Source organism: Ranitomeya variabilis, chromosome 5 (genome assembly GCF_051348905.1).
Source record: "Ranitomeya variabilis isolate aRanVar5 chromosome 5, aRanVar5.hap1, whole genome shotgun sequence".
NCBI lineage: Eukaryota > Metazoa > Chordata > Amphibia > Anura > Dendrobatidae > Ranitomeya > Ranitomeya variabilis.
This window is the reverse complement of record NC_135236.1, coordinates 503264509-503336597: the sequence shown is the minus strand read 5'-3', so window position 1 is coordinate 503336597 and position 72089 is coordinate 503264509.

Genomic DNA, 72089 nt, shown 5'->3' with positions numbered 1-72089 from the left:
TCTCCACGAGGAGACAGGTCACAAGGGAAGTCCCAGAGAGATCTGAACCAGTACTGAATACAACGACAGCAGGCAACAAGTAAAGGTCCAGGTGGAGTTAAATAGGCAGCAAGCCCAGCAGGAAACGAGGCAGCTGGAGTCCAGCTACAGACCAGCCGTAACACTCAAAGGCACCAGAGGGAGCCCATGAACAGAACTCACAAAGTACCACTCATGACCACAGGAGGGAGCCCGAGAACGGAATTCACAACACATCTCCTCCTGTATATAGTATATACCTGTATGACATCTCCTCCTATACATAGCATATACCTGCATGTCATCTCCTCCTGTATATACTATATACCTGTAGGTAATCTGCTCCTGTATATAGTATATACCTGTGTGTCATCTCCTCCTGTATATAGTATATACCTGTATGTCATCTCCTCCTGTATGTAGTATGTACCTGTATGTCATCTCCTCCTCTATATAGTATATACCTGTGTGTCATCTCTCCTGTATATAGTATATATCTGTGTGTCATCTCCTCCTGTATATAGTATATACCTGTGTGTCATCTCCCCTGTAAATAGTATATACCTGTGTGTCATCTCCTCCTGTATATAGTATATATCTGTATGTCATCTCCTCCTGTATTAGACCTCGTTCACACGTTATTTGGTCAGTATTTTTACCTCAGTATTTGTAAGCTAAATTGGCAGCCTGATAAATCCCCAGCCAACAGTAAGCCCACCCCCTGGCAGTATATATTAGCTCACACATACACATAATAGACTGGTCATGTGACTGACAGCTGCCGGATTCCTATATGGTACATTTGTTGCTCTTGTAGTTTGTCTGCTTATTAATCAGATTTTTATTTTTGAAGGATAATACCAGACTTGTGTGTGTTTTAGGGCGAGTTTCGTGTGTCAAGTTGTGTTGTTGAGTTGCGTGTGGCGACATGCATGTAGCAACTTTTGTGAGATGAGTTTTGTGTGGCGACATGTGTGTAGCAACTTTTTGTGTGTCGAGTTGCATGTGACAGGTTAGTGTAGCAAGTTGTGTGCAGCAAGTTTTGCGCATGGCGAGTTTTGCGCGTGGCGAGTTTTATGTGTGGTGCCTTTTGAGTATGTGCAAGTTTTGTGTGAGGCAACTTTTGCATGTGTTGCAACTTTTGTGCATGTGGCAATTTTTCCGCGTGTGCAAGTTTTGCGTGTGGCGAGTTTTCCATGAGGTGAGTTTTGCACGTGTGGCGAGTTTTGCATGTGGAGAGTTTTGCGCGTGGCGAGTTTTGAGCGGCGACTTTTGTGTTTCGACTTTTATGTGGCGAGGTTGGTGTATGTGTGGTGAAATGTGCGCTGAGGGTGGTATATGTGTTCGAGCACGTGGTAGTGTGTGGCGCATTTTGTTTGTGTGTTCATATCCCCATGGTGGTGTGGTGATTATCCCATGTCGGGGCCCCACCTTAGCAACTGTACAGTATATACTCTTTGGCGCCATCGCTCTCATTCTTTAAGTCCCCCTTGTTCACATCTGGCAGCTGTTAATTTGCCTCCAACACTTTTCCTTTCATTTTTTCCCCATTATGTAGATAGGGGCAAAATTGTTTGGTGAATTGGAAAGCGCAGGGTTAAAATTTCACCTCACAACATAGCTTTGACGCTCTCGGGGTCCAGACGTGTGACTGTGCAAAATTTTGTGCCTGTAGTTGCGACGCCTACAACACTTTTCCTTTCACTTTTTCCCCATTATGTAGATAGGGGCAAAATTGTTTGGTGAATTGGAAAGCGCGGGGTTAAAATTTCACCTCACAACATAGCCTATGACGCTCTCGGGGTCCAGACGTGTGACTGTGCAAAATTTTGTGGCTGTAGCTGCGACGGTTCAGATGCCAATCACGGACATACACACATACACACATACACACATTCAGCTTTATATATTAGATATGTGTCCTTACTTATGTGCCATTAGTGTTATACACTCTTTGTCATGGTTTTTAATTTGACAGGACTTTCTTCCACAAACTCCTGATATCACAGGCCAGAAAGGTCACAAGTACCACCCACTGTGGTCTCTGGAGCGAATAGCTCTCTGCTGCCTTCTGTCATCTGGACAATTACACGATTGGTCAACGATCAACGGAGAAGGCCGCAGCCTGTTCGCGCCACATGGCCGGCTATCGGAAAATTAACGATGAGCATACGGCATATACACCTCCGGATTCCAACACATGAATATGTGTATATGCCCCGGTACAGTCACTGTTAACTCTCTGATAACCCCAGACTACTCGCCGCCACCACTAATCTGTCTCAGTCGATTAGACACTGTTTACAGTAGCTTATGCCTTTGAGGAAGGAAAAGAACTATTACATTTTATATTTAATCCAAAGGGAGGCAGTGCTTATGAAAAATACACAAACGATTTTACAAGGGAAACAAAACAATACAGCATAAATGGTTGCATAAAATAAAAGGGATTAACAGGAGACCTTTCTACACTGATCGCAGAGACAATTCAGTTTAGCCAAAGGAGAGCGCTTCGATTTGTCCGTCAATAAACGTGATCCTTGCATGTACGATATGTAGCTCTCTGCATGAACACTGATGATAATTGGGATTGATTGTTTATCAGACCCTGAGTCCCACCCACACATCCCTCTGTGATGACCTCACATGGGCCCACTTGTGGGCTGGTAGAAGACCTTCATGATTTTAGGAAACCCCCACTTATACAATAATTCCTCATAGTGCGATCACAGAAGTTTGAGACTGGTATTATCTTTTGTATCGGGATTTTATCTATGCTTAGAGCCCAAACATGGCTTAGCTGCTGGCAGTTATATGGCCCATATGTATTTGGGGCTTTTTAGTGGGTGTTATAATTATGAGAACATTTGTGTATCTTTGCCTAGTCATCCCAGTGCTGAAAATATATGTCTCATTAATATCGGATGGATAGAAATCCCAATATTCTATATTTTATCCCAGAGATATTACTGTCTGAGCTAATTTATTGTAACTGCTGTGATCATGGCTATTTGTAAAGGGTGTGAGATCTTGTTTGATCCATTCAAAATCTAATACTTCTTTTCCTGTCTCTCTCTCTCTCTGTGGACAATACACATCCTCACTAGTCACCTGGGAATAAAGAGCAATCCTTGCACTTTAATTAAGCTGCTTCATGTCTCTGTACACTGCATTTTACATAAAGGTAGATTTGAGTGCTAGCTGTCTCCTCATGACAAATGGTAGAGAAAAGAAAAAGGGGAGGGAGGATATGAGGGTCCTCAAGAATTTTTAATAGCTTCTATGACACTCCTCATCATTAAAATTGCAATACCAAAATGGGAAAATCATGGAATCGTGGAAATTACAAGGTCGACAAACATGTTAATGATATACAAATAATAAAAAAAAGGAAACAAAATGTTTAAAAATCTCAATATATTTAGTATCAAGTATGAGCCCCATGTGCAGAAGTCACACATTTAGATTCCTTGGTATCCTATCAGTGATGTCATTAACCCCTTTACCCCCAAGGGTTGTTTGCACGTTAATGACTGGGCCAATTTTTACTATTCTGACCACTGTCCCTTTATGAGATTATAACTCTGGAAAGATTCAACGGATCCCGGTAATTCTGACAATGTTTTATCGGGACATATTGTACTTCATTATAGTGGTAACATTTTTTGGATATTACCTGCGTTTATTTGTGAAAAAAATGGAAATTTTGTGAAAATTTTGAAAATTTAGCAATTTTCCAACTTTGAATTTTTATACAATGAAATCACAGAGATACGTCACACAAAATACTTAATAAGTAACATTTCCCACATATCGACTTTACATCAGCACAATTTTGGAACCAAAATTTTTTTTTGTTAGGGAGTTATAAGGGTTAAAAATTGACCAGCAATTTCTCATTTTTGCAACACCATTTTTTTTAGGGACCACATCTCATTTGAAGTCATTTTGAGGGGTCTATATGATGGAAAATACCCAAGTGTGACATCATTCTAAAAACTTCACCCCTCAAGGTGCTCAAAACCACATTCAAGAAGTTTATTAACCTTTCAGGTGTTTCACAGGAATTTTTTGGAATGTTTAAATAAAAATGAACATTTAGCTTTTTTACACAAAAAATTTATTCAGCTCCAATTTGTTCTATTTTACAAAGGGTAACAGGAGAAAATGGACACCATAATTTGTTTTACAATTTGTCCTGAGTACGCCGATACCCCATATGTGGGGGTAAACCACTGTTTGGGCGCATGGCAGAGCTCAGAGGCGAAGGAGTGCCATTTGACTTTTCAATGCAAAATTTACTGAAATTCAGATGGGACGCCATGTTGCGTTGGGAGAGCCCCTGATGTGAATAAACATTGAAATCCCCCACAAGCAACACCATTTTTGAAAGTAGACCTCCTAAGGAACTTATCTAGATGTGTGGTGAGCACTTTGACCCATTAAGTGATTCACAGAAGTTTATAATGCAGAGCCGTAAAAATAAAAAATCATATTTTTTCACAAAAATGATCTTTTCACCCCACTCTTTTATTTTTACAAGGGTAAGAGAAGAAAAGTTGTTGTACAATTTGTCCTGAGTACGCTGATACCCCATATGTGGGGGTAAACCACTGTTTGGGCGCAAGGGAGAGCTCGGAAGGGAAGGAGCGCCGTTTGACTTTTCAATGCAAAATTGACTGGAATTGAGATGGGACGCCATGTTGGGTTTGGATAGCCCCTGATGTGCCTAAACATTGAAACCCCCCCAAGTGACACCATTTTGGAAAGTAGACCCCCTAAGGAACTTATCTAGATGTGTGCTGAGCACTTTGACCCACCAAGTGCTTCACAGAAGTTTATAATGCAGAGCCGTAAAAATAAAAAATCACATTTTTTCACAAAAATGTTTTTTTTCGCCCCCAATTTTTTATTTTTCCAAAGGTAAGAGAAGAAATTTGACCCCAAAAGTAGTTGTCCAATTTGTCCTGAGTGCACTGATACCTCATATGTGGGGGTAAACCACTGTTTGGGCGCATGGCAGAGCCCGGAAGGGAAGGAGCGCCATTTGACTTTTCAATGCAAAATTGACTGGAATTGAGATGGGACGCCATGTTGCGTTTGGAGAGCCACTGATGTGCCTAAACATTGAAACCCCCCACAATTGACACCATTTTGGAAAGTAGACCCCCTAAGGAACTCATCTAGATGTGTTGTGAGAGCTTTGAACCCCCAAGTGTTTCACTACAGTTTATAACGCAGAGCCGTGAAAATAAAAATTCTTTTTTTCCCCACAAAAATTATATTTAGCTCCCAGTTTTGTATTTTCCCAAGGGTAACAGGAGAAATTGGACCCCAAAAGTTGTTGTCCAATTTGTCCTGAGTACGCTGATACCCCATATGTAGGGGGAACCACCGTTTGGGAGCATGGGAGAGTTCGGAAGGGAAGGAGCGCCATTTGGAATGCAGACTTAGATGGAATGGTCTGCAGGCGTCACGTTGCATTTGCAGAGCCCCTAATGTACCTAAACCATAGAAACCCCCCACAAGTGACCCCATATTGGAAACTAGACCCCCAAGGAACTTATCTAGACGTGTTGTGAGAACTTTGAACCCCCAAGTGTTTCACTACAGTTTATAACGCAGAGTCATGAAAATAAAAAATATTTTTCTTTACACAAAAAATATTTTTTAGCCCCCAGTTTTGTATTTTCCCAAGAGTAAGAGGAGAAATTGGACCCCAAAAGTTGCTGTCCAATGTGTCCTGAGTACGCTGATACCCCATATGTTGGGGTAAACCCCTGTTTGTGCACACGGGAGAGCTCGGATGGGAAGGAGCACTGTTTTACTTTTTCAACGCAGAATTGGCTGAAATTGAGATCAGACGCAATGTCGCATTTGGAGAGCCCCTGATGTGCCTAAACAGTGGAAACCCCCCAATTATAACTGAAACCCTAATCCAAACACACCCCTAACCCTAATCTCTACTGTAACCCTAACCACACCCCTAACCCTGACACACCCCTAACCCTAATCCCAACCCTATTCCCAACTGTAAATGTAATCCAAACCCTAAACCTAACTTTAGCCCCAACCCTAACTTTAGCCCCAACCCTAACTTAAGCCCCAACCCTAACTGTAGCCCTAACCCTAGCCCCAACCCTAACCCTAGCCCTAACCCTAGCTCTAACCCTAACCCTAGCCCTAATCCTAACCCTAGCCCTAGCCCTAACCCTAGCCCTAGTATAAACCAATGAGAAAAAGAACACCAAAAGAACCAAAAGTAAAACATAAGAACAGCTTTATTGAATACAAGATAATACACAGAAAAAACACAGGACAGATGACAGGGAACACACCATGAAGGTGGCACCACAAGAACCAGCAGGCAAAACTGATTACAGAAGCATCACACTAAGCCTAAATAGTGTACACCCCAAATGTAGTAAACATACATGTATAATAATGTATTTGGATAAATCCCAGTGATAAGGGGGTACACCAATAAAGGATGGCTGTAAACAAAGTAGAAGTAAAAAGATTATTACCTGCAGGACCGTGATGCCACCCACCCCAACGCCGCGTTTCGGCCTCGTGCCTTCTTCTTCTAACCCTAGCCCTAGCTCTAACCCTAATGGGAAAATGAAAATAAATAAATTTTTTTAATTTTTTAATTTTTCGTAACTAAGGGGGAGATGAAGGGGGGGTTTGATTTACTATTTATAGTGGGTTTTCTAGCGGATTTGTATGATTGGCAGCCGTCACACACTAAAAGACGCTTTTTATTGCAAAAAATGTTTTTGGCATTACCACATTTTGAGTGCTATAATTTTTCCATATTTTGGTCCACAGAGTCATGTGAGGTCTTGTTTTTTGCAGGACGAGTTGACGTTTTTATTGGTAACATTTAGGGGCACGTGACATTTTTTGATCGCTTTTTATTCCGATTTTTGTGAGGCAGAATGACCAAAAACCAGCTATTCATGAATTTATTTTTGGGGGGGCGCTTATACCGTTCCGCGTTTGGTAAAATGGATAAAGCAGTTTTATTCTTCGGGTCAGTACAATTACAGCAATACCTCATTTATTTATTTTTTATGTTTTGGCGCTTTTATACGATTAAAACTATTTTATAGAAAAAATAATTATTTTTGCATCGCTTTATTCTGAGGACTATAACTTTTTTATTTTTTTTATTTTTTCGCTGATAATGCTGTATGGTGGCTCGTTTTTTGCGGGACAAGATGACATTTTCAGCGGTACCATGGTTATTTATTTCCATCTTTTTGATCGCATGTTATTCCACTTTTTGTTCGGCGGTATGATAATAAAGCGTTGTTTTTTGCCGCGTTGTTTTTTTTTTTTTTACGGTGTTCACTGAAGGGTTTTTTTTTTATTTATTTTTTTACACATGTAATTTTTTTTTTTTACATTTTCACTTTGCCCAAGGGGGGACATCACAGTAAAGTGACAGATCGCCGATCTGACACTTTGCTGTGCACTGTGTCAGATCGGCGATCACACAGCACAGCAGGGAGGCTTCCTGGCCCCTGCTCTGAGCAGGCACTGTGAAGCCACCTCCCTGCAGGACCCGGATGCAGCCCCGTGGCCATTTTGGATCCGGGGACTGCAGGGAGGAGACGCTCGGTACAAGGTGAGCACATCGCCTTATACCGATCGTCTCAGGGAAGCCCGCAGGGAGCCCCCTCCCTGCGCGATGCTTGCCTGTACCGCCGGAACACTGCGATCATGTTTGATTGCAGTGTGCCGGGGGTTAATGTGCCAGGGGCGGTCTGTGACCACTCCTGGCACATAGTGCCAGATGTCAGCTGCGATAGTCAGCTGACACCCGGCTGCGATTGGCCGCGCTCCTTCCGTGAGCGCAGCCAATTGCTCTGGACGTACTATTCCATCCTTGGGAAGTAGGGCCCACCCCACATGGACGGAATAGTATGTCTGATGACAGATAGGGGTTAATGAGTGTCTGAGAATTTTTTTGCCACATTGGGGTGGACATACCATTTGTGCAACCTGTAGATAAATGAATGGGTTAATGTTGATATAAACTGTACAAAAATGAAGAAAACGGCTGCACTCACCAACCTTCTTTTGCAGGTCACTTTATTCAGTCCATTATAACACGGCACGGGGGTGTGTACAAGGGTAATGCGGCGGCTGAACGACGGCCGTTTCGCACCTGTCCGAATGCAGACTAGCATTTTGTGGTTGAGGAATGGCTAATGGGACACGTTGGAGAAATAGCTGTACCCCTGGTTCCACCGCTAATCAATGTAACACTGAGATGTTTTGAAAATGTATTTTCTATTTTTTCAGCATTTCCATATCAATAACATGTCCATCGATCCTATGATTTCCATTGGTCCATGATTTTTTTCTTTTGCATTTTAATTCAATGTTGAAGATTGTAGTTAGGAAATTGTTGAGGAACAATCTTTATTGCTTTACTTAAGGGCATATTTCAAATACACTTATTTTTAAATTACAGGTCCAATATATTTTAGGACAATGTGTTTTATGTGCTGTTAGAGAGTCTACAAGGGAAACTCCATTCTATGGTCCTATCTCTGCAAGAATAATGAAAGTGGATACTGATAAATGGGTAGGCAGACGTGCTCATTACCTCTGCACTGGACAACCACAGCAACGTTCTGTAAGTCTGGCTTGTAATGGCTTTGATTGATGTCCTATGTCTTGCTGGGGATGAATGTTTGCTAATTATGTGAAGAGGGTGACACCTGTGCCCTCTGTGAGCAAAGCTTCCACCTGCCTTAACTCCTACTTAATATTAGACTTACTGCCAGAGGGCTCTTTATTATCGAAAGCGGAGGAGAGGTTAAAGGTTCATTCCCACATCAAAAAACACATTGAATTTGCAACCGAGTGAATGAGATCACCCATGCAGTACCGTCTCTACTGCTTTTAAAATGATTTTGGACTGCCGGCTGCTCTTAATTAATATGTATTGTAGCACACAGAATGGAAATAAACAGGCCAGATCATTCATACCTTGCTTACAAGAGCTACGAGTGATAAGAACACTTTCAATATCAAACCAAGTGTATTCAAAAGGCAATTAACATTGATAAGTATTTAATAGGTTTGGGAATTATCTGCAGATTGAAGATTGAGAATGGAAACTTTCCGACTATTTATAGGTAAAGTTTATTTCCAATTTCCAGTAAGACATATGGGAAAATGATGTGTGCAGGATATTTTAGTCAATTAGAACTGTCTGTTTCTAAATAGTTCTGGCTTTTAGTAGACAAATGTAAGATGACCTTACCTCTGTAAATGTTACAGTAAAAAGAAATCAAACTGAAGAGCCACCATTATGCTCAAATAATTATATGGTACATATATAACAGTTGTACATAAAATGAACTTGAGTCCTTTAATGCATACAGTCAAAGTCAATAAATGTTTTGTTCTAGTGCTGCTTTTCTAGCCCTAGTAATCCAGAGTAGACCAGATGCCACCACACTTTGTCACTTCTAATCACATACTTGTAGCATGCATCTCTGTCAATGTCATAAGCAGAGATTTGTTGACCTTCCTTTCTTGGAAGGGATTCCTAACATATTCCATTTTCATTTAGACACATGAGATTTAGGGTAAAGTCTAGGATCCAGCTTTGACTTTAAATCTAGGACATTAGATCAGCACAGTTTTTATAGCATAGTAGATTGACAGCATCATGGGGCAATTTAAAGCGAATCTATCAAGCAGAATTTCACACCATAAACTATTTACATGTGTGTTCATGTAGCTCTTTCATCTTTTAAATAATGGCTTTTTTGCCAGAAGTCACACAATTTTTTCTATCAAGAATTAGAAAGCAATCTTGCCACTTAGTGAAAAATAATATCAGCTGGGTCAAGTGATAGCCTGCAAGAGTGTCTCATTACACCATGGTGCCATCCAAGAAACATCCTATGAGGGGAAAAATCAGCTGTCTCAAGACCTTTGCAACCTTATAGTTTTGTTGCAAAACATACTGATGGCATTGGTCGTAGAAGAATTTTTAAACTACTCAAGGTTCCAGTGAGCACTGTTGGGGCCATAATCCGGAAGTGGAAAGAAAATAATTTCACCATAAACTGGCCACAACCAGGTGTTCCCTGCAAGAATTCAGACAGAGGAGTGAAAATAATTATCAGTATAGTTGTCCAATAGCCAACGACCACCTGTGGAGAGCTACATAAAGACCTAGAATAAGCGGGAACAATTGTTTAGAATAAATAAGTAATGCGCTCAACCTCCATGGCTTGTATTCACGCTCACCATGCAACACTACATTGCTGAACAAAAAGCATGATCAAGCACGGTTAAACAACATTCAGACAAGCCTGTGAAATATTGGGAGAATAAACAGTAGTATGTCAAAATAGAGTCATCCCGGGTAGAGATGAGCAAATATTTCAATGTTGAGTTCAGATGACGTTCGCAGAATTTGCAATATTTGCCGATTAATTAGTAGAATATTCTCCGAACATTGCCAAATACCATTCAAGTCAATGGGAGGCAAAAACAAACTCATGCACAACATCTTATAACGGCCCCAAATGCTGCCAAAACACATGAAATGAGGGACAGACACCAGAAAAGTGACCTCAATTTACCCACAGTACAGATTTTAGCATGGCACTGCAGCAATAAGCCAGGTATGAGATATCGGGGTCTGGGACAGCATTTACAGCTTTCAATTGAACATCACAGTGAGACGAGGTGGGTGAGGGATCGGTGTAGGGCCCCTTTGCTGGGAGCCCTGATACCACATGCAACACTTCTACCTTCTTTAATGCTGAGCCACACTCAGGTGGCACAAATATCAGTTTTCTAGACTATCATTTTCAGAAAAATTTAAGGATAGTAATACATGTAGTTGAGTCCAAGGAAGTGGAGGCCTGACAATTGGAGGCCTACTTCTACAGGCAACACATATGAAGGAGATCCAACGAGGAGTGTTCACATTTCCAAAAATTATTGGCAGACATCAACAAAGTGGCATCAATTTCACCACAGTAGAAATAGTATAATTGGGACCGACAGGTCTTCCACTGCACCAAATACAGCAGATGGACACCCAACTAGGAGTGTTCACATTTCCAAAAATTACTGGCAGACACCACAAAAGTGGCATCAATTTCACCACAGTAGAAATAGTATAATAGGGACTGATCGTTCTTCTACTACACCCAATACAGCAGATAGACACCCAACCAGGAGTGTTCACATGTGAAGAAATGAGGGCCTTACCTCACCAAAGTGACTTCAATCTCACCACAGTAAAAAATAGTATAATAGTGACCAACAGTTATTCCACTACACCAAATACAGCAGATGGACACCCAACAAGGAGTATTCACATTTCCAAAAATTATTGGCAGACACCACCAAAGTGGCATCAATTTCACCACAGTAGAAATAGTATAATAGGGGCCGACAGGTTTTTCACTACACCCAATCCAGTGGATGGATACTCAACCAGGAGTATTCACTTTCCAAAAATTATTGGCAGACACCACCAAAGTGGCATCAATTTCACCACAGTAGAAATAGTATAATAGGGACTGATCGTTCTTCTACTATACCCAATACAGCAGATAGACACCCAACCAGGAGTGTTCACATGTGAAGAAATGAGGGCCTTACATCACCAAAAGTGACTTCAATCTCACCACAGTAGAAATAGTATAATAGTGACCAACAGTTATTCCACTACACCAAATACAGCAGATGGACACCCAACCAGGAGTGTTCACATTTCCAAAAATTATTGACAGACACCACAGAAGTGGCATCAATTTCACCACAGTAGAAATAGTATAATAGGGACTGACAGGTTTTCCACTACACCCAATCCAGTGGATGGATACTCAACCAGGAGTATTCACGTTTCCAAAAATTATTGGCAGACACCACCAAAGTGGCATCAATTTCACCACAGTAGAAATAGCGTAATAGGGACCAACAGGTCTTCCACTACGCCCAATACAGCAGATGGACACCCAACAAGGAGTGTTCACATTTCCAAAAAATATTGGCAGACACCACCAAAGTGACATCAATTTCACCACAGTAGAAATAATATAATAGGGACCGATAGTTCTTTCACTACACCCAGTCCAGCAGATGGACACCCAAGCAGGAGTGTTCACATTTCCAAAAATTATTGGCAGGCACCACCAAAGTGGCATCATGGTCACCACAGTAGAAATAGTATAATAGGGACCGACAGGTCTTTCACTACACCCAATACAGTAGATGGACACCCAACAAGGAATGCTCACATTTAAAGAAATAAGGGTCTTACACCACCGAAGTGGCATCAATTTCACCACAGTAGAAATAGTATAACAGAGACGACAAGTCTTTCACTACATCCAATACAGCAGATGGATACCCAACCGGGAGTGATCACGTTTCAAAAAAATATTGGATGACACCATAGAAGTGGCATCAGTTATACCACTGTAGAAATAGTATAAATGGGACCGACAGGTCTTTCACTACACCCGATACCGCAGATGGACTCCCAACAAGGAGTGTTAACATTTAAAGAAATGAGGGTCTTTCACCACCAAATTGGCATCAATTTCACCACAGTAGAAGTAGTACAATATGTACCGACAGGTCTTCAACTACACCCAATTGAGCAGATGGACACCCAACAAGGAGTGTTCACGTTTCCAAAAATTACTGGCAGACACCACAAAAGTTTCATCAATTTCACCACAGTAGAAATAGTATAATAGAGACTGACAGGTCTTCCACTACACCCAATCCAGCAGATGGACACCTAGCCAGGAGTTTTCACATTTTAAAAACTGAGTGCCTGACATTGCCAAAGTGGAATAGGTGTCACGGGAGTAGAAATAGTATAATTTTGACCGAGACATCTACCACTACAGCTATCCCAGCAGATGTAGATCAACCATGACTGTTCAAATTTCCACAAATTTGTGTTACATTAGCAGCAGCCACAGCAGGCACAGAAGCTGTCAGAAGATATCACAGAGTGCAGTTACGTGACAATAATGCACCACACTAAAAATTGCAATATCACCTATTCTGTACAGTCTGAGATTGGGGACCAAAAGTCCTTGGAAATCCATGACTTGTTAATATTAATCAAGTCCTTGGAAATCCGTGACTTGCTAATGGAGCGCCCCCACCGCCGCAGGGCCGAGGGGTACCCGGTACTGGGCCTCTCTGTCTCAGTTCTGGGGTTGTCACGGTGGCTAGACCCGGCCCGTGACCCTGCTGAGGAGCGTGCAATGAAGGTGGAGAATGATGCTGTTGTGGTGTGGTGCCGGTCGCAGTAAATAACGAGGACACCAGGTTGCAGTCTCTTTACCTCTTTACTGAATGCTTCAGGATCCTCAGTCCGGAATACAGTTAACCGGGCTGCGTGAGTCCAGCCGGTCCGATGGCACCTCCAGAGTTCCCTTTGCAGGTGTAAATCTGTGCCTACCTTCTAGCGCTTGTGTGTTGTAGTCCTTCCCTGTTGTGCTTACGGGATAGTCCTCACAACTGTTGTGTCTGTTTCTGAAGTTCCCTCACAACTCGATTATGATGTTCTGTTTCGTCCCCTAGATGATATGGCTAGGACGCACCCATATGACGGGTAGGCTCGGAGGTCTTCCGGGACCCTAGAGTCGCCCCTCTCCAGATGTTGCCCCCTGTGTCTGCTTAGGTGATTTTGGGTGAGACAGCCCGCCTATAACTGACTGTCCTGCCATAGTTTTGAAGTAAGGCCTGGAGCTCAATACTTCCTCGGCGTTCTGGCCACCGGCTATGCGCCTCAGTAGGATGTTGCCTCGTCTTACAGCACGACTCCTACTGGTGTTTCTCCTTGTTGCGTTGATCTCGTTTCTCACTCAGCACAATAAACCTCGCTTCTTGTCCTTTCTTGGGGTACCGCCGCGATGAAGTGCAGGCGCGGTCCCGTAACATTCTTTCTGTTCGCTAGGCCTCTGTCAGGATCCCACCCCTGACAGGGACCCCCCTGAATCTTCCCCTGCAACACCCTCTGCCACAGGATGTTGCCTGGTTCCAACCCAGTCAGCTTCTCTCTAACTTCCTATCTAACCCCCAGTTTTACCAGATTGTGAGGAGTGGACTAATACATAGCACCCTTAGCTCCCCCTGGAGGCCAGACTGTGAAGTGTATTGGTGTCTGTGATACCTGGTCAGGTGAACTCCTTCAGTGCCATCAGACGTACCATAGCCCCCCTTAGCGGCGGAGCATCAGTACTGCAACGACCAGGACTCTGGGGCGCTGCACTAATCTTAATCAAAGTTAGGCGGTCAGTACTTTCAGGGGACAGTCAGCTGGCTTATCCATCAGGACACCACCAGCAGCACTGAAGACACGTTCTGAGAGAACGCTGGCTGTCAGGCATGATACAAGCTCCAAAGCATGTGAGGCGAACTCAGGCCACTCATCAATTTCTGAAGACCAAAATGTGAATGCCTCCAAACCTTCCCTGATGGTATTGATATTTAGTTCTAGATACTCCTGCACCATCTTCTCCATTCGTTCACCACGTGTAAGACTTGGACTCTGTTGTGCTGGTGCACGAGTTGGTCAGAAAAAAGTGTCAAAGAACTCACAGAAATTGCTTCTTCCACTTCCACCACTGCTGCTGCTAATGTTTTGGCATTGATAAATTGACGTGCCGGAGGTTGGAAGTCTACAGCTGTGATGCGAACTGTGTGCTTCACTGCTGTCTTGGGGAAAAGCTCTCTTAAGGTTGCGTAAAAGCGTATTTCGATACTCCAGCATTCCCTGGTCCCTTTTTAGGGAGGGAAACATCTGGCAAAATTTGGTTTTATAACATGGATCAAATAAAGTGGCAACCCAGTAGGCAGCATTATTCCTAATCATAAATATATGGGGATCATGTTGCAGATACTGCAGCAAGAAGGCACTCATATGTTAGGCTCTACCATGAGGTCCAAGCCCATGCTGTATTGGTGGCTTGGTAACAATGAGGCTTATTTCCTCCGTCCCCTCCTGAAAACCAAAAACAACAGAGAGGGGAGGATTATCCTCTTCATCTGACAGTTGCTCACCCAACACCTCTTCCTACTTCATTTCTTCCTTGGATCTTGCACCTTCGATAACAGTTTGTCTGTTATCACCAGTCACACTCGATCGCAGTAATCCACCTTTCCTTTGCACTCGCATGTGTGACGACAGTCTTGAACTTAGAAACAATGTTATCTCTTCCGCATCCTCCTCTGCTTCCTCCTCTTCTTCTGGGACCACCACCTCCTCCCGCAGGCTGTTCAAAGTCTGCTGGACCATATAGATGACTGGATTAGTGATGCTGATGATGGCGTCATCAGCGCAAACCATCATAGGAGCCTTTTTGAAACTGTGCAGAAGGGTGCAGAGGTCCTTAATCTGTGCCCACTCTGTAAACATGATATGCACCCTGTCTGCACTGCATTGGCTCAGGTTATATGACATGACATACTGCATCAGGGCTTGTTGCTGCTGCCATAGTCACTGCAACATGTGCAGAGTGGAATTTCACCGTGTCGGCACGTCGCATATGAACCTGTTAACTCACATGGACAAAGACCTCTGTATCGATGCAAGTCGATGAGCAGAGGGGTGCTAAAGGCGGAAATGAGCACACAGCTTTCGTGCTTTCTGGAGCAGCTCACCCAGGTCAGGATAGTGGGGCCGTAGGACTGCCACCAGGTTTGCACAATTATCGGACACGGCTTTCCCTGGATGCAGGTTCAGCTGAGAAGCTATTGGTCAAACTCTGCCTGGATAGCTGTTCACAACTCTTCAGCTGTATGACTGTGATCTCCAAGACTTATCAATTTTAAGACTGCCTGATTGCGGTGAGCCCTGGCTGTGCAGTACAAAGGTGGTGGGCGTTCTCTCTGCACTGTTGGAATTTGTGTCTTGTTAAGGCAGATGTTGAGGGCGCAGGTGGAGGCCCTAGAGGAGAAAGAGGAGGCAGAAGCAATGGAGGAAGTGTTAAATGTAGAGGTTTGTCCTGCAAACCTTAGGGATCCCCTGACTTGTGGAACAGTGGCTGTCCCCACAGCCACCAGAGTCACCCAGTGCCCAGTCAGCGAGATGTAACACCCTTGGCCATGCTTACTTGTCCAAGTGTCTGTGGTGAAAAGCACTCTGGCAAACAAAGATTTTGTCAAGGAATGGGTGATGTTGTCTGTGACATGCTGGCGTAGCGCAGGCACAGCTTTCTTACAGAAGTAATGGCAACTGGGTAATTGGTTCTTACATAGTTACATAGTTATTAAGGTTGAAGGAAGACTGTAAGTCCATCTAGTTCAACCCATAGCCTAACCTAACATGCCCTAACATGTTGATCCAGGGGAAGGCAAAAAAAACCCATGTGGCAAAGAGTAATTCCACCATGGGGAAAAAAATTCCTTCCCGACTCCACATACGGCAATCAGACTAGTTCCCTGGATCAACGCCTTATCAAGGAATCTAGTGTATATACCCTGTAACATTATACTTTTCCAGAAAGGTTCTGGGGGACTGCAATGGCCATCAGCTTTCGGAAACCATCTGTATCTATCAGGTGAAAAGGCAGCATTTCCATGGCCAACAGATTGGAGATGGTGGGATTCAACCTCTAATCTTTGTCATGCGTAGGAGGAAACAATCCTTTACATGACCACAACAGTGGAACCATGGGCTGGCTGCAATGCTGTGAGAGGGTGGAGTATGGTGAACCAGGCAAACCGTTGGACCGTGAGAGAGGTGCAGGCGTAGATGTTGGATTGAGAAACTTGTGATGTGATCGTTCTCTGAGATTGGTCAAAAATAGCAGGCATGTCTGCTTCCGTTACAGCTGTCAGAGTCAGTCAGAGTGACTGAAGCGGGTAAAGAACCCTAGGTTCTGAGGTTAAAGACCTGTGTCTCAATAGTTGGCAAAGTAACAGAGGAGGAGGAAGAAGCAGCAGATGCGATTGATGGGGCGGCTGATGGTTGTTGAGGTCCACTGGTCTGCATTTTTGCACAGTGGGATTCCCACAGTAAAGCATGTTGATTGTGCATTTGAAGGTTCATACATGTAGTAGTCAAATTATTGCACTTTTTTACCTCAACTTAGTTTTTTTTGCAAACTTGGCAGATTACGTGAGTTGCAGTGTCAAAAAAGGCACAGGCTAGGCAACTCTTGCCACCCCTGCGAGCTAGAGACCCGTGGATGCTGCTGGTCAGAGGCACAGTTGTGGCTGAGGATGCATTACTCGTCGGGCTGCCTCAATACAGGTTTGCGACGTATGGTGCAACGTAAACTCCTCATCTTCCTCCTCAGATGATCTACTCAGATGTGTGCCTCTATGTTCACACCAACTGGTATCAAACACCTCATCATCATCATCCTCTGTGTTATCACATTCCTCACCATTGTAGTCACCCTCCTCCTCTTATTTCCCTGACAGCACAGTACAGTCAGTGTGAGCCTCAGATATCTGAGTCTCATCAGGATTACCTCCCTTCCAGGGTTAACGTCTGATGACGAGGGTCAGTATGCTGTTCAAACCATACTTCATTTTGCCCCGGATCCAAGCTAAAAATATTTTGAGCATCAGTGCAGATTTCTCCTCCTGACTCTGCGAAGCTTTTGAGTTCACTTCTGATGAACATGGCATAGAATGTGTGAACTGCTCTTCAGACTCACCCATCTGTTGTTCCATACAGTCAGTTGAGTGGTTGGATAGTTGGGAAGCGGGGGGGAAGCAAGGGGAGTTTTGTTGCCACATCTGTGGGCTGTACTGGGTGTGATGTTGAGGTGGAGGAAGAAGAGGAGGAGAGGCCACTTGAAGCTACACTTGCAATCCACTCGAGTACATGCTCATTCTGGGCATCATCGATAAGGCATACTGCTGTGCATCTGCCAAAGAAAGGCAGTGGTGTAGCCTGTCCAGTAACATAAGTTGTCAGTTGTCTTTGCATAGGACGTAACGTTGCTTCACTAGTGCTTTCACAAACATTACCACCAACCCCACGTACACCATGAACACCAAGCCTAATTCCCCTTCCACCAAGGCCTCGCTTTTTCCCAGTCATGTTGCTCAGATCAGGCCTCTGCAACACATTAGATGCTACAAACTATTTTAAAATCAGGTCCCTTACTGTATGATGTTAACAACAGAAGAATGTTTTGTGGCCTATGGATCAGGCCTCTTTAACATACTTGATGCTATAAACTATTTTAAATTCAGGTCCCTTACTGTATGACGTTAATAACAAAATAATTTTTTAGTGGCCTCTGGATCAGACCTGAATTTCAGAAACAGTAAATTTAAAATTGAAATATGAAATGCTGTATCGTGTTAGTCACAGAAAAAAGAATTGTTTCAGTGTGGATGAGGCCTGTATGACAAAGAAGTTATGCTACAAACTATTTTAAATTCAGGTCCCTTACTGCATGATGTTAATAAGAGAATAATTTTTTGTGACCTTTATAACACACTAGATGCTACAAACTGTTTTAAAGTCAGGTCCCCTACTGTATGACACTAGGAACAGAAAAACTTTTGTGGTCCAAAAAAAAAAAATTCCAGAAGATAAATGTTACAGCCACACTGGACACTATATAGCTACACTATTTGACTGATATACAACCACCTAACTAGCTAGCTAAAATCTTGCTGTTAATGGTGGCAGTGTCAGGAGCAGCCTCTCTGTGCTGTTCCGGTGTCAAAATGGTGCTAAAACAAGATGTCCGCTATTTTTATGATGAGGGACATGTGATTTCAGCAGCCAATGACACAAGCCGTAGTGTCAGGACAATGTGGGTGTTTCCTGCACCCTGATTGGCTAGCCACAATGTGCACACATAAAGTTAGGAAAAAAAATATCAGCTGTGCTGTGCTTACAAAAATGTCGCATCTCAGCTCTGAAAACCCCCTCCTCTCATCAAACATGTGTCATACGCTCATGATACACCACCATTATCATTGATAAAGTGCTGAAAATATTTTTGCGGCAATGCAAATATTTTCCCGCACTTTTATTAAATGTTACAGATTTTTACAGATTTTATAAAATTTTGCTCGGGCTTCCGATCAAGAATCCGAATGTGTCATATTCGTGCCGAATTTATGTTTGGTGATCGTTTTCCGAACAAATTCTCTCATCACTAATCCCTGGTCAAAAAGACTGTTATTGTGAAAAGTTAAGTAAGTTGAAGATGAAATTATCTCTAAAGGGGCTAAAGTTAAAAATGACACAATTTCTTAGAACTTTTGGAAAATACATATATGTATACAGTATATATACACAGTATATATATATATATATATATATATATATATATATTCATTCATCTTTAACATTTAAATTACAATGAGGAAAATGGGCAAATGCTAAGGTTTAAGCACCCTTGGAAATTTGTGCTTAGATGACCTTGACCAAGATTTCAGACTTTATTTAGCCTGTAAGGGTATGTTTCCACAGGGCGTAATCCTTCAGTTTTGCTGCGGATTGGACTCTGCGTACAGCCGCAGCATCCAATCTGCAGAGGCCAGATGTTAAAGCATAGTGGAGGGGAATTTATGAAATCCCATATTCACTATGCGTACAAAGACCCAGGTGGCAGACGCACAAGTGACATATCTTTATAGACCACAGCATGTCTACTTATCTTGCAGAGACACTCAGTCTCTGCAAGATAAATAGCACAGTTCAATGAACACATGCGGACTCACAGGGCATACAAAAGCCGGCAGTGCTTTGAATGGAGCAGGGATCCGCTGCGTTCAAAGCACTGCTAGTACACTATGTGCAGTGGCGTAGGAAGGGGCGGGCCGCTCCGGGCGGCACAATGCGGGGGGCGGGTCGCCGGCGGCGCAGAATTTACCTGTTCGCATCTCGGCTTCAGAAAAATGGCCGCCGCGATCTCCATCTGTGCATGCGCGGCATCCCGCGGCCATTTTCCTGAAGCCCCGGGCAGCAGAGCACTCCACCTGCGCACGCGCAGCCTCAGGAAGATGGCCGCCCCCACCGATAACCAGAGAGAGCAGGATCGCGGTCAGGTAAGCAGAACTTCTTTTTTTTTTTTTATTGAGAGCGGCGATCGGGGGGGCCCAGGGCAGAAAGCTGGACACAGGGGGTCAGAAAGCTGGACACAGGGGGTCAGAAAGCTGGACACAGGGGGTCAGAAAGCTGGACACAGGGGCAGAACGCTGGACGCTGGGGCAGAACGCTGGACGCTGGGGCAGAACGCTGGACACTGGGGCAGAAAGCTAGACACTGCGGCAGAAAGCTGGACACAGGGGGGCAAAAAGCTGGACACTGGGGCAGAAAGCTGGACACGGGGGCAGAACGCTGGACGCTGGGGCAGAAAGCTGGACACTGGGGCAGAAAGCTGTACACAGGGGGGCAGAAAGCTGGATGCTGGGGCAGAACGCTGGACGCTGGGGCAGAACGCTGGATGCTGGGACAGAACGATGGACACTGGGGCAGAAAGCTGGACACTGGGGCAGAAAGCTGGACACTGGAGCAGAAAGCTGGACACGGGGCAGAAAGCTGGACACGGGGGCAGAAAGCTGGACACGGGGGCAGAACGCTGGACGCTGGGGCAGAACGCTGGATGCTGGGGCAGAAAGCTGGACACTGGGGCAGAAAGCTGGACACAGGGGGCAGAAAGCTGGACACTGGGGCAGAAAGCTGGACACAGGGGGGCAGAAAGCTGGACACAGGGGGGCAGAAAGCTGGACACAGGGGGGAAGAAAGCTGGACACGGGGGCAGAAAGCTGGACACAGGGGGGCAGAAATCTGGACACAGGGGGGCAGAAAGCCGGACACAGGGGGGCAGAAAGCTGGACACAGGGGGGCAGAAAGCTGGACACTGGGGCAGAAAGCTGGACACAGGGGGGCAGAAAGCTGGACACAGGGGGGCAGAAAGCTGGACACTGGGGCAGAAAGCTGGACACTGGGGCAGAAAGCTGGACACAGGGGGGCAGAAAGCTGGACACTGGGGCAGAATGCTGGACACTGGGGCAGAAAGCTGGACACAGGGGGGCAGAAAGCTGGACACTGGGGCAGAAAGCTGGACACAGGGGGGCAGAAAGCTGGACACAGGGGGGCAGAAAGCTGGACACGGGGGCAGAAAGCTGGACACAGGGGGGCAGAAAGCTGGACACAGGGGGGCAGAAAGCTGGACACGGGGGCAGAAAGCTGGACACAGGGGGGCAGAAAGCTGGACACAGGGGGGCAGAAAGCTGGACACAGGGGGGCAGAAAGCTGGACACAGGGGGGCAGAAAGCTGGACACTGGGGCAGAAAGCTGTACACAGGGGGGCAGAAAGCTGTACACAGGGGGGCAGAAAGCTGGACACTGGGGCAGAAAGCTGGACACAGGGGCAGAAAGCTGGACACAGGGGGCAGAAAGCTGGACACTGGGGCAGAAAGCTGGACACAGGGGGGCAGAAAGATGGACACAGGGGGGCAGAAAGCTGGACACAGGGGGGCAGAAAGCTGGGATCCGCTGCGTTCAAAGCACTGCTAGTACACTATGTGCAGTGGCGTAGGAAGGGGCGGGCCGCCCCGGGCGGCACAATGCGGGGGGCAGCACAATACGGGGGGCGGGTCGCCGGAGGCGCAGAGTTTACCTGTTCGCATCTCGGCTTCAGAAAAATGGCCGCCGCGATCTCCATCTGCGCATGCGCGGCATCCCGCGGCCATTTTCCTGAAGCCCCGGGCAGCAGAGCACTCCACCTGCGCACGCGCGGCCTCAGGAAGATGGCCGCCCCCACCGATAACCAGAGAGAGCAGGATCGCGGTCAGGTAAGCAGTACTTTTTTTTTTTTTTTTTTATTGAGAGCGGCGATCGGGGGGGCCCAGGGCAGGAAGCTGGACACAGGGGGTCAGAAAGCTGGACACAGGGGGTCAGAAAGCTGGACACAGGGGCAGAATGCTGGACGCTGGGGCAGAACGCTGGACGCTGGGGCAGAACGCTGGACACTGGGGCAGAAAGCTGGACACTGCGGCAGAAAGCTGGACACAGGGGGGCAAAAAGCTGGACACTGGGGCAGAAAGCTGGACACAGGGGCAGAACGCTGGACGCTGGGGCAGAAAGCTGGACACTGGGGCAGAAAGCTGGACACAGGGGGGCAGAAAGCTGGACGCTGGGGCAGAACGCTGGACGCTGGGGCAGAACGCTGGACGCTGGGACAGAACGATGGACAGTGGGGCAGAAAGCTGGACACTGGGGCAGAAAGCTGGACACTGGAGCAGAAAGCTGGACACAGGGGGCAGAAAGCTGGACACTGGGGCAGAAAGCTGTACACAGGGGGGCAGAAAGCTGGACACAGGGGGGCAGAAAGCTGGACACTGGGGCAGAAAGCTGGACACTGGGGCAGAAAGCTGGACACAGGGGGCAGAAAGCTGGACACTGGGGCAGAAAGCTGGACACAGGGGGGCAGAAAGCTGGACACAGGGGGGCAGAAAGCTGGACACAGGGGGGCAGAAAGCTGGGATCCGCTGCATTCAAAGCACTGCTAGTACACTATGTGCAGTGGCGTAGGAAGGGGCGGGCCGCCCCGGGCGGCACAATGCGGGGGGCGGCACAATACGGGGGGCGGGTCGCCGGCGGCGCAGAGTTTACCTGTTCGCATCTCGGCTTCAGAAAAATGGCCGCCGGGATCTCCATCTGCGCATGTGCGGCATCCCGCGGCCATTTTCCTGAAGCCCCGGGCAGCAGAGCACTCCACCTGCGCACGCGCGGCCTCAGGAAGATGGCCGCCCCCACCGATAACCAGAGAGAGCAGGATCGCGGTCAGGTAAGCAGAACTTTTTTTTTTTTTTTTTATTGAGAGCGGCGATCGGGGGGGCCCAGGGCAGAAAGCTGGACACAGGGGGTCAGAAAGCTGGACACAGGGGGTCAGAAAGCTGTACACAGGGGCAGAACGCTGGACGCTGGGGCAGAACGCTGGACGCTGGGGCAGAACGCTGGACACTGGAGCAGAAAGCTGGACACTGCGGCAGAAAGCTGGACACAGGGGGGCAGAAAGCTGGACACTGGGGCAGAAAGCTGGACACGGGGGCAGAACGCTGGATGCTGGGGCAGAAAGCTGGATACTGGGGCAGAAAGCTGGACACAGGGGGGCAGAAAGCTGGACGCTGGGGCAGAACGCTGGACGCTGGGGCAGAACGCTGGACGCTGGGACAGAACGATGGACACTGGGGCAGAAAGCTGGACACTGGGGCAGAAAGCTGGACACTGGAGCAGAAAGCTGGACACAGGGGGCAGAAAGCTGGACACGGGGGCAGAAAGCTGGACACGGGGGCAGAACGCTGGGGCAGAACGCTGGACGCTGGGGCAGAAAGCTGGACACTGGGGCAGAAAGCTGGACACAGAGGGGCAGAAAGCTGGACACTGGGGCAGAAAGCTGGACACTGGGGCAGAAAGCTGGACACAGGGGGGCAGAAAGCTGGACACTGGGACAGAAAGCTGGACACAGGGGGGCAGAAAGCTGGACACAGGGGGGCAGAAAGCTGGACACAGGGGGGCAGAAAGCTGGACACAGGGGCAGAAAGCTGGACACAGGGGGGCAGAAAGCTGGACACTGGGGGGCAGAAAGCTGGACACAGGGGGGCAGAAAGCTGGACACTAGGGCAGAAAGCTGGACACAGGGGGGCAGAAAGCTGGACACAGGGGGGCAGAAAGCTGGACACTGGGGCAGAAAGCTGGACACTGGGGCAGAAAGCTGGACACAGGGGGGCAGAAAGCTGGACACTGGGGCAGAAAGCTGGACACTGGGGCAGAAAGCTGGACACAGGGGGGCAGAAAGCTGGACACAGGGGGGCAGAAAGCTGGACACAGGGGGGCAGAAAGCTGGACACAGGGGGGCAGAAAGCTGGACACGGGGGCAGAAAGCTGGACACAGGGGGGCAGAAAGCTGGACACAGGGGGGCAGAAAGCTGGACACAGGGGGGCAGAAAGCTGGACACAGGGGGGCAGAAAGCTGGACACAGGGGGGCAGAAAGCTGGACACAGGGGGGCAGAAAGCTGGACACAGGGGGGCAGAAAGCTGGACACTGGGGCAGAAAGCTGGACACTGGGGCAGAAAGCTGGACACAGGGGGGCAGAAAGCTGGACACTGGGGCAGAAAGCTGGACACAGGGGGGCAGAAAGCTGGACACAGGGGGGCAGAAAGCTGGACACAGGGGGGCAGAAAGGTGGACACTGGGGCAGAAAGCTGGACACAGGGGGCAGAAAGCTGGACACAGGGGGTAGAAAGCTGGACACAGGGGGGCAGAAAGCTGGACACAGGGGGGCAGAAAGCTGGACACAGGGGGGCAGAAAGCTGGACACAGGGGGGCAGAAAGCTGGACACAGGGGGGCAGAAGGCTGGACACAGGGGGGCAGAAGGCTGGACACAGGGGCAGATTGCTGGACACAGGGGCAGAATGGAGAAATGGGGCATGATTGGAGACACAGGGGGCAGGATGACAGACATGGCAGCACGACTGGAGACACTGGAGGCAGGATTGGAGACAGATGGGGCAGGATCATGGGGCAGGATGGATACGATGGAGACAGGTGGGGCAGGATAGGAAGATCATATGGGGCAGGATGGATACTCATTAGGGCAGGATGGGAGAACTTATGGCTGACGCCAGGAATGAGACACACGGGGGCTAGGATGGCGAATATTATTACCATAGGGGCTAATTAAGGGATATTATTACTGCAGTGATGTATTTATTTTATTTTGTGAGTACACTGTTTTAAATGCAGGGGCGGTCCTATTACTGTGTAGAGTGACACTATGTCGCCTTCTTCGTGTGGTGTAATGTAGAAGTTGGGAAAATTAAGTAATGAGTTATGCAAGTGGAACTCGAGATAACTGTGTTATTTCCTGCAGAGACGAGTCCTGGCTGGATGAAGTGATGGCGGTCTGTGCGGGATGAAAGATGAAGGAATTCACCTAGAGACGTCACTGACGTTGTGAGTCAGTGTGTTACCTATACACTGACACTATACACTGTATACTGTATACAGAGGTCCTGTGTATAATGTCACTGGTGATCACTGTATTACCTATACACTATATACAGAGCTCCTGTGTATAATGTCACTGGTGATCACTGGATTACCTATACACTATATACAGAGCTCCTGTGTATAATGTCACTGGTGATCACTGTATTACCTGTACACAGACACTGCATACTAAGTACAGATCTCCTGTGTATAATGGCACTTATGGTGATAGTATTGTGGGTTTTTTTTAATTATTTTTCAGTACTATAGTATTCAGTCACTATGTGGTGGTAATATGTGGTCTGGTCATGATGTTTTGGTATTTGTTCCTTGTATTTGATATTATTCGATCACTGTGGTGGTAATATGTCATCTGGTCATGGTGTGGCAGTATTTGTGCCTTGTAGATAGTATTATAGAGGGGAGGGGGGGGTGCCAAACTCGGGAACAGCCCCGGGCGGCCAAAGCTCTAGCTACGCCTCTGACTATGTGGAAACATAGCCTTAGGGTTACAGCTTTTTCACTATCATCATTAGGAAATGCCAGCTGATGCAAATTTCTTAGCTTAATAAAAACCCAGTCTCCTCTAACCTTGTGACAAAAAGCAGCAGCCATGGGTTCTTCTAAGCAGCTGCCTAGCACTCTGAAAATTAAAATGGTGGAGGCCCACAAAGCACAAGAAGGCTTTAAGAAGACAGCAAAGCATTTTCAAGTTGCCCTTTCTCCAGCTAGAAATGTAAATAAGAAATATCAGTTAACATTTACAGTGGAGGACAAGCAAAAGGTATGGAAGACCAAGCAAAATGTCAGTGAAAGTTTTTCGAAGGATAGCTAGAGAGGCAAATCAGAATCCCTGCTTGACTGCAAAATACCTTCAAAAAGATTTAGCAGACTCTAGAGTTGTACAGTTCAGGGACACCTACACAAATATGGACTTCATGGAAGAGTCATCGGAAGAAATCCTCTTCCGCATCCTCACCATAAAATTCAATGTTACAAGTATGCAAAAGAACATCCCAACAAGCCTGATGCATTTTTGGAAACAAGTCATGTGGACCGGCGGTTAAAATAGAACTCTTTGGTTGCAAAGATCAAAAGATATGTGTGTAGAAGAAAGGGAACAGAATTTAAGGAAAAAACATCTCACCAACCATAAAACTATTTTGGAGGATTAATCATACTTTGGGGTTGTGTTGCAGCCAATGGCACAAATAGTTTTTCAAAGGTAGAAGGAAGAATAGAAATTTCAACAAATATTTGATGCAAATATAACACATCATCTATGAAAAAGCTGAAGTGGAAAAGAGGATGACCTCTAAAAAAGGATAATGATTGTTATGACCTGGTGGTTACGGAGAAGCACTGATATGACCTGGTGGGTAAAACGAAACATGGGACAAGCTCTGAGGAGGTGGTAACTTTACTGACCGCAAACCCTACTCCTAACACCAACACTAGAAATAGCCGTGGGACGTTCCTAACTCTCCCTAGATGCCTCGTCAGGGCCTAAGAACTAACTACCCCTCAAGATGGAAACAGAAAACTATCTTGCCTCAGAGAAATTCCCAAAAGGAAAGATAGCCCCCCACATATATTGACTGTGAGTGGAGAGGGAAAAGACATACACAGAAATGAAAACAGATTTTAGCAAAGGAGGCCAATTTCTAATCTAGATAGACAGAAATAGGAAAGGATACTGTGCGGTCAGTATTAAAAACTAAAAATCCACGCAGAGTTTACAAAATGATCTCCAGACCGACTTACGGTGTGGAGGGGCAAATCTGCTTCCCCAGAGCTTCCAGCTAGCCTGAATATATCATAATGACAAGCTGGACTAAAAGAAACACGACATGAGCTGAGCAATAAGTCCAAAGCAGATGGACTAACAAAGAACTAGCAAGAACTTATCTTTTGCTGAAATGGACAGGCCATGAGAAATATCCAAGGAGAAAACTAAATCCACCCTGAGACATTGACAGCTGGCATGGACTACAGACCAGAGCCAAGTTACATAGCAAGGCCAGTGGAGCCGATTAGTGAAAGCAGCTGCTGCAGAACCTCAAGGAGCAGCAGTTCCACTTGAAACCACCAGAGGGAGCCCAAGGGCAGAACTCACAAAAGTACCATTCATAACCACAGGAGGGAGCCCAAGAACGGAATTCACAACAGTACCCCCCTTGAGGAGGGGTCACCGAACCCTCACCAGAGCCCCCAGGCCGATCAGGACGAGCCAAATGAAAAGCACGAACCAAATCGGCAGCATGGACATCGGAGGCAAAAACCCAAGAATTATCCTCCTGGCCATAACCCTTCCACTTAACCAGATACTGAAGCTTCCGCCTCGAAAGACGAGAATCCAAAATCTTCTCCACCACATACTCCAACTCCCCCTCAACCAACACCGGAGCAGGAGGGTCAACGGAAGGGACCATGGGCACCACATATCTCCGCAACAAAGATCTATGGAACACATTATGAATGGAAAAGGAAGCTGGAAGGGCCAAACGAAAAGACACAGGATTGATAATTTCAGAAATCTTATAAGGACCAATAAAGCTAGGCTTGAACTTAGGGGAAGAAACCTTCATAGAAACATGATGAGAAGACAACCAGACCAAATCCCCAACACGAAGTCGGGGACCAACGCACCGACGACGGTTAGCAAAACGCTGAGCCTTTTCCTGAGACAATGTTAAATTGTCCACCACATGAGTCCAAATCTGCTGCAACCTGTCCACCACAGAATCCACACCAGGACAGTCCGAAGGCTCAACCTGCCCCGAAGAAAAACGAGGATGAAAACCGAAGTTACAAAAAAAAGGCGAAAACAAGGTAGCCCAACTAGCCCGATTATTAAGGGCAAACTTGGCCAACGGCAAGAAGGTCACCCAATCATCCTGATCAGCAGACACAAAGCATCTCAAATAGGTTTCCAAGGTCTCCCAGGGACCGGCAAAGGCAAAAGCAACCCACTAGCACGGGAACAGCAGGGCTTGGCCCGGGCACAGGTCCCACAGGACTGCACGAAAGAACGCACATCCCGCGACAAGGAAGGCCACCAAAAGGACCTGGCAACCAAATCTCTGGTACCAAATATCCCAGGATGACCAGCCAATACAGAACAATGAATCTCAGAAATTACCTTATTAGTCCATCTATCAGGAACAAACAGTTTCCCCACTGGACAGCGGTCAGTTTTATCAGCCTGAAACTCCTGAAGCACCTGCCGCAAATCAGGGGAGATGGCAGAAAGAATCACCCCTGTTATGATCCTTAGTGGTTGAGGATCACAAATTACTCCAGCTAAGTAACATACATAGGACAAGCTCTAGGGAGGTGGCAAACTGAACTGACCGCAAATCTGAACCTATCCAAACACACTAGAAGTAGCCGGTGAACGTGCCTAAAAATCCTAGACGTCTCGAGCCAGCCTGAGGAACTAACTACCCCTAGAGAGAAAGAAAGACCTCTCTTGCCTCCAGAGAAATAATCCCCAAAGAAACAGAAGCCCCCAACATATAATAACGGTGAGGTAAGAGGAAGGCACATACACAGGGGTGAAAACAGATTTAGCAAATGAGGCCCACTAATACTAGATAGCAGAAAATAGTAAAGGGGTCTGTGCGGTCAGTAAAAAACCCTTACAAAATATCCACACTGAGATTTCAAGAACCCCCGCACCAACCAACGGTGTGGGGGGGAGAAACTCAGTCCCCTAGAGCAACCAGCAAGCGAGGAAATCACATTTTAGCGAGCTGGACTAAAAACATAATAAATGCTGATAATGAAAAAATGATCAAACAAAAACTTAGCTTGTCTTGGAGAGACTGGGAGCAAGGTAGTCACAAGGAATCTGAAGAGCACTGAATACATTGAGAGCAGGCAAGGAACTGAGTATCCAGGTGAACTAAATAGGAAACCAACCAAGGATAACGAACCAGCTGATGCTGCCAACCTGCAGAAAGACAACACTACACAGTACCGCTTGTGACCACTGGTGAACCAACTGGCACCCTTAATCCGAGCAAACAAATCAGACAATAGTGGTAAAGGATACTGAAATTTGACTGTAATTTTATTCAGAAGACGATAATCTATACAAGGTCTCAACGAACCGTCCTTCTTGGCCATAAAAAAAAATCCTGCACCAAGAGGGGAAGAGGATGGGCGAATATGTCCCTTCTCCAAAGACTCTTTTATATAACTCCGCATCGCGGCATGCTCTGGTATAGACAGATTAAAAAGTCATCCCTTAGGGAATTTACTACCAGGAATTAAATTTATAGCACAGTCACAATCCCTATGAGGGGGCAGGGCACTGGACCTGGGTTCATCAAATACATCCTGGAAGTCAGACAAAAACTCAGGGACCTCAGAAGGAGTGGAAGAAGCAATAGACACCAACGGAACATCGCTGTTATGACCCCAATGGCGAGGGTCTCAGAGGAACGTGGAAGTCTGCAGAGTACAAAAATCCAGCTCATAGGGCAGTGGTAACTGGGTTGACCATATATCTACTCCTAACGCCAACACTAGAAGTAGCCGGGGATCATTCCTACGTTGATTCTAGATGACACGCGCCAGCCGGAGAATCTAGCTACCCCTAGTAGAGGAAAACAAAGACCTTTCTTGCCTCCAGAGAAGGGGACCCCAAAGCTGGATAGAAGCCCCCCACAAATAATGACGGTTAGGTAAGAGGAAATGACAAACACAGAAATGAACCAGGTTTAGCACAGAGAGGCCCGCTTACTGATAGCAGAATAAAGAAAGGTAACTTATATGGTCAACAAAAACCCTATCAAAATCCACACTGGAAATTCAAGAACCCCCGAACCGTCTAACGGTCCGGGGGGAGAACACCAGCCCCCCTAGAGCTTCCAGCAAAGGTCAGGATATAGATTTGGAACAAGCTGGACAAAAATACAAAACCAAAACAAATAGCAAAAAGCAAAAGGCAGACTTAGCTGATATAACTGGAACCAGGATCAGTAGACAAGAGCACAGCAGACTAGCTCTGATAACTACGTTGCCAGGCATTGAACTGAAGGTCCAGGGAGCTTATATAGCAACACCCCTAACTAACGACCCAGGTGCGGATAAAAGGAATGACAGAAAAACCAGAGTCAAAAAACTAGTAACCACTAGAGGGAGTAAAAAGCAAATTCACAACAGTACCCCCCCCTTAGTGAGGGGTCACCGAACCCTCACCACGACCACCAGGGCGATCAGGATGAGCGGCATGAAAGGCACGAACTAAATCGGCCGCATGAACATCAGAGGCGACCACCCAGGAATTATCCTCCTGACCATAGCCCTTCCACTTGACCAGGTACTGAAGCCTCCGCCTGGAGAGGCGAGAATCCAAGATCTTCTCCACCACGTACTCCAACTCGCCCTCAACCAACACCGGAGCAGGAGGCTCAGCAGAAGGAACTACAGGCACAATGTACCGCCGCAACAAGGACCTATGAAATACATTGTGAATAGCAAACGACACAGGAAGATCCAGACGAAAAGATACAGGATTAAGGATTTCCAATATCTTGTAAGGCCCAATAAAACGAGGTTTAAATTTGGGAGAGGAGACCTTCATAGGAACAAAGCGGGAAGAAAGCCATACCAAATCCCCAACGCGTAGTCGGGGACCCACACCGCGGCGGCGGTTGGCAAAGCGCTGAGCCTTCTCCTGTGACAACTTCAAGTTGTCCACCACATGATTCCAGATCTGCTGCAACCTATCCACCACAGAATCCACCCCAGGACAGTCAGAAGGCTCCACATGACCCGAAGAAAAGCGAGGATGGAAACCAGAGTTGCAGAAAAAAGGCGAAACCAAGGTGGCGGAACTAGCCCGATTATTAAGGGCAAACTCAGCCAACGGCAAGAATGTCACCCAATCGTCCTGATCAGCAGAGACAAAACACCTCAAATAAGCCTCCAAAGTCTGATTGGTTCGCTCCGTCTGTCCATTAGTCTGAGGATGGAAAGCAGACGAAAACGACAAATCAATGCCCATCCTACTACAAAAGGATCGCCAGAACCTGGAAACGAACTGGGATCCTCTGTCTGACACAATATTCTCAGGGATGCCGTGCAAACGAACCACGTTCTGGAAAAACACAGGAACCAGATCGGAAGAGGAAGGCAGCTTAGGCAAAGGAACCAAATGGACCATCTTGGAGAAGCGATCACATATCACCCAGATAACGGACATGCCCTGAGATAGCGGAAGATCAGAAATGAAATCCATGGAGATATGTGTCCAAGGTCTCTTCGGGACAGGCAAGGGCAAGAGCAAACCGCTGGCACGAGAACAGCAAGGCTTAGCTCGAGCACAAGTCCCACAGGACTGCACAAATGACCGCACATCCCTTGACAAGGAAGGCCACCAAAAGGACCTGGCCACCAGATCTCTGGTGCCAAAAATTCCCGGGTGACCTGCCAACACCGAGGAATGAACCTCGGAAATGACTCTGCTGGTCCACTTATCCGGGACAAACAGTCTGTCAGGTGGACAAGACTCAGGCCTATCAGCCTGAAATCTCTGCAACACACGTCGCAGATCCGGAGAAATAGCTGACAAGATAACTCCATCTTTAAGAATACCAACAGGATCAGCGACTCCAGGAGCATCAGGCACAAAGCTCCTAGAAAGAGCATCGGCCTTCACATTCTTTGAACCTGGTAAATACGAGACAACAAAATCAAAGCGAGAGAAAAACAATGACCAGCGGGCCTGTCTCGGATTAAGGCGTTTAGCAGACTCGAGATACATCAGATTTTTGTGATCAGTCAAGACCACCACACGATGCTTAGCACCCTCGAGCCAATGACGCCACTCCTCAAATGCCCATTTCATGGCCAACAACTCCCGATTGCCCACATCATAATTTCGCTCGGCAGGCGAAAACTTCCTAGAGAAAAAGGCACAAGGTTTCATAACAGAGCAACCAGGGCCTCTCTGCGACAAAACGGCCCCTGCCCCAATCTCCGAAGCATCCACCTCAACCTGAAAGGGAAGTGAGACGTCAGGCTGGCACAAAACAGGCGCCGAAGTAAACCGGCGTTTCAACTCCTGGAAAGCCTCCACGGCAGCAGGAGCCCAGTTAGCTACATCGGAGCCCTTCTTGGTCATATCCGTCAAAGGTTTCACAATGCTAGAAAAATTAGCGATAAAACGACGGTAGAAGTTAGCGAAGCCCAAGAACTTCTGAAGACTCTTAACTGACGAGGGCTGAGTCCAATCAAGAATAGCTCGGACCTTGACTGGGTCCATCTCCACAGCAGAAGGGGAAAAAATGAACCCCAAAAAGGGAACCTTCTGTACACCAAAGAGACACTTTGAGCCCTTGACAAACAAAGAATTTTCACGCAAAATTTTAAAGACCAACCTGACCTGCTCCACATGCGAATCCCAATTATCAGAAAAAAACAAAATATCATCCAGATAAACAATCAAAAATTTATCCAGATACTTCCGGAAAATGTCATGCATAAAGGACTGAAAAACTGAAGGCGCATTGGAGAGCCCAAAAGGCATCACCAAGTACTCAAAATGACCTTCGGGCGTATTGAATGCGGTTTTCCATTCATCACCTTGCTTAATGCGCACAAGGTTGTACGCACCACGAAGGTCTATCTTGGTGAACCACTTGGCACCCTTAATCCGGGCAAACAAGTCAGACAACAGCGGTAAAGGATACTGAAATTTGACAGTGATCTTATTTAAAAGCCGATAATCAATACAAGGTCTCAAAGATCCGTCCTTTTTTGCCACAAAAAAGAATCCCGCACCAAGAGGGGAAGAAGACGGACGAATATGTCCTTTCTCCAGAGACTCCTTGATATATGAACGCATAGCGGTATGTTCAGGTACCGACAGATTAAACAGTCTTCCCTTAGGAAATTTACTGCCTGGGATCAAATCTATAGCACAGTCACAGTCCCTATGAGGAGGCAGTGCACTGGACTCAGACTCACTGAAGACATCCTGATAATCAGACAAATACTCCGGAACTTCCGAAGGCGTTCCAATATGTCAGCACGGACCATTTCCGAAATTTTTGGCAATACACTTCAGCCTCGTCCTGCCCCTGAGACATAGCCAGCAAGGCCTTTTCTGCCTGAATCTCAAGATTGGGTTCCTCATAAAGTAAACCGAGCGCCAGAAAAAACGCATCAAGATCAGCCAATGCCGGATCTCCTGGCGCCAGCGAAAAAGCCCAATCCTGAGAGTCGCCCCGTAAGAACGAAATAACAATTTTTACTTGCTGAGCAGAATCTCCAGATGAACAGGGTCTCAGGGACAAAAACAATTTACAATTATTCACGAAATTCCTAAACTTAAACCTGTCTCCGGAAAACAGTTCAGGAATCGGTATTTTAGGTTCTGACCTAGGATTTCTGATAACATAGTCTTGTATGCCCTGCACACGAGTAGCCAGCTGGTCCACACTTGTAATCAAGGTCTGGACATTCATGTCTGCAGCAAGCATAGCCACTCTGAGGTAAAGGGGAAGAAGAAAAAAAAAAAAAAAAAAACTCAGAATCTTCTTTCTTATAATCCCTCTTCTGCAATGCATTAAACATTTAATACGGGCCTGGCAAACTGTTATGACCCCAATGGCGAGGGTCTCAGAGGAACGTGGAAGTCTGCAGAGTACAAAAATCCAGCTCATAGGGCAGTGGTAACTGGGTTGACCATATATCTACTCCTAACGCCAACACTAGAAGTAGCCGGGGATCATTCCTACGTTGATTCTAGATGACACGCGCCAGCCGGAGAATCTAGCTACCCCTAGTAGAGGAAAACAAAGACCTTTCTTGCCTCCAGAGAAGGGGACCCCAAAGCTGGATAGAAGCCCCCCACAAATAATGACGGTTAGGTAAGAGGAAATGACAAACACAGAAATGAACCAGGTTTAGCACAGAGAGGCCCGCTTACTGATAGCAGAATAAAGAAAGGTAACTTATATGGTCAACAAAAACCCTATCAAAATCCACACTGGAAATTCAAGAACCCCCGAACCGTCTAACGGTCCGGGGGGAGAACACCAGCCCCCCTAGAGCTTCCAGCAAAGGTCAGGATATAGATTTGGAACAAGCTGGACAAAAATACAAAACCAAAACAAATAGCAAAAAGCAAAAGGCAGACTTAGCTGATATAACTGGAACCAGGATCAGTAGACAAGAGCACAGCAGACTAGCTCTGATAACTACGTTGCCAGGCATTGAACTGAAGGTCCAGGGAGCTTATATAGCAACACCCCTAACTAACGACCCAGGTGCGGATAAAAGGAATGACAGAAAAACCAGAGTCAAAAAACTAGTAACCACTAGAGGGAGTAAAAAGCAAATTCACAACACATCGCCATGAATTCCCTGACAACCCCAACTTGACACAGACATAGCTTTCCAATCTAAAACTGGATTATGAGCCTGCAGCCATGGCAGACCCAAAACGACAACATCATACAAATTATGCAGAACAAGAAAGCGAATCACCTCCTGATGTACGGGAGTCATGCACATGGTCATTTGCGTCCAATACTGAGGCTTATTCTCAGCCAATGGCGTAGCATCAATTCCCCTCAGAGGAATAGGAAATTCCAAAGGCTCCAGGACAAAACCACAGCGCCTGGCAAACGACAAATCCATCAGATTCAGGGCAGCACCCGAATCCACAAAAGCCATAACCGGGTAGGATGACAAAGAACAAATCAAAGTAACAGACAAAATAAACTTAGGCTGCATAGTACCAATGGTGACAGGTTTAGCGATTTTTTTAAGCGTTTAGAGCATGCTGAGATAACATGAGTAGAATCACCACAGTAAAAGCACAACCCATTTTGACGTCTATGACTTTGTCGCTCAATTCTGGTCAGAGTTCGGTCACATTGCATAGACTCAGGTCTCTGTTCAGAAAATACCGCCAAAGGATGAGCAGATTTGCGCTCCCGCAAACGCCGATCAACCTGAATGGCTAAAGCCATAGAATCACTCAGACTTGTAGGGGTGGGAAACCCCACCATAACATTCTTAACGGTCTCAGAAAGACCTTCTCTGAAATTTGCAGCCAAGGCCCACTCATTCCATTGAGTAAGCACCGACCATTTCCAAAATTTTTGACAATACACCTCTGCTTCATCCTGACCTTGAGAGATAGCCAGCAACGCTTTTTCTGCCTGATTCTCAAGATTAGGCTCCTCATAAAGCAGTCCAAGAGCCAGAAAAAATGCATCTACATTAAGCAATGCAGGATCTCCTGGCGCCAGAGAGAAAGCCCAATCTTGAGGGTCGCCACGCAACATAGAGATAACAATTTTAACTTGCTGAGCGGAATCACCAGAGGAACGAGGTCTCAGAGATAGAAATAACTTACAATTATTCTTAAAGTTTAGAAACCTAGATCTATCACCAGAAAACAATTCAGGAATGGGTATCTTTGGTTCTGACATAGGGCTATGAATAACAAAATCCTGAATACTTTGCACCCGTGCAGTCAGATGATCCACACTAGAAGTCACAGTCTGAAAATTCATGTCTGCAGCTGAGCTCAAAACCACCCAGAGTTCAAGGGGATGAAAGAAGCTAAACAGACTGCAGCAAAGGAAAAGCGGGAGGAAAAAAAAAATGTACTCAGGTCTTCTTTTTATCCCACTTCTGCGATGCATTAAACACTTTTGAGGCCTGCTCTACTGTTATGATCCTTAGTGGTTGAGGATCACAAATTACTCCAGCTAAGTAACATACATAGAACAAGCTCTAGGGAGGTGGCAAACTGAACTGACCGCAAATCTGAACCTATCCAAACACACTAGAAGTAGCCGGTGAACGTGCCTAAAAATCCTAGACGTCTCGAGCCAGCCTGAGGAATTAACTACCCCTAGAGAGAAAGAAAGACCTCTCTTGCCTCCAGAGAAATAATCCCCAAAGAAATAGAAGCCCCCAACATATAATAACGGTGAGGTAAGAGGAAGGCACATACACAGGGGTGAAAACAGATTTAGCAAATGAGGCCCACTAATACTAGATAGCAGAAAATAGTAAAGGGGTCTGTGCGGTCAGTAAAAAACCCTTACAAAATATCCACACTGAGATTTCAAGAACCCCCGCACCAACCAACGGTGTGGGGGGGGAGAAACTCAGTCCCCTAGAGCAACCAGCAAGCGAGGAAATCACATTTTAGCGAGCTGGACTAAAAACATAATAAATGCTGATAATCAAAAAATGATCAAACAAAAACTTAGCTTGTCTTGGAGAGACTGGGAGCAAGGTAGTCACAAGGAATCTGAAGAGCACTGAATACATTGAGAGCAGGCAAGGAACTGAGTATCCAGGTGAACTAAATAGGAAACCAACCAAGGATAACGAACCAGCTGATGCTGCCAACCTGCAGAAAGACAACACTACACAGTACCGCTTGTGACCACTAGAGGGAGCCCAAAAACAGAGTTCACAACACCCCCCCTCCTTGAGTATACCAGCCGGCTCAAGGACTCCCGGAGAATCAGGCAAAAAACTCCTAGAATGGGCATCAGCCTTCACATTCTTAGATCCCGGAAGATACGAGACCACAAAATCAAAACGGGAGAAAAACAGAGACCATAGAGCTTGTCTAGGATTCAACCGCTTGGCAGACTCGAGGTAAATCAGATTCTTATGGTCGGTCAAGACCACAACGCGATGCTTAGCTCCCTCAAGCCAATGTCGCCACTCCTCAAATGCCCACTTCATAGCCAATAATTCCCAATTGCTGACATCATAATTACGCTCAGCAGGCGAAAACTTTCTGGAGAAGAAAGCATACGGTTTCATCAAAGAGCCATCAGATCTTCTCTGAGAAAAAACGGCCCCTGCCCCAATCTCAGAAGCGTCAACCTCAACCTGAAAAGGGAGAGAAATATCTGGCTGACGCAGTACAGGGGCAGAAGTAAAGCGACGTTTAAGCTCCTGAAAGGCCTCCACAGCCGCAGAGGACCAATTCACCACATCAGCACCTTTCTTCGTATCGGTCAGAGGTTTAACCACACCAGAAAAATTAGCAATGAAGCGGCGATAAAAATTAGCAAAGCCCAAAAATTTCTGAAGGCTCTTCACAGATGTGGGTTGAGTCCAATCATGAATGGCCTGGACCTTAACAGGGTCCATTTCCATAGCCGAGGGAGAAAAAATGAAACCCAAAAAAAAACCTTCTGAACTCCAAAAAGGCACTTAGACCCCTTCACAAACAATGCATTAGCACGAAGGATCTGAAATACCATCCTGACCTGCTTCACATTAGACTCCCAATCATCGGAAAAAAACAAAATATCATCCAAATATACAATCATGAACTTATCCAGATAATCCCGGAAAATATCATGCATAAAGGACTGAAACACAGATGGAGCATTAGAGAGCCCGAAAGGCATCACAAGATATTCAAAATGGCCTTCGGGCGTATTAAATGCTGTTTTCCATTCATCGCCCTGTTTAATACGAACAAGATTATACGCCCCTCGAAGGTCGATCTTGGTAAACCAGCTAGCCCCCTTAATCCGAGCATACAAATCAGAAAGCAAAGGTAAAGGGTACTGGAATTTTACCGTGATCTTATTGAGAAGGGGATAATCTATACAGGGCCTCAAGGAGCCATCCTTCTTGGCAACAAAAAAGAACCCCGCTCCCAACGGTGACGAAGACGGGCGAATATGCCCCTTCTTTAAGGACTCCTTTACATAACTCCGCATAGCGGCATGCTCTGGCACAGACAGATTGAAGAGTCGACCCTTAGGGAACTTACAGCCTGGAATCAAGTTAATAGCACAATCACAGTCCCTATGAGGAGGTAGGGAACTGGACTTGGGCTCATCAAATATATCCTGGAAATCCGACAAAAACTCAGGAACTTCAGAAGAGGGGGAAGAGGAAATTGACATCAAAGGAATATCACAATGCATCCCTTGGCAACCCCAACTAGTCACAGACATAGATTTCCAATCCAGCACCGGATTATGTAACTGCAACCATGGAAAACCCAGCACAACAACATCATGCAAATTATGCAACACCAAAAAACAAATATTTTCCTGATGTGCTGGAGCCATGTACATGGTCAACTGTGTCCAGTACTGAGGTTTATTCTTGGCCAATGGTGTAGCATCTATCCCCCTTAAGGGAATAGGACTCTGCAAAGGCTCCAAGGAAAAACCACAGCGCTTGGCAAATTCTAAGTCCATTAAGTTCAGGGCAGCGCCAGAATCCACAAATGCCATTACAGAAAAGGACAACAATGAGCAAATCAGGGTAACAGACAAGAGAAATTTAGGCTATACAGTACTAATGGTAACAGACCTAGCAACCCTCTTAGTATGCTTCGGGCAATCAGAAATAGCATGAGTAGAGTCACCACAGTAAAAACACAGCCCATTCTGATGTCTGAATTCCTGCCGTTCTGCTCTAGTCAAAATCCTATCACATTGCATAGGCTCAGGACTCAGCCCAGAGGACACCACCATATGGTGCACAACCTTACGCTCGTGCAGGCGCCGATCAATCTGAATGGTCAGAGACATTGATTCGTTCAAACCAGCAGGTATGGGGAACCCCAGCATAACATCTTTAAGGGCTTCAGAAAGACCCTTTCTGAAAATAGCTGCTAGGGCATCCTCATTCCATCTTGTGAGCACAGACCACTTTCTAAATTTCTGGCAGTATACTTCTGCTGCTTCCTGACCCTGACACAGAGCGAGCAAGATTTTTTCTGCCTGATCCACAGAATTAGGTTCGTCATACAGCAGTCCGAGTGCTTGAAAAAATGCGTCTACATTGAGCAATTCCCTGGCTCTAGGGAGAATGCCCAGTCCTGCGGGTCTCCACGCAGCAGAGAAATGACAATCTTCACCTGCTGAATGGGGTCACCAGAGGAACGGGGTCTCAAAGCAAAAAACAATCTGCAGTTATTTTTAAATAGAACAAAACAAAGTCCAGCTCACCATTGTCGACATCCCTGGATACTCGGAGCATGGAACCGCTGTGTCAGGGCGTGGAAGGATCAGAAAAAAAGAAAAAAATCCAGCTCAATGAGATATTGTGAAAAACATGTCGTTCCTTTATTCACTTCAATCATATAGGTGGAGGAAAAAAACATCAGCGACAACAGGAATAAAAACAGTATCAACGCGTTTCTGGTGACATAGCACCCTTAGTGAGCTGGATTTTTTTCTTTTTTTCTAGTTATTTTTAAAGTTCAGAAACTTAGATCTATCCCCAGAAAACAAATCAGGAATAGGAATTCTAGGCTCTAGAACCGGAGTCTGAACAACATAATCTTGAATACTCTGTACCCTTGCAGCGAGCTGATCAACACTCGAGAACAGACTGTGAACCTCCATATCAGCACCAAAATCCGGAACCACCCAAAGATTAAGGGGAAAAAAAAGACAAAACAAGCTGCAAAGGAAAAAAAAATGGCTCAGAACTTTCTTTTCCCTCTTTTGAGATGCATTCAACACATTGTGGGCCAGCTGTACTGTTATGACCTGGTGGTTACGGAGAAGCACTGATATGACCTGGTGGGTAAAACGAAACATGGGACAAGCTCTGAGGAGGTGGTAACTTTACTGACCGCAAACCCTACTCCTAACACCAACACTAGAAATAGCCGTGGGACGTTCCTAACTCTCCCTAGACGCCTCGTCACTACCCCTCAAGATGGAAACAGAAAACTATCTTGCCTCAGAGAAATTCCCAAAAGGAAAGATAGCCCCCCACATATATTGACTGTGAGTGGAGAAGGAAAAGACATACACAGAAATGAAAACAGATTTTAGCAAAGGAGGCCAATTTCTAATCTAGATAGACAGAAATAGGAAAGGATACTGTGCGGTCAGTATTAAAAACTAAAAATCCACGCAGAGTGTACAAAATGATCTCCACACCGACTCACGGTGTGGAGGGGCAAATCTGCTTCCCCAGAGCTTCCAGCTAGCCTGAATATATCATAATGACAAGCTGGACAAAAAGAAACACGACATGAGCTGAGCAATAAGTCCAAAGCAGATGGACTAACAAAGAACTAGCAAGAACTTATCTTTTGCTGAAATGGACAGGCCATGAGAAATATCCAAGGAGAAAACTGAATCCACCCTGAGACATTGACAGCTGGCATGGACTACAGACCAGAGCCAAGTTACATAGCAAGGCCAGTGGAGCCAATTAGTGAAAGCAGCTGCCACAGAACCTCAAGGAGCAGCAGTTCCACTCGAAACCACCAGAGGGAGCCCAAGGGCAGAACTCACAAAAGTACCATTCATAACCACAGGAGGGAGCCCAAGAACGGAATTCACAACAAATGATCCTAAATAGTGATGAGTGAATTTTTTGGGAAAATGATCACCAAACATAAATTTAGCACGAATATGGCACATTCGGATTCGTGATCGGAAACACGTTTTAAAATTTTGTTGGGCTCTTCATGAATGTGTTGTGACAGTGAAACAGCTACGACACATGCAGCTGCGGCGTCGGTCAGCTGATTAGCAGGAGAGATCTATGTATCCAGGCTCCTTCTGCAGCTTATTTGGCAAGCGCTATACACTGTAGCTTGCTGAATAAGGATTGAACCGAACATATTTGCTCACCTCTACCTGCCACAAATTTTTGGAAATTAATTACATTAATTAATTTGTGCCACTTTGTTGGTGTCTGCCACTAATTTTTTAAATTTGAACACTCCTCGTTGGGTGTCCATCTGCTGTTTGGGTGTAGTGGAAGACATGTCGGTCCCTATTAGACTATTTCTACTGTGGTAAAATTGATGTTACTTTGTTGGTGTCTACCAATAAATTTTTGTAAATGTGTAAACACCTGTTTGGGTCTCCTTCATGTGTGTTGCCTGTAGCCTCCTATACCGGCAGTCATCCACTCTCTTTGAGTCAACTATCCATAACAATAGTAATCTGCGAAACTGATATGTGTGCCACCTGAGTGTGGCTGAGCATACATTTCAAGTGTTGTTTTTTTTCTTTTATCACTTATATAGCGCCAATAATTCAACATTCGCTTTACAGACATTACTGTCACAATCACCATTGGGACTTACATTCTAAATGTATCTGTATCTCTTTGCAGTGAGGGTAGAAAAATATTTTCTGGGTTTAAACCCTCACAAACATGGGTGGACCATACAAATTCTTTGTAGATGTTGTCCTTGGTGGGGTTGGAACACAGGACTCCAGCACTGCAAGGCTGCTAATGTTTTTGCATTGATTACAGAACATATCTGTGGTTTGAAGGCTATCACTGGGACGCAAACTGTGTGCCTCACTGTTGTCTTGGGGAAAACCACTGTCAAGATTGTCTTCCAGCATGTTTTGATACTGCAGCATGGGCATGTCCCATTCCAGGGGGTGGAAGCAACTTGCAATATTTGCTTTTGTGTTGTGGATAGAACACACTACTAACCCAGTACTCAGCACTATTTCTAAGGCCGGTTTCACACGTCCTGATATTTCCAGTACCGGAAAAACCAGTACCGGAGATATCCATGTCAGTGTGTCCATGTATCCATGTGTGTACTACGTACGGCACATGTGCCATCTTTGTGCAGCATCAGTACCACAAGGATGGCTGCTGGTGAAGAAGTGCTACAGTAAGCGCTGTTCCCCAGTGGCTGGTGCTGAAACCGGCTCTCATCATTCTCCCCTGCTCTGCCGGCAATCAGCGTGAACAGAGGAGAATGATGTCCGAACAATGACAGCAGGTGGGGGCTTTTGAGCCTCTTACCCTCATCATCTGACATCTGCTACCGCTAACAACAGTGACAGCAGGAGTGGATGATCGGGGTATTCCAAAGCAGCTGCTTGCGATCTAACTAAATAAATGAATGAAAAACCTGATGTGGGTTCCCCCCTATTTTCTTGAACCAACCAGATAAAACTCACAGCTGGAGGTTGCAACCCTCAGCTGCCAGCTCCTGCAAGGTTGGTTATCAAGAATAGAGGGGTCCCCACACTGATTTTTTAATTATTTAAATAAATAATAAAAAAATGGCGTGGGGTCCCCCCATTTTTGACAAACAGACTTGCTAAAGCTCACAGCTGGAGGCTGCTTTTCTCAGGCTGGTAAGGGGTCATGGATATTGGCCCCTCCAGCCTAAAAAAATCAACTCTCAGCTACCCAGAAATGGTGCATCTATTAGATGTGCCTTTTCTGTTGCTCTGCCCTGCTCTTCCCACTTGCCCTGTAGCGGTGGCAAGTGGGGTTCATACTTTTGGGGTTGATGTCACCTCTGTAATGTCAGGTGACATCAAGCCCACAGCTTAGTAATGGAAAGGTGTCTATAAGACGCCACTCCGGTACGTGTGAAAACTGTCACCACATGTACTTGAGACACTGATGTGTGAAAGAGGCCTAATTATAACTATTTGGTTAGCAATCATGTTGCAGATAGTATTGCAAGACAGCGCTCTTGGGCCAGTCACTTTCATGAGGTTCAACTCCACAAAGTGTTGGTGGCGGGTTAACACTCAAGCTTTCTTCCTCTATCCGCTCCTGACCACCATGTACAACATAGAGGGAATCATTATCGTGTTCATATTCTAACTGTTGCACTCCCATCACCTCTTCCTTCTAGTCCTTTTCATGGTCATTCTCCATTTGTTCCTCCTATGGCAACCGCCTGTGAGATGACAGACCTGAACTTACAGATATTGTTAACCCTAAAGGAATCCCCCTCTGCTTCCTCCTATTCCCCAAGGGATCACAACCATCTCCTCACCCAGACTAATTAAAGTGTGCTCCAGCATGTAGATGACAGTAAGGCCAGGGTCACACTTGTGACTGCAATGCGAGAATCTCGCACAAGTCTTTCGCATCAATACCCAGCACTGTCGCCAGCACTCAGGACCGGTGCATGTGGCTGCATGTATTTCTATTCAACTGAATGCTCCAGTCCCTAGTGCCGGCAGCAGTGCCTGGTATTGATGCGAGAGACTAGCACGAGTTTCTCGCATTGCACTCTCGAGTGTGACCCTGGCCTAATAGTGATTGCATCGTCACCGCTAACCATCGAAGTAGCCATTAAGAAAACGCACAGAAGAGTGCAGAGGTCCTTCATCTGTGTCTACTATGCAAGTGTGAATTGCACCACGTCCGTACTGCGTTGTGCAAGGCTATGAAAAATGTCATCCTGCATTAGGTCTAAGGCGCTGCTGCCAGAGTCGCTGCAACATGTGCAGAGTGTGACGCGAGTCACTGTAGTAAATGTTAGCCCCAGAAGTGGAGAGAAAGACTAAAATAACAGAAAGTAAAAAATCTACGCTACTTACTGAATAAGTAAAGGGAGGTCAAACAATCTGAGGTCAGGTACAGGAAATTGAGCAGTACAACAAGGAGAAGTCAGAGACATAATCCAATTCACTAGCTGAAGTCAGAAAAACCAGAAAGACAAGACAGTTTACAGGGAGCACAAGAGAAGTCAGGTTACAAGCAAAGAGTCTAAGTTCGGGAGGGGAATAAAGTAAGGCTGAGTCAGGCACAGAGCACAGAGGGATCAGTCTTAACACAGGCAGCAGCAAGTGTATGATTGACTCTGGATGGAGGAGCTAGCATGCTTAAGTAGAGCACTAATCAAGGAAAGTGAACACAGATGATTGCAGCCAGACCCAGCACAACCAAAACAGACTTACAGCCTCTACACAAAGTAACATTGCAGACAGGAACACAATGGAGATCGTGACACAGAATTTAATTGCACTGTGTGAGTCATATCGCATATCAACCGCTTAACCAGTAGTCCGAAATATCTTTATACCAACTGAAGTGGAATGGTGGAAGTGAGCACACAATGACAGTGGTTTCTGCAGCAGCACATTCTGCCTGGGACAGTGGCAAAGCGATTGCTGTACCATAAGGTTGAGGATGCGAGCTATGCAAAGCACGTGTGTAGGGTTGGCCCAGCATAGAGCTGCCACCAGGTTTGCATTGTTATCGCACATGGTCTTCCCTGGCTCCAGGTTGAGTGTAGACAGCCATTACTCAAACTCAGCATCGATAGCTGTCCACAACTGTTGATTTCTATGACTGCAAACTCCAAGGCATATTAATGTAAACACTGCCTGATTGCAGTGAGCCCTGGCTGGGCAGTACAGAGGTGGGGGATTCTCTCTGTAATGTTGAAATGTGTGTTTCATTAAGGCAGAGGCTGAGGGCACAGGTAGAGGCTCTAGAGGATGTGGAGGAGGCAGAAGCACTGCAGGAACATACAGAGGTTTGTTCCGCAAGCTCTGTGGATTCCAAAACTTGATGTCTAGTGACAACCTTGTGTCTACTGCTTTAGTTTTCCATCCCCTGGTGTGTACTAGTTTAGTTCTCCAACCCAAGCTGTTTAGTAGTTTAGTCAAACTCAATCATACCCAAAAGCCTCATGCAGCCTTTATCTACCCCACATTTCCTCAAGATGATTGTACCATCATTGTAAATAAACACCTGTAATTTGTGTCAACCCCACCTCATTGTAGATTGTAAGCTCTGAAGAGCAGGGATGTCATTTTTTTTGCTTTAATTGTTTGATTATCTTAAACTTGGTAACTTTGACTGTTTTATATTAACTGCTGACTTGTAAAGCTATACGAAATATATTTACGATATATAAATGAAGGTTATTCTTAGTAGTAGATTGAAGATGGTGACGTTCAAGCACATAGCTTTGCCATGTGTAGGAGGAAGTAGTCTTTTACATGAGCACAACTGCACAAACAAGGGCTCGATGCTGTGCTGACACAGGGTGGAGTAGGGTGAACACAACAAACTACTGGACTGTGATAGAGGTGCAGGTGGAGATGTTACAATGGATTGTGAAAGATGGGATATGCATGGTATTTTAGATTAGACAAAAACAGCAGGCATGTCCACTTCCATATCAGCTGACAGACTCTCAGTCAACCCAACTGTAGGGGGTAAAGAAGTGGCCACGTTAAGGGAGGAGGAAGAATCAAAAGATGCGGTTGATAGGGTGCTTTTAGCACAGTGACATTCCCAGATTAACATATGTTGATCGCGCATGTGCCAGTTCATGCATGTAGTACTGAAATTATTTCATTTCTTCTATTCTGCTATGTCATTTTTTAAAAAAGTTGACAGATAACGTGTTTTTTTTAGATTTTTGCTGGTCTGATAAAAAGACCCAAGCTAGGCAACTGCAAAACCACAAATGCTACTGTCCACTGGGACTCAGGATGCATTGTTTGTCGTGGTTGCATTATTCTGTGTGTACCTAATACCCTTGTTGTCATCCTCCTCCTTTGCTAAGCTACTCAGCTGCATGCCTCTGGGTTTACATCAAGTGTGATCTACTACCTCATCATCATCCTCTCTGTTCTCACACTCATCACCCTGAGAGTCACTCTCCTCCTCTTCCTGCCTTGACAGCACAGTACAGTCTGCAGGCGCCTCAAGTATCTGAGTCTCATCATGAATGGATCATTTTTACCCAACAGGGTTAATGTCTGTTGACAAGGGTTTGGATTAAGCTCGGACCCAAAGCCCTGGATCAAACTGAGAAAAAATTTGGCCATCAGTGAAGATGATTTCCTCCTCTTAAATCTGTGAATTTTTGGAGTACACTTCTGATGCCCATGGCATACAATGTGTGAACAGATCTGCAGACTCAGCCATCTGTGGTTCCCAACACTCTGTTGGGCAATTGGAGAGGTATGATGTGGAAAACAAGGGTAATTGGGGTGCCACAACTGAGGACTGTACTGTGCATGATGTTTAGGTGGAGGAAGAGAAGCAGAGGCCACTTGATGCAGCGCTTTCCATCTACTGGAGTACACGTTCTATCTCGCCCTCATCTACAAAGTGTACTGCTGTACAGCTACCAAAGAAAGGGAGTGCCCATCCAGTAACAGAAGTTGTAAAAAATCTGCACAATTGCTTATTGCAGTAAAACAAACCAACTTCTCATTCCTCATATCATACATGTCTCAAAATCCTAAACAGCTATTCAGTACTTTCAATTCTTTCCTACGTCAACCATCCTCTCCTCTCATCTCAGCTGAAGACTTTGCCTCACCACCTGTGAATTTGACACAATAAATGTCTCATTTCATTCCAAACCTTACCACAGTCTTCATCCCAAACCTATATACAATATACAAAAAAGTTGCACTCTATCATGCTAAAGCATGTCAATGTGAAATATATGAAATATGTGACGCTTTGCACAAAATTTGGCTAAATCATGTCTGCCCATCAACCATCATCAAGGTGATCTCAAAAAACTGATGGGTCCCTAACCATGTGAGTACCTCTCTTAGGCTGATGTCTGAGTTCCTGGGTGAATGGGTAGACATGATTTGGCCAAATTTTGTGCGAAGCGTCTGTGGGTGAATTGAGGCCACTTTTCTAGTGTCTATCCTTCATTTGATGTGCTTTGGCAGCATTTGGGGCCATTATAAGGCGTTATGCATACTTTTTGTTTTGCCTCCCATTGACTGTAATGTGCTCACTATGTTCAGCGAATATTCAATAAATAATTTATCGCAAATTGCAAATTCGGTAATCTTAATCCAATCCAGACATTTAAATATTCACTCATCTCTAATCCTAAATACATGTCAAAATCCACAATAGATTATCTCAAGAGGCGCAAGCTGAAGGAATCTCACAGAACTGGTAGAATTTTCTCAGGAAGAATGGATAAAAATCCCTCAGAAAAGAAATGAAATACTCTTCTCTGGCTATAAAAAGAAATTACAATCTGTGATACTTTCAAAAGGTACTACTATTATTATTATTATTCATTTATATAGCACCATTGATTCCATGGTGCTGTACATGAGAAGGGGTTACATACAAGTTACAGATATCACTTACAGTAGACAAACTTACAATGACAGACTGATACAGAGGGGCGAGGACCCTGCCCTTGCGGGCTTACATTCTGCAGGATTATGGGGAAGGAGACAGTAGGTTGGGGGTACTACTAGGTATTAACCATGCAGGATGCCCAAACTTTTTCATTGGCACCCCATTTTCCATTTTGCAATTATTAAAATGTAAAAGATGAAAATATAAATATACCATATATATATATATATATATATATATAGCCTAAAATGCAAAGGAAATGGGTTAGTTTTAACTTTAGGCCTTCTAGAGATTATTTCATCTTCAACTTGCGTACCCATTCACAATAACAATAATTTTGACCAGTGTTGCCCCAAATTTTACATACCACTGTTGTCTGCTCAGATGAGACCAAAATTTAACTCTTTGGATTCCATAATACAAACTTTGTTTGTAGGCCAAAAGGCACTGCATGTCACCGCTAAATCCTCATGCCAACAGAAGAATGGGCAAAAATCACACATGAGCAATGCATGTGACTAGTTTCTCGATACAGGAGGCATCTCGAATCTGTCATCAAGAAAGGGTTGTGTACAAAGTATTAATTACATTTCAGTAAACATGTTTAATACTTTTTTACCATGTAATTTCTCATTATTACACATAACTTAATTTATGGACACCTTTAGTTTGATTTCTTTGCCTGTGTGGATTGAATGGTTTAATTACCGACATCTGATGAGAATTTCATGTCATGTCAATTGTCACTTTAGAAATATATTTAAAATGGTAATGTGATCAATACTTATTTAACTCGCTGTACTTATAAGATGTGGGCTCTATATGGAGTGAAGTACAAAACAGAAAATATTTCCTGTCTATCATGGTACAGTTTCCGAAATACATGAGGACTTTATGTACAAGGGGCTTTCAACCCATGTACATAAAGTCCCTTTTACGACATTGTGCATAATATTACGCTGATGTCAGACTCCCCCTGTTTGATATATACAGTTGACATATTCCCACAACAGCAGCGAGTGGAATCGCAGTCCACCCGCAGATGTTAAATGCTGCTGACTAGTGTTGAGCATTCCGATACCGCAAGTATCGGGTATCGGCCGATACTTGCGGTATCGGAATTCTGATACCGAGTTCCGATACTTTTGTGGTATCGGGAATCGGTATCGGAACCATATTCATATGTAAAATAAAGAATTAAAATAAAAAATATGGATATACTCACCTCTTTATTTTACACATGAATATGGATCCCAGGGCCTGAAGGAGAGTTTCCTCTCCTTCAGACCCTGGGAACCATTCCGATACTTTGCATCCCATTGAAATGCATTGGTATCGGGTATCGGTATCGGCGATATCCGATATTTTTCGGGTATCGGCCGATACTATCCGATACCGATACTTTCAAGTATCAGACGGTATCTCTCAACACTACTGCTGACATGATGGGTCAATAAACCACTATATTTTGGACTTTTGGAGTGGTGCCTTCATCTTATTGGATATATTGAGGTTTGGTATTGCCTGGCAGGCTTTGCTCCCCCTTATAATCTTTTGCCTTGCTATAGTGCTGCATCTAGATTTTGCTCTCTTTCTATCTATTATCTATCTATCCCATATCTATCTAACTACACCATATTGCTCTATCTATCTACCCCATTATCTATCTATCTATCAATCTATCTATCTATCTATCTATCTATCTATCTATCTATCTATCTATCTATCTATCTATCTATCTATCATCTATCTTTGTTCACTGAGGCTTATGGCAGACACAGAGGCATTGTTAGGCCTCTTAGTCAAAGCAACCATCAACATCAAGCAATCGTGCTGTGGGGGTGCTTTTGGGATGACAAAGTGAGGAATCTCCTTTTGTCATTTCCATACTTTTTGCTGTCACTACTGAGAGTGGCAACTTAGGGATTAAGGTGCGGTAATTGACACTATTTCCAGTCTCGGGACAGACAGTAGGAACTTCTGAGCCTGTTTCATCCCTCTGATGTAACTGTATATTGAATCATGGAGAATCAGCCAAAATCTTAATGTAACACTACATAATTTTGAGTGGAGGGGTTAAACAAAAATATTAGTAATTTAGTTTGGACTGTTTTCTATGTATTTTTCTATAATCACTGTTCATATTATTGGCTTTATTTTACTTCTCTTGTTGTGATTCATCATAACTGGAAACAACTAACTGGAAAAGCATTATAACTGGAATCATCCATTATAAGTTTATGCTTAAAACATACAACTCTTCCCTTCACCTCTCCAAACAAAACTATTTCAACACCCTCATCACCTCACTATCCAATAATCCTAAAAATCTCTTTGACACTGATCATTCCCTACTCAACCCAAGAGTGCAGGTCCCAACCATGGATCTCCGCTCTAAAGATCTTTCCCCTGCTGTCGCCACTCACCTAACAAACCTATTTAACCTCCCTCTCTCTTCCGGTATCTTTCCCTCCTCATTTAAGCATGCCATCATACATCCATTACTTTAAAAAACATCCCTCGACCAAAACTGTGCTGCTAACTATAGACCTGTCTCTAATCTTCCCTTCATCTCTAAACTCCTGGAACGCTTGGTTCGCTCCCATCTAATCCGCTATCTCTCATATAACTCTCTTCTTGACCCTCTTCAATCCGGTTTCCAGTCTTTACACGCCACTGAAACTGCCCTCACTAAAGTCTCTAATGATCTACTAGCAGCTATATCTAATGGTGACTACTCCATGCTAATTCTCCTGGATCTCTCTGCAGCATTCGATACTGTGGATCACCAGCTCCTTCTCACTATGCTCTGCTCCATCGGCCTCAAGGACACTCAAGGACACTGTTCTCTCCTGGTTCTCCTCCTACCACACTGACGACTCCTTCACTGTATCTTTTCTTGGCTCCACCTCCTCTCATCTTCCCCTTACTGTTGGGGTTCCTCAGGGATCAGTCCTAGGCCCTCCCCTTGTCTCTCTCGTATACTGTCCCTATTGGACAAACAACATTCAGTAGATTTGGTTTCCAGTACCATCTCTATGCTGATGACACCCAATTATACACCTCTACTCTTGACATCACATCTGCATTATTGCAAAACACCAATGATTGACTTACTATTGTCTCCAACATCATGTCCTCCCTCTATCTGAAGCTGAACCTGTCAAAACTGAACTCCTTGTGTTTCCTCCCTCTACTAACCTACCTATGCCCGACATTGCCATTTTCATGTGTGGCTCTACCATTACTCCCCAGCAACATGCCCACTGTCTTGGGGTCATACTTGATTCAGAGCTTTCATTTACCCCCCACATCCGATCACGTGCTTTCTCTTGTTATCTGCACCTCAAAAATATTTCTAGAATTTGACCTTTTCTTACGTTCGACTCTGCAAAAATGATTACTGTTGCTCTTATTCATTCTTGTCTGGACTATTGTAACTCTCTATTAAATCAGTCTCCCTCTTACCAAACTCTCCCTCCCCCAATCTGTCTTGAATGCTGCAGCCAGGATCATATTCCTCACCAACCATTACACCAATGCCTCTACCTTGTGCCAGTCATTGCACTGGTTACCAATCCACTCCAGAATTCAATATAAACTTGTCGCTAGTGTTGAGCATTCCGATACCGCAAGTATCGGGTATCGGCCGATACTTGCGGTATCAGAATTCCGATACCGAGTTCCGATATTTTTGTGGTATCGGAAATCGGAATCGGAAGTTCCCAGTGTATGGTTCCCAGGGTCTGGAGGAGAGGAGACTCTCCTTCAGGCCCTGGGATCCATATTCATGTAAAAAATAAAGAATTAAAATAAAAAATAGGGATATACTCACCCGTCCGGAGGCCCCTGGACCTTACCGATTGTAACCGGTAGCCTCCGTTCCTAAGAATGAGGAGTTTAGGACCCTCGATGACATCGCGGCTTGTAATTGGTCGCGTGCCACTCATGTGACCGCTCACGCGACCAATCACAAGCCGTGATGTCATCGAGGGTCCTAAACTCCTCATTCTTAGGAACGGAGGCTGCCGGTTACAATTGGTAAGGTCCAGGGGCCGCCGGACGGGTGAGTATATCCATATTTTTTATTTTCATTCTTTATTTTTTACATGAATATGGATCCCAGGGCCTGAAGGAGAGTTTCCTCTCCTTCAGACCCTGGGAACCATCCAGGATAGCTTCCAATACTTGTGTCCCATTGACTTGTATTGGTATCGGGTATCGGTATCGGCGATATCCGATATTTTTCGGGTATCGACCGATACTATCCGATACCGATACTTTCAGGTATCGGAAGGTATCGCTCAACACTACTTGTCACTCTAAACCACAAAGCACACCACAGATCAGCATCACCCTACATCTCCTCCCTCGTCTCAGTCCACCACCTTACCTGTGCCCTTCATTCTGCTAATGACCTGAAGTTAACATCCTCAATAATCAGAACCTCCCACTCCTGTCTCAAATACTTCTCACATGCTGCTCCAATTCTTTTAAATGCACTGCCCAGGATAATTCAATAAATCCCCAATACCCACAGTTTTAAGTGTGCCCTAAAAATGCATTGCTTCAGACTGGCCTACGGCCTCAGCACACTTATTTAACTATCCCTGTGTTGCCCATTCAAAATTTCACCATAATCAGGTTCCTCGTATCATGTTCTCACACGCTTTATGCATTTAATAGCCCTCTGTGTCTGTACTTTTACACATTCTGGCTGATAACCAGTTCATGTAGCATTACATGAACACCCGATTTCTTACATTATGGCTGGTCAGAACAATGAAAGCAATTGTTACTATCCACCTTTTGTGTCTCCCTTATTTTCTCATAGATTGGAAGCTTGCGAGCTCGGCCCTCATTCCTCTTGGTATCTGATTGATTTATGTGATTATTGTTATGCTGTAATGTATTTTATTGTCTGTACCAGTCCCCTTTAAAATGTAAAGTGCTGCGGAATATGTCAGCGCTATAGAAATTATTATTGTTATTATACTTGAAATGCTGAACTTCCGGGATTTCTGATGTACCCCATGGACACGGGGGTCTATTGGACATACAGTAGGGCATAGGGCCTGTCTTTTTACTCAGGTAAAACAGCATCAAGCTGTGCCATTTTGTCAATTAGTTTTGGCTGAATATGAGGCTGATGAAATGAATGAAACATCCAAAGCAAATGTGACTATACAGTGGTTGCTCAACCTTATGATATGGATGACTTATCTCTAGTATAGGTCAGCAATTTCAGATCGTTGTGGGTCTAACATTTGCTGATTTCATCTTTGTATATATCCGAAAAGAAAAAATGTGCCAGGGCAAACTCAAACAATACAAATAACAATAAATGAACTTTATTAAGCACGAATTCTAAAAACAAATAAATACAGGTAGTTCCAGCAACACAGGCAAAATTGTTCCCAGACAAAACAACTGTGACATGCGCATGAGCTTTCTTTGTTTAATTATTTATATCTATTGTGTGATATTTATTGTGGGAAATACATTTCTTGGCATTTTTTATGTGTAGACACTTGCAAGTATTTCTTTACAATTGTATGCGATTGAATAGCTTTTCATGTGTACTATTAAACCATACTATTTATGATTTACATTTATGTGATCTATACCTACTAACAATGGGGTTCCCATTATAGCTCATCCACTATTTTTTTTAGTCCTTGCCTGTATTTCTGGAACAACCTGTATTTAATTGTTTTTAGAATTTGTATGTAATAAAATCCATGAATTCTTTAGTTACGTGTATTGTATTATTTTGCCCTGGCTCAATTTTTCTTTTTGGTTACATCAATTAGCTCAATGACCTATGGGGACTTTTGTGTATATTATACTCTAGGTTTACAATCTTAGTTGCTTGTTTTCAGCTTTGGTGCCTAGATGAATGTTAAAGTGAACCTGTCAACAGGATTTTGCTCAGTAACCTACAGACAGTGTCAGGTTGGCGCTGTTATACATATTAAAATGATCCGTCCTGTGGTTGTTGTTTAATCTTTATTTAAAGCTTTCAGTTAATTAGATTCTGGTGCTCAGGGTAGGCCTGGAGGGATGGGCTGTGGTGCTCTGCTTAGATATTCATCCTTATAGCTTATGACAAGTCACTGATCCCAAACTGACCTGCCCCCTATTTTATATACTGCATAGAATATGGTTTAAAAAAAAAAACACATTAACCAGGCAGGCGCTGTAGCATGATGAGGTGGATAATGTGGCTGTTTTCATTTTATTTAGACACTAGTGTTGCTGTGGCTCAGTCTGGTTAAATTTTAAAAAAAGCAAAGAGAAAACACACATTTCTAGTATGTTTAATTTTAGAATGCTTGTGGATATACAATAATTTTAATTGTTCCATTGTCTGTGTAAATATGGAGATTGTCTGGTTTGCCGACTTGAGAAAACATATAATTGTCCATGTGGGAAGCAATCTGTGTCTAGATCTAACCCGCACATTTCTAAAAGTTGGCCCTGAGCTTTGTTGATGGTGATTGCAAACACCAATCGTATTGGGAATTACAATCTCTTAAATGGAAATGAAATATCTGTTGGAATCATAGGAATACTAGGAATAAGGGCATCTTCACCTTTGAAAGCTCCTGTCAAGATTGTTGCTTCTACGACATTGCTCATTAATTTTTTTTTACTGCAAGCTGTGTGCCATTAAGAAGCTTTGGCTGGTTGATATTTTGCAGCATGATAATTGGCACTCCGATTTTCAATAGCAGTACTTGTGGTAGCATCCCTGGCAGATCGAGTGAATTCAAAAATTCTGTTGGCTAATCAACCACTTCATATTCTTCCACAACAGTGTCGAAGGAATTGTATGTGACTGCCTCGCTTTGAATGTTAGACTTAATAATATTGTTACATTCTTAGACATCTTTGTTCTTGGCCGCAAGAATAGCTAATTTGCTCAGCCAATCGTGATTCTTATAATTGGTTTCAATATTAGGAAATACTTTTTCAATCAATTCTTCTTTGGACGCCACTAAATTGCAGAAGTTATGAGGCAATGAAATTCCTCCTGATGTCAGATCAACCGGCATCTTTCCGTTCCCAATTTCAAGCAATTGATGCGAGAATATCTCAGTTGATCGATCTTTTTGCAGTTGGACACGCATATTTGTAGTTAATTTTAACAGATTTACGTGTTGCCACAAAGTAGAGTATTTCAGGCAAGCATTTATTTCTTCTGCTTGTGTCGATCGAGGAATTACAGGTAATGTTTATCTGAAATCTCTTGCAAGCAATATTAATGCATTCCTAAATGGTCTGATGTTTCCGCGCAGATCTTGCAGTGATTGATCAAGAGCCTCAAGCGATTTTTTTTGTGCCCCATTGTGCATTCATCCCAAACAGTAAGTTTCTGCAATACTTTTCCCATGCTGGACACTTTGGAAGTGTTGCAGATGGGAGTTTTAATGAATTGCATGTTCAATGCAATTTCAAAGTGGAATGAGTAGTTCTTCCACCTCCACCAATGCTTCGTTGTAGATTTGAAAATGTGAAATCCATGTTCATATTTGAATTTTCCTTGCATATTCAACAGAAAATATCTTCAGCCATGTGCGACTTATATTTCTCCCATAACTCTGTTGGAGATGAAGGAGAGCAGGCAGTCAAGATGATTGCAAACAATGCACCATTTTGATTTGGATGTGACGCATTGCAAGCGTCATTAATGCATACATCCCAGTGTTGGTCTTTCTCCAATAAATTCAGAGCTTGAGATGCTCTGCGGAAAGTGGCATGTGTAACGCCGTTGACAATTCTCAATTGCTGGAAAGACTTTGGACCAGGCACACTTACCAACAGCATGCGAAGAAAACATCATTCATCTTGATTGGGATGCACGGTGTACAGTTTGCCTATCATAGCTTTTTTTTCAGTATGCCAGGTTGTCCGTCGACTTGCTCCCCTCGTTTGCGTCATTCAAATGATTTTCTACTCGCATCCCATGTTTAATACGTAGGCACTTCCAAATACAGCAGTGTTTTCGCAAACAAATCATTTCATGATAACGTGAAGAAAGCAGTCAACGTTATAGCCAGTGGATTCAGGGCTATTTGTTGCACAATTGCATCTGTGAAATAAACGCTTTGACCATTTTCTAGATTTACTGCTAAGTGAACAACAGCTGGACATCGTTCATATATGGGAAATGAAAGAATTTGGCCTTCAGCTTCATTGACGCTTATTAGTGATGAGCAAGTGTACTGGTTGCTCGGGTTTTCCCGAGCACACTCGGGTGACCTCCGAGTATTTGTTAGTGTTTGGAGATTTAGTTTTCATCACAGCAGCTGAATGATTTACAGCTATTAGCCAGGCTGACTACATGTGGGGGTTGCCTGGTTGCTAGGTAATCCCCACATGTAATCAACCTTGCTAATAGCTGTAAATCATGCTGCTGAGGCGATGAAAACTTAATCTCCGAGCAGTCATAAATACTCATAAGTCACCTGAGCGTGCTCGGGAAAACCCGAGCAACGAGTACACTCGCTCATCACTAATGCTTTTGTATTTTTGTATTATGTACTTCTTTCTGGTTGCATGCCAAAAACTGCCACATCGCTGCCTTTATTTACGTATTTTCAAATGTATTTGATCGATTTAACAGAGTTATGGTATTCCACGTTTATATGTGCTTTGCATGTTTTTGATAGCAAAGGCGAATATGGGACAACTCACCGGTTTATCAACTTCAATGTCACCATTTCGCATTTGTATGGTTGCTAGTTTAGTGCCATCTTCTGTATAAAGGATATCCTTCATTTCCTGTAACTGTATTGAATACTAATGTTTGAGGATAACGCTTAGAGCATTTTCCGTTTATCATGCATTGTGAATTTGGATTCAGTGTGCTACAAAGTAGCATGTATCATACTTTTTGTCACAACTTCATGCAAATCCTTATCGACGTTGGCAGTGTCGGTCTGGGGTGCTAAGAGCCCACCAGTAACATTGACTTTGGGGGCGGCACTTTTCACCCGCATACTAATATTACATTACCGTCGTTCACAAATATTCCTGTATCTCTATGTAATAGAAAACTGGGTAGTTTGTTTAATGAATGAAATGCTGCTTTTTTCTGTACAGAGTGAATCAAGTGAATTATGCCAAATACTGCCCATATAGTGGGATTGGGGACCCACATTGCACAGGGGCCCACCGAGGGATTCCCCTGTTACCCTATGGGCCAGTCCGAGCCTGGACGTCGGCATTGGCTATCTCAGCGCATATTACATTGTCGATTTTGTGTGAAGTGAATTTGGTATAGAGCCCAATCAGTATATGTGCGTGTGGCAATCCTCTCTTTTTGTCAGTCCACTGAGTACATCCAGCAGTGCACAGATCCAAACACTTCACGTTTTACCATGAAATCCATCAGCGATTTCAGCTTCTGTCTGAAAATGCGTTCTGTGATATCATGCCTATCCACCGGGGGATTGCCAAGGAAGTAAGAGGGGTATATAATAACAAGTTCGTGTGCAACGTTGTGTCAAAATTTCAAAGCAATCGATGAAGAACTTTCGGAAATGTAAGATTTTGAACAAACGGATATTTACATTTTTATTTATATAGATATAGCTTTGTTGGAAAAAAAAAACTTAATAAAAAAGAAGCTGGTGACCACGCTTGTGCAATAGCAGCTATCGGAATGATGCTACTGCAAAGGTGTCGCTGTCGCCATCTTGATGGAGTCTAATTTTTTCTTCTCTAGCAAAATGGTCTAAATAAAATAAAAACAGGCATGTTATCCACCGCATCATGATACAGCACAGGCGCTTCCGCCGGCGCCTGCCTCATGAATGTCAATTTTTTTCATATTCTATGCAATATGTAAAATAGGGGGCTGGTCACTGAGGCATCAGTGACAGGTCATAAGCCATAAGGATGAACATCAAGCAGAGCACAACATAAAGCCCTGACCACAGCCCCACTCACAGGCCCGCCCCGAAGCATGAGAATCTCATTAACTGAAAATTGCAAATAAAGATTAAAAAACAACCACAAAACGGATTTAGTCAAGCCATTATATAATTTTAGTTTGTATAACATTGACAACCTGGCACTGTCTGTAGTTTACTGAGCAAAATCCTGATGACAGGTTCACTTTACTGGATCCAAAGCAGCACTGCTAGGTTCACTGTGAAGTGACTGTTCTCCAGAACTGCAGCTCAGCTTCATGACTCAGAGTTGGCCACAACACAGAGAACAGAGCGGTGCCATTTTGGCTCTTTTCACTGTTTACGTCCAGTTGTAGCTGAGAATGGCTGATCAGGGGTTAGCAAGTGGCAGGGAAGCATTGATCTAAAATTGATGACCTAAATAAAAAACAGCTCATCAATATTATAATGTTGTCAACCCATTTAATGCTATTTTTGAAAGTTTTTACTGAAATAACCAGCATTTTCTTAAAAAGAAAAAAAAAACACCCTTCAGTGCAGGTTATTTTCTACAGAACATCAATCTCTGTCAGATACGTCTACCACAAGGGCTCTCATCTGTATACTCTTGTATATACTTCTTATTGACCTGAATAGGAATGATATATAACTTCCAGTAGAGAAGTGACTGTGTTCCGAAATGTAAGACTAGTGCTCTACAGAAAAGAAATTGAACAGCAAAAACTGACTGAAAGGACATATTTTTTTTCACATAGCCTACCACTTCTCGATGAACCTTTTTCATATTATTATGATTTCTCTAACATGCTCCAACAAAAGCTGGATGATGTTGAACACATAACTGCAAAGTAACACCCAACTCAAAAATATAGGTTTCAATGTAATGTAGTGGTCACCTTGCTGGAGAAAAGCATATGATTTTGCTAAGCATATAATTTAGGGGAAACATACTTTTTTCCTGTATGGTAAGTCCTTGTGAAACCAATTATTACTTCACACAGATTTAAAAACATCATAGAACTAACTAAGCAATAGAAACAAAAAAGTATGGATCAGCCGAGAGGGGAGGAATGATTTCTAGGCAAAGAAACCAAAGAGGTTGTCCGGAATGTAATACACAAATTAGCTGCTTTGTTTCAGAAAACTTCCACACACATCAAAGGGTTGAGTGAGATATTGCATCTCAGCGTCACTCATTCAAAAGGCTGCAATATCAGACACATCCTATGAACAAAGGTGGCGCTGTTTATAACAGAAATCATTAAATCCTGGACAGTTCTTTAATAAATCAGTTACCATGTTAAATTGTATATAAAAACCTTAATATATACTTACCTTGTAATGGCTTTACATCCTGTTGCATCCAGATGTGTCCGGATCCCAGAATTCCAAGCGGCAGAAGTTCACCAACCACCATATTGGGACACTCAAGTGATGGGTGTCTTAATATAGAAACTGCTGGTGGTACCAGCCTCTTGCGTGTTACCACCAGCGTAACACTATCCCACCACACACACACACACACACACACACGCACCAGCACACACACACACACACACACACACTCACATCGAATTACGTGCAGGAGCAGTGAATCACTGCGAGGCGGGATCTAGGCCAGCGCGGCCGCACAGGCGCAGCCAGCCTGACACCAAATGATGTCAGAAGATGGGCAGCGCTAAGTGTGCCTGGCCAAGGGATAACATAACAGCGCAGGCTCCGGGACAGAATCAAACAACGCTGAGGAGGCGGCGCACGGCGCCAAGGGGGTAGGAATGACGGCTGTGCTGCGTCACATTACAAAGGAAAGTCCCACCTCTGGGATGGTTTAACGGTGTGAGGGGACACATTTCATAAGTGTGTAGTTCAGCCTTTGAAAGGAGCATAATTAAAAGAGTCACCTTTTCATTTTGCATCATTAGTGCTGTACAAGATGGCTCTTTCAGCAACAAACGCCTGGGGTGGGGGTTAAAGGTTCCCTTTCAACTTTCTCCAGTGCAGGCTTCGGCCTACACTCTGCTCCTCCTGCTGACCCGGGCTCTAACACCGCCAGTTGGCGCCCGGAAGTGCTGGCTGCACAGAGCCAAACACCTCGCCAATGTGTCAGTGGGGTTCAGCAACACCAGCTGTTCCCCTGCTGTGTAGCCGGCATCGTGTCCTGCAAACGCCACACAGACACAACAGACCTAAAACTGCCTCCAGTGCAGGCTTCGGCCTACACTCTGCTCCCTCTGCTCCTCCTGCTGACCCCGGGCTCTAACACCGCCAGTTGGTGCCCGGAAGTGCTGGCTGCACAGAGCCAAACACCTCGCCAATGTGTCAGTGGGGTTCAGCAACACCAGCTGTTCCCCTGCTGTGTAGCCGGCATCGTGTCCTGCAAACGCCACGCAGACACAGCAGACCTAAAACTGCCTCCAGTGCAGGCTTCGGCCTACACTCTGCTCCCTCTGCTCCTCCTGCTGACCCCAGGCTCTAACACCGCCAGTTGGTGCCCGGAAGTGCTGGCTGCACAGAGCCAAACACCTCGCCAATGTGTCAGTGGGGTTCAGCAATGCCAGCTGTTCCCTTGCTGTGTAGCCGGCATCGTGTCCTGCAAACGCCACGCAGACACAACAGACCTAAAACTGCCTCCAGTGCAGGCTTCAGCCTACACTTTGCTCCCTCTCCTCCTGCTGTCCCTGGGCTCTAACACCGCCAGTTGGTGCTCGGAAGTGCTGGCTGCATAGAGAAAAACACCAGCCAATGTGTCAGTGGGGTTCAGTAATGCCAGCTGTTCCCCTGGTGTAGCCGGCATTGTGTCCTGCAAACGACACACAGACACAACAGACCTAAAACAGCCTCCAGTGCAGGCTTCGGCCTACACTCTGCTCCCTCTGCTCCTTCTGCTGATCCTGGGCTCTAACACCGCCAGTTGGCACCCGGAAGTGCTGGCTGCACAGAGCCAAACACCTCGCCAATGTGTCAGTGGGGTTCAGCAATGCCAGCTGTTCCCTTGCTGTGTAGCCGCCATCGTGTCCTGCAAACGCCACGCAGACACAACAGACCTAAAACTGCCTCCAGTGCAGCCTTCGACCTACACTCTGCTCCCTCTCCTCCTGCTGTCCCTGGGCTCTAACACCGCCAGTTGGTGCTCGGAAGTGCTGGCTGCATAGAGAAAAACACCAGCCAATGTGTCAGTGGGGTTCAGCAACGCCAGCTGTTCCCCTGCTGTGTAGCCGGCATCGTGTCCTGCAAACGCCACGCAGACAAAAAGCTGCCGTAAGTGCAGGCTTCGGCCTACACTCTGCTCCCTCTCCTCCTGCTGTCCCTGGGCTCTAACACTGCCAGTTGGTGCTCGGAAGTGCTGGCTGCATAGAGAAAACACCAGCCAATGTGTCAGTGGGGTTCAGCAACGCCAGCTGTTCCCCTGCTGTGTTGCCGGCATCGTGTCCTGCAAATGCAATGCAGACACAACAGACCTCCAAATGCCTCCAGTGCCGGCTTCGGCCTACACTCTGCTCCCCCTGCTGACCCTTTGCTCCAACCCCACTAGTTGGGGCTCTAAGAAGACAAGCTTGAATAGGTCCCCATCCTGGTTCCAGTACCGTCAGCTGGTTCCGGGCAGAGCCTTTGGCTAAGGCCGGAGACACACTGGTGCGAGAGACGGCCGAGTCTCGCTGGTTAAAAGCAAGCTGTGGCACCTGCACTCCGGAGCGGAGCGTGCGGCTCCATAGCAATACATGGAGCTGCACGCTCAGCTCCGGAATGCAGGTGCCACAGCTTGCTTTTAACCAGCGAGACTCGGCCGTCTCTCGCACCAGTGTGTCTCCAGCCTTAGGTGCCTCCCTCTGGGTATCCGAGTTCCACCAATGTCAGGTGGTCCTTGGTAGTGCTTTCAGGCATGGGTACCTCCTGCTTAGTAACCGGGTTCCTGTAACGTCAGCTGGTCCTCGGTAGTTCCATTGGCTCTTGGACCTTCGGCTACCCATCCGGGTTCCAGTACCGTCAGCTGGTTCTCGGCAGTGTCTTTTGCTCTTGTACCTTCTGCTCCCCATCCTGGTTCCAGTACCGTCAGCTGGTTCCAGGCAGAGCCTTTGGCTTAGGTGCCTCCCTCTGGGTATCCGAGTTCCACCAACGTCAGGTGGTCCTTGGTAGTGCTTTCAGGCACGGGTACCTCCTGCTTAGTAACCGGGTTCCAGTAACGTCAGCTGGTCCTCGGTAGTTCCATTGGCTCTTGGATCTTCGGCTACCCATCCGGGTTCCAGTACCGTCAGCTGGTTCTCGGCAGTGTCTTTTGCTCTTGTACCTTCTGCTCCCCATCCTGGTTCCAGTACCGTCAGCTGGTTCCAGGCAGAGCCTTTGGCTTAGGTGCCTCCCTCTGGGTATCCGAGTTCCACCAACGTCAGGTGGTCCTTGGTAGTGCTTTCAGGCACGGGTACCTCCTGCTTAGTAACCGGGTTCCAGTAACGTCAGCTGGTCCTCGGTAGTTCCATTGGTTCTTGGACCTTCGGGTAGCCATCCGAGTTCCAGTTCCATCAGCTGTTTCTCGGCATTTTCTCAGCCTTCTGCTACATTTCCAAGTTCAAGACCCTAAAGACGATGACCCGGAAGACCACCCCTAAGATGACGACGACACCAGAGACGACAACCACTGAGATGACGACGACCCTGGAGACGACGACGACATGGGAGACTAAGAAGCAGAAGAACAAGAGGCTGCAGAACAAAGAGCAGAAGAACATTAAACATAACACTAAATATCAGAGCAAAAGATATTATCTAAATTATAAGCAGAAGAAGACTAAGCAGTGTATGGGGGTGAGTCCGTTCCTCCTCATGGTGCCCCTGGATAAAGCCTGATGCTGCAGGCCAAACTGAACGCGGACAAATCTAACTGTTTTGTGACAGGCAGAACGGAAGGTGTAATCTTCAAACTTTTATAGATAACAACTATGGGAATGCCTGTCACAAATAAGAATATGATGAAGAAGTTGAATATGAAGAAGAATAATAGTTAAATAAAAAGAATATGAACAATGTAACAAAAAAAAATTATAGGTAGAAGATGAAGAAGAAGATGAATAAGGTGAAGAAGAACTTGATGTCAAAGATGCTGATGATGATGAAGAAGAAAGTGTGGGAGAAGTAAAAAAGAGGGTGAAGGGCATGGAAGTAGTGAAACATCAATATCTGACAAAATAAAAAAAATCTTAACATAGTCAATATCTTTGTAACTCCGAACGTCTTAAAAAAAAATTACAATTCCTGCTATTCTATTTGATTGGGCTAAACCTCTATGCCTTTAATGTCTCCGCCACCTCACCCAATACATCCTACATTATTCTTAGTTGTTTTCCTTCATGTAGAATGAACCTACAAGGAAAGAAAGGGTTTGTTTTAGTTCCGATATTTTCGTCCCATTGACTTGCATTGGTATCGGGTATCGGTATCGGCGAGATCCGATATTTTGCCGGTATCGGCCGATACTTTCCGATACCGATACTTTCCGATATCGGAAGGTATCGCTCAACACTAATGATGATGTGATAACACCCAAGTGCCTGCCTTTCACTCTCCCTCCTGTTAAATCTCCCCCTAAGATATCTCCATATAACAAAGAACTAATCTTCACCCTCCTGAATTCTTAAAATACCTTTTTGGAATCACAAGGTCACCCTATACGTTCATTACACTCACCCTAAGCTCACAATACGCTCTCACTACTCTGTTTCCAGCTGCAATGATGGCAAGATGGCGCCTGCAGAGATTAAATATCCCCTATGATGCTGTAAGGCCAGCCAATCTCAGTAATGCCACACCAAAGATGATCCCGGCATTACTGTAATTAGCAATGTTCATTGGCTGCAAATAAAGCACCCAAAATGCTGGGTGGGTAACTTGAATATACTGAAGCGAATACCAAATTACTCATCGAGTAACAAATAGCCCAAATAGCGCAGTATTCGTGCTAGTAACAAATAGTGCCGAATGTATTCTCTCGTGACTAATTTCTACTATGTCTTTAATGCATACTTTAATTTACTTCACCATTTATAAATTTGCTCCAATATTGGATTGGTAGTTTTACAATCTCATGCAATATAAGTCATGTCTTTTCATACTCTATCTATACTTTTGAAATTCAAATTTGGCTGATACTACGCATTTTCTCAAAGTAATCGAAATTCCCCATTTACCATGAAAAACTAATACAGTATAACACTAACCTCTTGTCCTCACACACTAATCTTCTTCACTGATGTGCTGACTTTCTCTCCATATCGCAATGGCTAAGTTATCAACTGTGACATCTTCTCACTATCTAGATTCACCATAAAATGTCAGCTGCATTTCCTGCTTCTGCTTTTACACAGGTTATGATACTTCCTCTACAATAGCTGTGCTGCTAATACAAGTGATGTTATAGCTGCAAGGAATTGTAGGGAAGCCTGCCCAAGGTCATTTGATGTAATCTTTGATGGGAAAAATTATGACAGTCATTTTAGTCAGTTCGTTAGAAGTGAATATCAAATTGTTAAAAATTCACCAGCTTCAAAGATTTCCTAATAATTCAGCACAAATTTGATTCACGTTGAATTCATTTGCTCATGTCTAATGCTAATGGAGCGCCCCCAGACACAGGGCCGCGGGGTACTCAGCACCGGGCCTCTCTGGCTCAGTTCTGGGGTTGTCACGGTGGCTAGACCCGGTCTGTGACCCTGCTAAGGGGCGTCCAATGAAAGGTGTAGGTGATGGTGCGTGGTGCAGGTCGCGATGAATAACGAGGACACAGGGTTGCAGTCTCTTTACCTCTTTACTGAAGGCTTCAAGGTCCTCAATCCAGAGTATGGTTAACAGTGCTGTATGAGACCGGCCGGTCCGATGGCACTTCCAGAGTTCCCTTTGCAGGTGGAAATCTGTGCCTACCTTCTAGCGCCTGTGTGTTGTAGTACTTCCCTGCTGAGCACCACAGGATAGTCCTCACAACTGTTATGTCTGTTTCTGATGTTCTTTCCCACAACTTATGTCTGTTCTGATGTTCTTCTCTGTCCCCCAGATGATATGGAAAGCACGCACCCATATGACGGGTAGGCCTAGAGTTCTTCCGGGACCCTAGTGACGCCCCTCTCCAACAGTTGCTCCCTATGTCTGCTTAGGTGATTTAGGTGAGACAGCCAACCTATAATTAACTGTCCTGCCGTTGGTTTGAAGTAATGCTTGGAGCCCAATACTTCCTCGGCGTTCCGGCCACCGGCTACGCGCCTCAGTAGGATGTTGCCTCGATCTTACAGCACGACTCCTACTGGTGTTATCTCCTTTTTGCTTTGATCTCGTTTCTCACTCTCCACAATAAACCTCACTTCTTGTCCTTTCTTGAGATACCACCGCGATGTAGTGCAGGCGCGGTTCCGTAACGTTCTTTCCTGTTCTCTAGGCCTCTGTCAGGATCCCACCCCTGACAGGGACCCCCCTGATTCTTCCCCTGCAACACCCTCTGCCACAGGATGTTGCCTGGTTCCAACCCAGTCAGCTTCTCCCTAACTTTCTATCTAACCCCCAGTTTTACCAGATTGTGAGGAGTGGCCTAATACATAGCACCCTTAGCTCCCCCTGGAGGCCAGACTATGAAGTGTATTGGTGTCTGTGATACCTGGTCAGGTGAACTCCTTCAGTGCCATCAGACGTACCATCACTCCCCTTAGTGGCGGAGCATCAGTACTGCAACGACCAGGACTCTGGGGCGCTGCACTCCCCCCCGGTTAAATCCAGTACTCCCGGACTGGGAAGAAAACAACAATACATGTCAGCAAATGACATACAAATTTTTAAATACAATAAACAAGTAATAAATGGAAATAACAGTGCTTCCCTTTATGGGAGGTGAGGACTCTTGAACGTTACAAACATGGTTAAATATCTTAAATAACATACTATAAATAACTTATATTACCCAGCCAGGTATTCTACTGAGTGCAAATACTGAACAATAATTTAACTTGGCCTCTAAGGACGTGTAAGCTGAATCCACTAAAGGCCTATGATAAAACTTCTAAAATATAAATTAACCTTTTCTTCATTTTTCCCTTTTAAGTGCAATATTTTCTTTTTATTCTATGATTGGTCTTATGCAGGACCGAAATGTCCATCTGCCCAGGCCTACTGCCTCTTTCTTAGTACAAGATCACCGAGCCATCTCTTTATGGCTCCTAAGAGGACTCAACCTCTAACCCCTACGGGTTCACTTTCCTGTCCTCATTCTCTAGCACATTATTAAACATTTCCTATAATTAACTAACTGGCTACATATAACTTTTCTATGTAAAACATTATTTCTATTTACTCTTCTTTAAGGCAACGTTATATATTGAATACAACTGGTGAACATTCCCTTTAAGAGGGAACCAAGTCTCTTTGAGGTAGCGCAACTACTCATGTTGCAAGTCCGAGCAAGGCAGGAACTCCGATGCTGTTTCCAGGAACAGTTTCTTCGCAAAGAGTTCTCTTTCTTGTAAAACCAGTAGAGGGCACCCTTAAGAGGGTGCAAACTATTTACAGAGCAGTTTGTGAACCATTCACCGTCCATGATTCGGTAGTCTTTAAAACAGTGGTGACCAAAACAAAAGGGCAAAATAGGGATCCCGGGTCAACTAAGGGATCCCTTTAAGAGATAACCCTGGTCGGGTTATAGCAGCAGAAAAACACAAAAAGACGAACAATTAACTATTTACAATACGCAGAGCTTTAGGGCTTCATCCTTACTGATCAGGGGGCGGCCTCCTCCTAGGCCTTACCTGGCAAGTGGCCCTCTGTGGATTGGGAAAGCCCAATCCCCGACCAGGCAACAGTGGCGCCCACTCCTGAGCTACCCGTCTCGGCTGAGAACGAGTGCGACCCACAGGCACACGGTGGGTTGGGACATCCCTGTGGTCCGCAGCGGTGGATCCTGCTACCTGTTCCGCAGTGGGTTCGACCTCCAGAGTCCCAGCGGCAACCTGGAGAGTGGCGCACCGCTGAACGCCCCAGGCCATCCAGCCAGCCTCCCTCCGCCACCGGGTATAGGTCACAGCATCTCCAGGTTCCAAGTCGCGGTCCGCATCGTACTTTCCACCGCAAGGCTCCACTTCCTCCCAGTCAACGCGGACCTGCAGCGGCTCTCCAATCTCTTGAATAACTCCCCTTCCTTCCCGGGAGTTGAAGAAAACCACCACACCCCAGTGCGATGGTGGGACCTCGGTAGCGCCTGTCAGGTCGACCAGGGCCGTGGGTTGGGGCCTATTCCTCCATGCTGTCATCAAGCGCCGCAGGTGCTCCGCCGCCGGCAGGATTCTCAGGCCCTGCGTCTGCAGCTCACGCTCCGCCGTGGTCAGGATGGATAGGACGGGGGACATTGGAGACAGGCAGATCTCCGCAGGCTGGCCCAACCGGGAGATCACATGGTCTTCGGCCTCCCGGCGGCGTGCTACCCGCCGGGCCTCAGCTGCAGCCACCCACTCCTCAGATGGCGGCCAGTTGAGTCCTCCCAGCGGTGACTCCTGTTATGACCCCAATGGCAGAGGGTCTCAGAAATAATTACTAAGTCTGCAAACACAAAAACCAGCTCATAGGGCAGTGGTAACTGAGCTGACCATATATCTAATCCTAGCACCACAAATAGCAGCAGCCGGGGAACGTGCCTACGTTGGTTCTAGACGTCTCGCGCCAGCCGGAGATCTAACTAACCCTAAAAGGGAAAAGAAAGACTTTTCTTGCCTCCAGAGAAAAGACCCCAAAAGTTGGATACAAGCCCCCAACAAATAATAACGGTGAGGTAAGAGGAAAAGACAAACGTAAGAATGAGCTAGGTATTTAGCAAAGAGAGGCCCACTAGCTAATAGCAGAATATAGTAAGATGACTTATATGGTCAGCAAAAACCCTATCAAAATATCCACGCTGGATATTCAAGAACCCCCGAACCGTCTAACGGCCTGGGGGGAGAACACCAGCCCCCTAGAGCTTCCATCAAAGTCAGGAATCACATTTAGTACAAGCTGGACAAAAGTAAGAGCAAAGCAAATAACCAAAAAACAAAGAAGTAGGACTTAGCTTAATTTTGCACGAACCCGGACCAGCAGACAGGAGCAAACAGAAAGGATCTGATTACAACGATGCCAGGCACTGGACTAAGGATCCAGGAAGATAATATAGCAACACCCCTGGACTAACGACCCAGGTGGGTGCCAAACTGAGGAAAGACAATCCCAGAGTCATATCACTAGTAACCACAAGAGGGAGCCAAAAAAGTCTAATTCACAACAGTACCTCCCCCTTAAGGAGGGGTCACCGAACCCTCACCAAGACCACCAGGGCGATCAGGATGAGCAGCGTGAAAGGCACAAACTAAATCGGCCACATGCACATCAGAAGCAACCACCCAGGAATTATCCTCCTGACCATAGCCCTTCCACTTGACCAGATACTGAAGCCTCCGTCTGGAGAGACGAGAATCCAAGATCTTCTCCACCACGTACTCCAACTCGCCCTCAACCAACACCGGAGCAGGAGGCTCAACAGAAGGAACCACAGGTACAACGTACCGCCGCAACAAAGACCTATGGAACACGTTGTGAATGGCAAACGACACCGGAAGATCCAAGCGAAAGGACACAGGATTAAGGATTTCCAATATCTTGTAAGGACCGATGAAGCGAGGCTTAAATTTAGGAGAGGAGACCTTCATAGGAACAAATCGAGAAGACAGCCATACCAAATCCCCAACACGAAGTCGGGGACCCACACCGCGGCGGCGGTTGGCAAAACGCTGAGCCTTCTCCTGTGACAACTTTAAGTTGTCCACCACATGATTCCAGATCCGCTGCAACCTATCCACCACAGAATCTACCCCAGGACAGTCAGAAGGCTCCACATGTCCCGAGGAAAAACGAGGATGGAAACCAGAGTTGCAGAAAAATGGCGAAACCAAAGTAGCGGAACTAGCCCGATTATTAAGGGCAAACTCAGCCAACGGCAAGAAGGTCACCCAATCATCCTGATCTGCCGAAACAAAACACCTCAAATAAGCCTCCAGAGTCTGATTAGTTCGCTCCGTTTGTCCATTAGTCTGAGGATGAAAGGCAGATGAAAACGACAAATCAATGCCCATCCTAGCACAAAAGGATCGCCAGAACCTGGAAACAAACTGGGATCCTCTGTCAGACACAATATTCTCAGGAATGCCGTGTAAACGAACCACATTCTGAAAGAACACAGGAACCAGATCGGAAGAGGAAGGCAGCTTAGGCAAAGGCACCAAATGGACCATTTTAGAAAAGCGATCACATACCACCCAGATGACAGACATGCCCTGAGACACCGGGAGATCTGAAATGAAATCCATGGAAATGTGTGTCCAAGGCCTCTTCGGGACAGGCAAGGGCAAGAGCAACCCGCTGGCACGAGAACAGCAAGGCTTAGCTCGAGCACAAGTCCCACAGGACTGCACAAATGACCGCACATCCCGTGACAAGGAAGGCCACCAAAAGGACCTAGCCACCAGATCTCTGGTGCCAAAAATTCCCGGATGCCCTGCCAACACCGAGGAATGAACCTCGGAAATTACTCTGCTGGTCCACTTATCAGGAACAAACAGTCTGTCAGGTGGACAAGAGTCAGGTCTACCAGCCTGAAATCTCTGCAACACACGTCGCAAATCAGGAGAAATGGCCGACAAGATAACTCCCTCTTTAAGAATACCAACTGGTTCTGCGACTCCAGGAGAGTCAGGCACAAAGCTCCTTGAAAGAGCACCAGCCTTCACATTCTTTGAACCTGGTAAATACGAGACCACAAAGTCAAAACGGGAGAAAAACAATGACCAGCGGGCCTGTCTAGGATTCAGGCGTTTAGCAGACTCGAGATACATCAAATTTTTGTGATCAGTCAAGACCACCACACGATGCTTAGCACCCTCGAGCCAATGACGCCACTCCTCAAATGCCCACTTCATGGCCAGCAACTCCCGATTGCCAACATCATAATTCCACTCAGCAGGCGAAAACTTCCTAGAGAAGAAAGCACATGGTCTCATTACCGAGCAACCACGGCCTCTCTGCGACAAAACGGCCCCTGCCCCAATCTCAGAAGCATCCACTTCGACCTGAAAGGGAAGTGAGACATCAGGCTGGCACAAAACAGGCGCCGAAGTAAACCGGTGCTTCAACTCTTGGAACGCCTCCACGGTTGCAGGAGCCCAGTTAGCAAAATCAGAACCTTTCTTGGTCATATCCGTCAAAGGTTTAACAACGCTAGAAAAATTAGCGATAAAACGACGGTAGAAGTTAGCAAAACCCAAGAACTTCTGAAGACTCTTAACTGACGTGGGTTGAGTCCAATCATGAATAGCTCGGACCTTGACTGGGTCCATCTCCACAGCAGAAGGGGAAAAAATAAACCCCAAAAAGGGAACCTTCTGTACTCCAAAGAGACACTTTGAGCCCTTAACAAACAAAGCATTCTCACGCAAAACCTGAAACACCATCCTGACCTGCTCCACATGTGAGTCCCAATCTTCAGAGAAAACCAGAATATCATCCAGATAAACAATCATAAATTTATCCAGATACTTCCGGAAAATATCATGCATAAAGGACTGAAACACTGCGGGAGCATTAGAGAGCCCAAAAGGCATCACCAAGTACTCAAAATGACCTTCGGGCGTATTAAATGCTGTATTCCATTCATCTCCTTGCTTAATGCGCACAAGGTTGTACGCACCACGAATATCTATCTTGGTGAACCACTTGGCACCTTTAATCCGGGCAAACAAGTCCGACAACAGAGGCAAAGGATACTGAAATTTAACAGTGATTTTATTCAGAAGCCGATAGTCAATACAAGGTCTCAAAGATCCGTCCTTCTTGGCCACAAAAAAGAATCCCGCACCAAGAGGGGAAGAGGATGGACGGATATGCCCCTTCTCCAGAGACTCCTTGATATACGAACGCATTGCGGCATGCTCAGGTACAGACAGATTAAATAGTCTTCCCTTAGGAAATTTACTACCTGGAATCAAATCTATGGCGCAGTCACAGTCCCTATGAGGAGACAGAGCACTGGACCTGGACTCGCTGAATACATCCTGATAATCAGACAAATACTCAGGAACTTCCGAAGGAGTAGAGGAAGCAATAGACACCGGCGGGGAATCAGCATGAATTCCCTGACAGCCCAAACTTGACACAGACATTGCCTTCCAATCCAAGATTGGATTGTGGGTCTGTAACCATGGCAGACCCAAAACGACCAAATTATGCATTTTATGCAGAACAAGAAAACGAATCACCTCCCGATGTTCAGGAGTCATGCACATGGTTACCTGCGTCCAAAACTGCGGTTTATTTTCCGCCAATGGCATAGCATCAATACCTCTAAGAGGAATAGGATTTACCAACGGTTCAAGAACAAAACCACAGCGCTTGGCAAATGACAGATCCATAAGACTCAGGGCAGCACCTGAATCCACAAACGCCATAACAGGGTAAGAAGACAATGAGCAAATTAAAGTCACAGACAAAATAAATTTAGGTTGCAAATTACCAATGGCGACAGGACTAACAACCTTGGTTAGGCGTTTAGAGCATGCTGATATAACATGTGTAGAATCACCACAGTAAAAACACAACCCATTCTGACGTCTATGATTTTTCCGCTCATTTCTAGTCTGAATTCTATCACATTGCATTAAATCAGGTGTTTGTTCAGACAACACCACCAGAGGATTAGCGGTTTTGCGCTCCCGCAAACGCCGGTCAATTTGAATAGCCAGCGCCATGGAATCATTCAGACTTGTAGGAATGGGGAAACCCACCATCACATTCTTAATGGCTTCAGAAAGGCCATTTCTGAAATTTGCGGCCAGAGCACACTCATTCCACTGAGTAAGCACGGACCATTTCCGAAATTTTTGGCAATACACTTCAGCTTCATCCTGGCCCTGAGAAATAGCCAGCAAGGCTTTTTCTGCCTGAACTTCAAGATTGGGTTCCTCGTAAAGCAATCCGAGCGCCAGAAAAAACGCATCAATATTTGCCAATGCCGGATCTCCTGGCGCTAGCGAGAAAGCCCAATCCTGAGGGTCGCCCCGTAAAAAAGAGATAACAATTTTAACTTGCTGAGCTGAATCTCCAGATGAACGGGGTCTCAGAGATAGAAACAATTTACAATTATTCCTGAAATTCCTAAACTTAAATCGGTCTCCAGAAAACAGTTCAGGAATAGGTATTTTAGGTTCAGACATTGGACTACTGGTAACAAAATCTTGTATGCCCTGCACACGAGCAGCAAGCTGGTCTACACTTGTAATCAAGGTCTGGACATTCATGTCTGCAGCAAGCACAAGCCACTCAGAGGTAAAGGGGAGGAAGAGAGGAAAAAAAAAAAAAACTCAGAATTTCCTTTCTTATTATCCCACTTCTGCAATGCATAAAACATTCAATGTTGGCCTGGCATACTGTTATGACCGCAATGGCAGAGGGTCTCAGAAATAATTACTAAGTCTGCAAACACAAAAAACCAGCTCATAGGGCAGTGGTAACTGAGCTGACCATATATCTAATCCTAGCACCACAAATAGCAGCAGCCGGGGAACGTACCTACGTTGGTTCTAGACGTCTCGCGCCAGCCGGAGAACTAACTAACCCTAAAAGGGAAAATAAAGACCTTTCTTGCCTCCAGAGAAAAGACCCCAAAAGTTGGATACAAGCCCCCAACAAATAATAACGGTGAGGTAAGAGGAAAAGACAAACGTAAGAATGAGCTAGGTATTTAGCAAAGAGAGGCCCACTAGCTAATAGCAGAATATAGTAAGATGACTTATATGGTCAGCAAAAACCCTATCAAAATATCCATGCTGGATATTCAAGAACCCCCGAACCGTCTAACGGCCTGGGGGGAGAACACCAGCCCCCAAGAGCTTCCAGCAAAGTCAGGAATCACATTTAGTACAAGCTGGACAAAAGTAAGAGCAAAGCAAATAACCAAAAAACAAAGAAGCAGGACTTAGCTTAATTTTGCACGAACCCGGACCAGCAGACAGGAGCAAACAGAAAGGATCTGATTACAACGATGCCAGGCACCGGACTAAGGATCCAGGAAGATAATATAGCAACACCCCTGGACTAACGACCCAGGTGGGTGCCAAACTGAGGAAAGACAATCCCAGAGTCATATCACTAGTAACCACAAGAGGGAGCCAAAAAGTCTAATTCACAACAGACTCCGTGAGGGCCAGTTTCTGCAGCGATGGCGAGTCTGGGGCTGCTACGGGTGGTACAGCATCGTGCTG